This window comes from Labrus bergylta, chromosome 14 (genome assembly GCF_963930695.1).
Source record: "Labrus bergylta chromosome 14, fLabBer1.1, whole genome shotgun sequence".
NCBI classification, from domain to species: domain Eukaryota; kingdom Metazoa; phylum Chordata; class Actinopteri; order Labriformes; family Labridae; genus Labrus; species Labrus bergylta.
Window position 1 is genome coordinate 15,309,717 of NC_089208.1, and position 72,089 is coordinate 15,381,805.

General features: G+C 39.7%; 1 protein-coding gene across 4 annotated transcripts; it reads right to left on the bottom strand.

Annotated features, from left to right (window-relative positions):
* Positions 1-13,389: 13,389 nt before the first annotated feature.
* gabra1 (gamma-aminobutyric acid type A receptor subunit alpha1) lies at positions 13,390-45,688 on the bottom strand. 4 transcript variants are annotated; one of them, XM_020638304.2, is made up of 10 exons: positions 45,532-45,688; positions 43,109-43,214; positions 38,811-38,911; positions 37,734-37,801; positions 35,628-35,848; positions 33,916-33,998; positions 32,602-32,745; positions 31,488-31,640; positions 18,892-19,094; positions 13,390-17,594 (listed from the first exon to the last, which is right to left on the bottom strand). In XM_020638304.2, the coding sequence occupies exons 2-10, from the start codon at positions 43,210-43,212 to the stop codon at positions 17,274-17,276; spliced, it is 1,398 nt and encodes a 465-aa protein (XP_020493960.1). In that variant the 5' UTR covers positions 43,213-43,214; positions 45,532-45,688; the 3' UTR covers positions 13,390-17,273. The 4 variants fall into 4 exon arrangements, with proteins under 4 accessions (XP_020493960.1, XP_020493959.1, XP_020493961.1 ...); XM_020638303.2 differs by having other exon boundaries at positions 45,475-45,669; XM_020638305.3 differs by lacking the exon at positions 45,532-45,688 and adding an exon at positions 44,696-44,926.
* Between the last annotated feature and the right edge of the window lie 26,401 nt (positions 45,689-72,089).

The following is a 72,089-nucleotide window of genomic DNA, read 5'->3' on the forward strand; positions in this document are numbered from 1 at the left end:
TTGTGTATTGAACTTTATGACACAGAAAAAGGAAGGTTTACATGTGGACATTTTTGTAAAATGGCTAGTATTAGTGAAGATTAGTTGGTGATGGAATAGGTGTATTCTTATGGTACATCACAGGAAAGGAACCTTGGACCAATCAAAATCTAACACATCAACTGTTTGTTTTTTAGTGAAGTGAAATGGTCAATGGACTTTATTTGAGCTCTGCTAGTCTGACAGTATGACAGTATGACAGATCAAAGAACTCTTATATACATTACAGTCACCCTTTCACACACACATTCATACATGGCAGAGGATGCTACATGCCGTACTGCCCATGACTAAACACATTCACACGCCGATGTCTATGCCTTTGGGGTTTAGTGTGTTGGACACTTCAGTATGTAGAGCTGGGGATCAAACCAACAACTATACATTGAGAGGCAACCCACTCCACCACTTTCCCACAGCCACACCCAGAGTTGCATAGCCACAAGACATTGCAAATGAAAAAGTATTATGGTGCATAACATCTGACTATTTATTTTATTTTCTTAGATTTATTTTTTTGGCTTTTTGTGCCTTTATTATAGAGATCTCACCGCCTTCTGGGCCCCAGTCATAGACACAACAGCAACCAGAGGTCACTGCGTAACAGTCATTTGGTTTGTTTTAGTAAGCTGCTTGCACAAGCGATTTTGGAACAAAGGTCCTGTTTAAATAAAAGTCATTGGATCAAACTTCCCATTCAATACTGGATTACCAGCGAGACAAAGCAGGCAAATGCCTTGAGGTCAAAGACCCTCCAGAGGCCTGAAAGTTTCTGGGTAAATTTAGGAAATGAGTCTATGGTAACATCAGTCATACATTTGTTTTGTGATGAAGCATGATACAATTTAAATTTAAAGAACACAAAGTGAAATGAAATGAGTCTAAGGTTACGCGTGCAAAATAGCATTACCTGGATGTTCTTCTTTCTATGACTTTATCATTTCCATTTGTGATGTGCACCCATAGTTCTTATTGCAAATACATTCCTGCCAATTCAGTTACAAAATGTTCTTTATTTAAATCCAAAATAGAGGACAATGAGGAGACAATGCAGATACATTAGGGGCATAATAGGGGCCCAGAACTCATTTTTACCCTCGAGCCACCCACAGGGTCTTTTTCACAACCTGTCAAATCCAGTTACAGTATGTTCTGGCTGGGGGTGACAGTTGTGGAAAAAAATAATTCAAGCCCTCGTAGGCTCAGCCAGTAAGTTGTATAGGAACCTGAACCACTTTTATCATGATGTGTTGTACTGCTAAATCACCTGTCAATTAAAAATACCTTAAATAGCTCACGATGGAGTGGTGAAGACTGAGGTGTAGAGCAGATAAAGAAAATATAGAGAAACTTTGCAGCATTGTACAGCGACTATGATCTGTTTAGTAGGACAAAAAAAATATAATTTAAAAGGGCACATTAAATCAGATAAGAAGATTCTGTAGAAGTGACACTGATAATGGTGATACTGAAAGCATGATACAGCCCTGTGTTTGTGATGTGGTTCAGAAAAAATCAATTCAATAGACTCTGTGAAAGACTATGCAGTTTTGTAAACCTCTGTTTAGGGAATACCTTTCATGTGTGTTGAAGACGTTGCATATTTACAAGTCTGAAAGCGGTCCTTAGTTGGGTTTTTTTGCAGCTGACAGACAGCAATGGACCAAATATTGCAACACCTCCCCCTGCTGGATGTACTGCAGTGAGATGAGCAGCTGAATATTGCAGCTGCTCTCTCAATCACTCTATCTCTTTGAGACAGTCTCCCATTCTTTTACCTGCTTTAGCTTTCTATCCCTTTTTACCTTCTCTATTTATTTTGTCAGGGGCTTCGGCTTTAAAAAACCCTTTATAATCTATCTATCTATCTATCTATCTATCTATCTGAGGGATGTTGTTGTCTACATGGTGGGCGGGGAAAGAATGCCAGATGACACAATGCAAACCAATAATGGGTGGATGAATGGGGAAATGCATTGCTGGAGGGTGGAACAAATGTCAACATGAACAAATTACATCAGCATTAGCAGTGTGCTTGTGTCTGAGGGAATAGAAGTATGACACACACAGAAAAATAATGTTTTTGTAGTTAGTGTTTCTTTAGATGTGACCTGTTTATATAAACCAACATAAAAATATTGACTAGAGCAAATTATCAGCGATAGTTGGTCTTCATCATGACTGCCTGTGTGAGTTTGGAAGATGTCTTCAAGAATTAGCCAGTGTTTACTGACTGTGGAGCCAACTAGCTTACTGCAAAAAAACTGAAGCCAAGGCCATTGTTTGGAATATAAAGAGACCTAAAAAATGTAACCTGCAGTCTTTTTAGAGAGAGAGAGAGAGAGAGAGAGAGAGAGAGAGAGAGAGAGCCTCAGGCACACACTTGTGCAATACACACATTTTCCCTAACACAGCAACATTAAAACTCTACACTCTGCTAGAGTATTTTATGGCAGAATTACATTTTTCCCTTTATGGCACTCTGGATTTCTGTAAAAAACAGAGTAGTTATCTCTGAATCTGAAAAAAATAGTGAAATATTTCAATTTCATAACCAATTTGACTACTTGTTCAAGTTTTTTTTTTTGTGTAGTTAGTGTGCTATATTACTATTAAGTTGTTCATGAGTAATGTGGATCAAGTCCTTCAGGGCAAGCCCAAAGACTGTCACAAGCCCTTTAGGGGATGTGTCCTTGGGCAAGACACTTAACCCCAAATTTCTCCTGCTGCTTCGGTGATGGTGTATGAATGGGATTAGTTACTTCTGATGGATGATAATACATAGCGACTACTACCATCGGTGTGTGAATGGGTGTGAATAGGTATGTTTGACATGCAGTGTAAAAGCTCTTTGAGTAGTTGGGAGACTAGAAAAGTGCTATATAAACTCAAGTCCATTTACCATTTAGTGAAATCCAGATTATTTGACCATTAAAACATATGCAATTATCATTTTCTTTTCTGTCAATAAGGGAGAAACAGTTTTTTCTGAGAAGAAGTATTATTTTTAGATTCTCATCAAGTGTCAAATAGAGCACAACAGTAATGATGAATATAACAGGTGCAGTGGTTAGCGCTGTCGCCTCACAGCGAGGAGGTTCGAATCCCCTTTGTGTGGAGATTACAAGTTCTCCTCTGCATGTGTGGGTTCTTCCCGGGTACTCCGGCTTCCTCCCACAGTCCAAATACATGCTTGTTAGGTTAATTGGTGAGTGTGGCTGATTATCTGTCTCTATATGTTAGCCCTGTGATTGACTGGCGAACAGTCCAGGGTGTACCCCGCCTTTCACCCAATGACATGGAACAGGAAAAAACAGTATAGATAATGGCTGCAAACAACATTTATACAGATAATGGCAGAGCCCTGTAATGTTCTACATAAACTGTAGCAGACGACTTTTGGATCTACAAGATCTGGTGTAAATGCACCCACTAACTACAGCCAATGCTTATTATTACCCTTATTGTCAAAAACTGACTGTGACACTTAGCTGGCAAATAAGCTATTTAGAGAAATGTATATCTGTACCCACTGGCCACAAGAGAATGATCCTCCTGCTCAGTAATAAGCTGAAAATTGGCCTTTGACAATGTCATTGTTCGGTCCCTCCGTTCTCCCACACTGCATTGTTTTCATGGAACCAATCCTTAAATTTCGACACTACACAGCCGTGCCACGACTGTTAACATATCTTCATTACAAACCCAACCTTACCTGCCATAGCTGAGCTAATACAGCCAAACGGATGTGAGCTAATACAATATAATATACTTTGTACAAACATGAAAAATGTAGTTCTTTTCAAGTCTAACATCCAGGTGAGTCTTGCAGCAGTTGAATATCAAGTGTCAAGTCTATTTGTGTTTTACATATTTAGCCTTGGCATGCTCTTGTTAGCAAGTTGAAATTGTTTACCTTTCACATAATGTCTTTTGACTGCAATTTGTAACAACTGTTATTTAGCTTGCTGGAAGAGAGCACCATATGTGCCATATGTTCTGATTTGCTTCTGGTCCGATCAGGATCCATTTGCCTTCTCCACCATTTGCATTTAACCTGCTTACTGTTGATGGATGCTTTAGCATCACCTGCATCCCCGGGGAGGTGACGTGAGATATGTGTCGATTCAGTGTACACAGTTTATAAAAGCTTGATTTATGGTTCAACACACTGCAGTTTGTGCTGCCTACCAAACACAGAGACACAGATTGAGAGCCAAACCATACATCTAAAAATAAAAAGGCTCTGAACAGGACGAGGATGGTGAGATGGGGGTTGACATTGTGTGGCGTTATATGAAAAAATGACAACACAAATGGAAGCAGGGAACCATGTCCTCCTCAAATCTGGTTTCTTGAGATTAAATTCTTCAAAATAGTATTGCAAAAGCAAGATGCATCTCAACTTTATATCCAATTAATGTTTCACACTGTGCTTACTTGCTCACACACCGTGTTATCCTGTAAGTTCTTTATTGATTTATGGTCTTGAGACAGGAAAAGCCTTAGCCTCAAGAGGAAATCATAGTTTGCACCTGTAAAGCCAATACATTTATTAAGGTTACAGCCAGTGCTGTGTCATACTTGCTGTATTCAGTTTTGCCAACAAACCCCAGAGGAAAACAGGACCAAACTCTGTCTGATAGTCCATAGTGCAAATATTTGCAATAAGAAAATGAAAAAAACAAAACTGTTATACTTTTAAGATTGAATCCAATTCAACTTGTACCCTCTGAGTGGCCACATTTCCTCCCAGAATAGATATTTCAATAGGGCATGTCATGGTAACTAGATGTGATTGTATAGCAATGTGTGGCTGAGCAGAAGTCAGATCCATAGCCTTTTGAAGTGCAGAGCTTGTTACTGATATGCATGAAAACTATTGGTTTTGACAAAGGACATCCGGAAGGCGTTGAAGAGAACCCAGGGAACCCAGAGAGGAAGGAAGAAGAAATTCAGAGGGTGAAAGAATATTAAAAGACAAGAATGAACATAAGAGTGATCCCTGAAGGGGGGCTCAGGATGAACAGGGGCACAAGACAAAGACAAACTGTAACCAGGTGATTCCTTCATTGGCCGTGGTAAATGTGGGTTTACTCTGTGATTTATAGGAATGAAGAGGACAGGAACACAGCTCGAGGCTGGACACACACAATCCTACGCACATGCACACACAGAGCATGCATGTGCACACAGGAAAACACTCAACCTAGATACAAAATCACTTGCAAAGGTGATGCTATAAATCTATTACATACAGCTTTATACCTACCTACTGGCAAATGTTTGTTTTCCTGGTGCTCAACAGTCCCTCTGGCAGTGACAGGTGCAGCTCTGTAGCTGCATCAGGTCAGTGCTGAAAACATGCCTACTGGAGCTTATATTAATACAAGACAGCTGAAGCACACACATTCTGATAAAACCCTGAAAAAAAAAAAAACACAATTTCCAAACAACAAAGTACCTCAAATAGCCCTGCACTGAACCATGCAAACATATTGTCCACTTCGGGTCCAAGTGTATTTATGCTTTGACCTTCAAGAATTAGCCAGTGTTTACTGACTGTGGAGCCAACTAGCTTACTGCAGCAAAACTGAAGCCAGGGCCATTGTTTGGAATATAAAGAGACCTCAAAAACCGCATAAGAGTTGAATTTGTTCCACATAAATCCAGTTGTACTAGTACAAAGAGTGGGATTGTATGCTGCAGATATGGTCACTGAATGCGCTACCACCATCTTAATGCTGCACAAAAGGCAAAACAAATACGTTACTTTAATGAGTTTACCTTTTTTTACTCGGTGAAACTTGAAATATTCCACATGCAGCAGTAAACAGAATGTAATTATCAGGTTCCATTATTTCATAGCTGCAAAGCTAATTGTGTTTTTGCAGTCATCAGGATGAACAATGTGAAAGCACTATGTCTACGTCTGCGAGTCTTATTAACTGGCCGACCTGAAGTGGTGTTTATAAAACTAGTTAATTCCCCCAACGTAAGCCCTCACTTGTGTTTTAATAGAACAGGAAGCATTTTGTGATGTAAGCCAAATAAATTGTTGTCTGGTATTAATACAACCAGGGCTCACAACAGGCTTAAGACCACTCATGATTCAGGATGCTTGGCTTGCAAGTGGAAAACACACTAATGTAATCCAGTGATGGTAAAACAGCTACTTTTAATTATGTTGCATAAGCTGCTCTTATAAAAGGCAACCTTAAAAACAACTTAAATGTTTGTTCCATGTCACAGGGAAGCAGTTTTGTAGATGAAAAAGTGAATTTTGTCTTTTCAAACTTCATTTACAAATTGAGAGGGTGTGTTGGAGGAGGAGGACTTAGTTTGGAATAAAGAGGATGTAGAGGCTTATTTAAAAAGATAGTAAATAGAAGGGTGAGATGAAAGAGCTGAAGGAAGTCTGTAAAAGATGAACAAGAAGAAGAACAAACGGGGGGGGGGGGGGGGGAGGGGGATTTGGAGACAAGTGCTGAATATGATAAATCTTGTTATTATTACTACAAAATATTTTCTAAATGTGTTTTTGGAGTTTAATTTCATTGCACTAGTATCTTTGTTTTACTACTGCACAGCTACCTGTATTCCCCAACATCTGATTGTTCCAAAGATGGGATGTTCCTTTTAACTCTATTCATTGTCATCTTTTTTTTTCCTTTCTGGACTATTTCGTTCCTCTCTATAGTCTCCTCGAGTATCCCCAAGTCCCCTTCCACCACCCCTAATTTCTACATCACTTCTCTGAATGATCACACATTTTTTCCCATTTTGCCTTCCGTACTTGCTTCCATCTACTTCTTATTTTTCCCCATTTGCTTTTCCCTCTGTGTCCTTTCCTGCCTCTGGACGCTCACTCATACTTGTTGATCATCTCTCCCCAATCCCTTGATATATCATTTTGCATGCCCTCATGCTCCCTTCTCTCCTTCCACCTCTTCCCACCCGGCTCCAATTGTTTTCATTCCCAGATTATATCATTTCACCTTTTGTTACTTGTGTTCTCTGTCTGCCTACTTCATTTCAATCTTGGCACAAGTTCACTCCTCCTAGAGAGCAGAGCAACGAAACATCAACGGAAGTCCAAACTGACGGGATGGTTGAATACAGACCGGTGGTTTTGGCAGTTGGGCTAACCCTGGAAGTCAACTTCAAAACAAGGAGAAAGACAAGGAGACAGTAAAACAGACAGGGGAACAAAACTTTGGACAAGAGGTGGAAGTTATTCTAGTACTGGAACAAAAAAGGAATATAAATGTAAATGATAGAAGGTGAGAGGACAAAACAAGATGTTTGTGTTCTAATTAGAGCCGTGGGAGGTAAGCCAATATGCTGATGATTTCATAATGGCCTGGAGAATATGTCCAATTTGTATTCTTATCATCACACAGTCTTTTCTCTGGACTGACGTGTCTTGCCTTCGGCTGCCTCCACCATCATTAGCCGGTGCCCAGTGTTCTGCAGCATTCAAACAACACTTAATGACTAGCTCATTTAGCTAACCTGTCACTGTGGTGGCTCTGCAAATGTCCTCTCATATGACTAACATTATTCTCATTGCGAAAGAACACCTTGTAGGCAACAATATGCATCGCTCTACTTCCACGGCCTGGCCAAGCTCAGCGAGTCATTTTCTGTGTTCTGGGACCATTACTGCTGCAATTGGTCGAATATGTGAAGAGTGGCTTTTACTTTTGCAGTATTTGCATCTAAGCACATTTGAGGTTGATACTGTTGTTCTAGGGGGCTGCTTTGTGTCTTGGTAATTTGTGGAAATTTCATGCACTGCGACAGAGCCCCTCAGGGAAACTGTGCTGTCGACCAATTTGGCTGAAAATAACAAAGCACAGTGCTGGAGTTCAGTTTGGGGTTGAACATCATTGACAGAAAAACACAGCACTGGGAGCCCATTCCAAAGTGTTTGATGGTTGTGATAATCTCACATCTTGCACTGTGGAACTGTAGGTGTTCATGCTGAATTTTTGTATAGAAACACCAGGTAAGAGTTTGCAAGTCCTGTGGAAAAGAGTCAGTGATGGCATTGTATTCAGGCTGCAGCACTGCGAAAATGTAATTCTTTGTGGGTCACATTTTCTACTATTTAAACAAAAATGTTAAAGTAATTTAGTCCTGAGAACTATATTTCTAATTGCATCCAATGACTCTCTGTAATGTGAAATCTCCCTTTGTGAGACACCAAAATGATTCATTGACTTTGTTAACATATTCATGCTCATTGTTTTGGTTTTCAAATCTATAACTTAAAGGTGTCTTATTATGTAAAATGCCACACTAATATGTGTCCCTAGCCTGTCTACAAACCCCCCAATTATGAGAAAAGTCCATCCTCTTGGTCTTTTGCCTGCTCCACTTTTCAGATAATGTTTGCTCAAACAGGCTTTTTAGAGATTTTCCCTTCATGACATCACAAAGGGCAGTAACCCCTCCCCGAGGTGAGTGACACTCCAACAGCTAAGTGTTTGTTCTGTCCGCCTCGTCACCGTAAACAATGGGGCATGGAGCAAGAAACTCCAGCCACATCCCCTTTCAGATAAGGCTGTGGTCAGACACAGACAATTTGCATTTAAAGATATAGACCCAGAAACAGCCTGTTCTGAGCAGGGCTGAAATAAAAGGGTTTATAGGCATGATAAATTACAGGATCAGAGTGGATCTTGAGCAAGAAACTTCCTTGTTGAAAATAAATATGTGACCTTTCATTTTTCTGGTTCACTTCCTACGCTTTCCTCAACCCAGATGCCAACCTCAGCTTCCTGACGATAAAATGACCAAGTTTTAATCATGCATTAACTTTTTAAGTACTTAACATTTCCTTAATTTGTTAACCCCATTTACTCACACATCAAAACGACAGCTTTGAAATAATTTTGAAGTTCCAAAGGGGTCAAAAGTATAACAGATTGGACATTGTTGCAGGCTTTAATAAAAACTACTGCACACTGCCAAATATTTAACAGACAGTTGAAGGAATACATGCAAAGGGGCCACATATTTCACTTCGGAGTGAGTGACTTAGTGGAGACCAAAACAGATCCAAAACTAGAGCAATCCGTTGTTTGACGACAGTTTTTCAATTTCCGGCTGGATTTGGTGACATGCAGAACGCAAAACAATTTGTCAAGGTGTAGTTATTATACTGTTTTTTTTATAACTTGTTTGAACGCTCTTTGCTGTTTTAGATGACATTGCAAAACACCGTAATGTGAAACTAATCCATTAAAAGCTAAGTGCAAAAATGCCAATGTTTAGTTCCAGAAGTATTTTGAGTCAATTAGCTTGTTGCAAAAATCTAAAAAAATCTAAATAGCTGATCCATCTCAACATTCTGCCTAAGTATGGTACTTTAGTCAATAAACATTTCTCAGTCATCTTTTCAATGTTACAGTACAGCACACGGACATGCCACAAGTGAATCACTGCTTATGCTTGTCTTTGTCCCATTGTCATCATAAAACAGATAACAACTCTGTTAAGTGCAGCCTCACATTACTGCCTAACATTTTCTGTTATGGACCAGACATTTCAATTTGATCCGAGCGTCTATTCAGGCAGAGCTTTTGACAATGGACAGAATTCACAATGAAAAGGGCAGCCTTAAAGAGTCCAATCCAAAATGAACCCCTGTAGCCCTGTTGAGGAAAATAAATGACTGATTTGTTTTTGTTTTTTTATACAACTACCCTAGAAATAAGGCTGCTGGGATTTTCTGTAAACAGTTTGCAGCCCATGTACAAATGGAAAAGTGCTTAAAATAAAAAACAATGCTGTCCTTGGGCACAAAACCTTTATAACAAAAGCATTTACTTTCAGTGGGGGCAGAATCTAAAGTAATTATCTTTTTCTCCAAATGCATTTTTCTTGCTGTTTTTGTATTCATTTATTCTTTTCAATTGAAGAGAAAAGCAAATCACCAATTCTGGTACCTGGCAGTGTAATCTATGGAGTCTTCAAAAGGATAATTGGGGAAAGACAGCAGGCAATGGAAGAGTGTGATACGAGGAAGCCGAGGGACAAAAAAAACGAGTGAGCAGAGGGAGAACTAATATAAATCTCAGGCGATGTGAGTCCCTGTTGGGGCGACTGCCTGAGATTGTCGCGCCTGGAGAATTGGATAAAGGTTCTTCAGCTGCTTGCGAGAAAGACAGAGTGAATCCCTGTTCCATTAAGGTTGATCCTGAGTCCCAACCATCAGTGTGTGGAGAAATGCATGAGAATTAGATGATAGATCTCCTGTATATGGCCAAAAATGTGCTCTGGGTGCGATAATAGGCAACATGCTGGACGTTAGCATCGAGTTGGTAAAAATGTTTGTTGCAACTTGTAAGCACAACATTCGCACTGTGCCCGTCCTCATCGCCACCAGAAGCACCCGTCCACGTCAGGACTTTAGCAGGTACATTTACTGCTTGTACCTATACTGCAAACTATCTGAGAAGAGGCCTTTTACATTGGTTGCACTGGAAAAGTTCAAAATTAAGCATGCTATATGTCTCCTTTTGTGCAGCTTTTTGCTAATATTTGCCTTATTCCAACCTCTATACGAAACGATGGGATTGGCAGACTTGACATTATTTCCTGTAAAAACACAAATCTTGGACAGACTGTTCAATACCCCTCTGAAAAGAGATTCCAGGGAAACCAGGACACAACGAAAAGGACTATCTCTGCTTAAAAGGGAAAGGAGGGTTTGTAGTGACAACAGGCATCAACACAGTGCTTTTGCGAAATTCAAATGTGTGTCTTCAAACGCAGATCAAAAGGAGAACACCGTATGCATTTATAACAGCAACAATAGGAGTACAGTGCATCCTGTGCCTGAGAGTGGGACATGTCCCCTTACCCACCCCCTTCAAAACTGTCTCTAGAAGGGAAAATGTGACAGACAGAGAGAGAGAGAAATAAGGAGGAGAACCAGGCAGAGAAAAAGAGACAGAGAGAGAAAAAAGCCTCTTCTCTGTGCTCTTCTGCCAGCGAGAAGCAGCTTTATTACGTAACAGTCTCTGGGCTTGGCAGCTCACATGCTTTTAAGGAAGGAGCACACGTTCCTCTGCACCTGAAATCTCATGGCAGGGTGAAAGGAGCTGGGGATGCATGAGGTGGAGGTTTGGGAGTTTGGGGAGTGTGGAGGAAAAGCAATGAGGAACACAATATACATGTCATGGGAGATGGCTGTATTGCCTTTTTAGGTATAAATCACAGGCAATTACAGTTGCTCTTCACAGATTCCGAGAAGGACCTTGAGCCCTTGTCCTTTTGCCCTCAGAATTTATGGATGGCCTTTTAACTGATGTTACTTGTATTAGGCTATAATTATCAATTTGAGATTAATACAACAAAAATAGACACATTCTACGAACAAGGCTGCTCCAGTACCCTTTGTTTATTCTTCATCGTAGTTCACTACTAAGCTTTCCACTGGGTCAAGAAATTTGTGTGCTGATGTCGAGGTAGGAAAGCACAGTCCTTTATTTAGTCATATTAGTGAAAAGCATTTATTAATAAGCATAAATTGAAAGACTATTTGCCTTTTCTGGCTCAGAAATTTGCTATTACCACCTCCATTTTTTAAGCCATGCAAAGTCCTTGCAAAACTGTTGGCCTTAAAGTGTAGAAGGAGAACCGTGATATATTTAGTTAGAGTAATACAAGAGGTTAAGAGACAGCAACTGATGTGAATATGACTTATTTATAGAACAGTGAGGATTTGGGTGGAAATGCTTCAAGGCTTGTGAATATGGGGTTTGGGAAAAGTCTGAACAGTTGTACCTTTATATTATTGTTAGTAAACACAGCGGCTAAGGCAGCGTTCCAACTGTGTCAGCTGCTCTGTAAGGCTGTACTTTAGCAAAGAGGTGTATCTTAAAAGCTAATGTCAGCGTCCCAACATACTCTCCAAGACAGAGCTATCAACAAGGTAGTTTTAAAGTTATATTTTTTGGCGTTTTTGCCTTTATTAGATAGGACTTCTGAAGAGAGACAGGAAATGTTGAGTGTGGGATGACATGCAGCAAAGGGCTAAGGTGGCATTCGAACCAACGGCCGCTGCGATGAGGACTATAGCCTCTGTACATTGGGCAAGCCACATAATCTATCTGTTCCCCAACCAAATAGTTTTACTACGTTTACCATATAAGTTTAACATGTAAGGATGCTAACGCTTGATAATAAGGACATGGGATTTAATACATCTTGCAAGTATAAAAGTTTAGAATATCAAGACTTCAGGGATGAAAAAGACATGCAAAGTTTAAGGTGTTTATGGTGCGAGAAGAATGAAAGGTTCATGATAAGGTTCAAGTATAATTGGAATCCAAATATGCCTATGTAATATTGTGTCAATATTTCTGGTAGTGAAACTTTGAGACACTTATATGGTCAACAAATCACCCAAATTGTTGCAAACGATGTCTGCCCAATCAGCTGCTTCCGAATGGTTGGATGATTTTTCTGGCACTTTTCACATTTTGGTTGTAGGACTGCAAACTTCAGCACAGTGAGAGCAGAGCGACGAGCCGCATCCGGAACATCGGAACTTTTTTTCTTGATTCTGTCAGCACTAAAAGTGACAGACAGGGTCAAGATCACCATGGCAACAGCAGGCATCCCTGTTAAATCTGTCTCCCCCCTCCTACCATGAGAGAGACGTTGGCAGGAAATATCTACAGACCTTTAAGCTGACGGGGTAAATTTCTTATGATTTAACTGTTATTAGATAGTGTGTGTGTTGTGTGTGTGTGTGTGTGTGTGTGTGTGTGTGTGTGTGTGTGTGTGTGTGCGTGTGTGTGTGTGTGTGTGTGTGTGTGTGTGTGAGAGCGGGAGCATTTTTGCCGGGGTGAATTTGGGCAGTGCAAATGAGACAAGTGAAATACACATCGATCTGACATCAACCTCTGTCTTTGGGAGTGTTCTATGGATAATTGCGAATGCTCTGTCCCGATTTAACTCCTACAGGGTGGCCTCTCAGGTCGTGTCCGACTATTGGGTCGTACAGGGTGAGAACTTAAATCATGAACTTTGATTGTGCGATGTAAGCGGTTCAGTCCTACAGTCTGAGCTGACATCCCACAATGACTTTCATACAGTGGTACAGTGTACGTCATGCTTAAGCCTTCTGGTCCTCTCAAATCCTTCAATAGTTCTCTCTCCCATCTGGCACTTTCATTCACAGAAGTGTAAATGCAGCTTTTAACTCAACTCCTTTGTTTCTTTGTATCCTTTCATTTTATTTCACATAATGTGACACATGCTTCTCTCTGCTTTCCAGAGGCCTTTTTGTTTTGTTGACTCATAGCACAAGGACAGAGGTGTAGCCACAACTTTCATTTGTTTTCTTTTTATTTAAAGACTAATGCAGAGAATCAGATTCTACAGGGCCATATCATAACCAAAAGAAAGAAAAAACATTTACAGAAGGTTCACCAGTTCATCTACATCCATCAGAACCCTTTGTCAGTATCATGGAACTACCGACACATTCCTGTGTACTGTGTGTGTGTGTGTGTGTGTGTGTGGGTATGTGTGTCTGTCTGAAAGTGTGTATGTCCATATGTGTACAGTCTCACTCTATTTCTCGTAGTCTAATCAACGTTTGTGCTTTAGAAAATTAGTTTTTTTTTATTACATTTCAGTGAAAATCAGAACATATTTTGCTTGATAAAAATACAAGAAAAAACTCCAGTAGGTATCTAGGAATAACAAAAGACTCAATGTTGAAAAGCAAGTGCTGCTGAGAACTGCAATGGACCTTGCATTAAACATGAAATAAAATGAGTGATGTGCCTACAAATGTGATATTTACATGATCGCTCTGCATATGACTGTGAAGGTAAAAGTTGGAAGCTCATGATTGCACTGTGCCTCATATTTCACATTCTCTCTCTGGAGCAGTAAATGTAGCAAAACCAGACCTGGCTTTAAAAAAGATTTGCAAATGGTCTACAGCATTTGTTCGATCCTGCTTCGTGTACAAGATAGGGTCTTAGCAAAGATATTCCCAACAGAAATGTGTACAAAATTCACTGTTTTTTCCCCCCTCAAAGTCAACACTAGCTGGTGCTCCCTGTAATATAGCTTCGGATAGCAGAACAGAAACAAAATGATCCATTTAGCAAAAAAGTACATTTTCACCAGCCTCCATCTTTGTAATGACAAACAAGCACAAGAACTGAACAGAAATGTTGTTAACAAGGTGATCTTGTTACAGTTTTTGCTCCTTTTTTTTTTCTTTGTTCCATCACTTTATTGCATGTCTCTGGAGAAATAGTGCAATCAACAATGAAAGCAATTTTCCCTTCAACCACCTACAAATCCAAAGCGCAAACAAAAGTGATAATCCACTGTTTTTTCTTTGATGACACCCTGTATAGCCATGTTTGAATGAAAAGAAAAAAAACAATAACGCTGATGTGTGCGCAGCTGATATAAAAGCTAAGCTTTTTTCTTTTTTCTTTTTTTTATAATAGCTTGTAAATCTGAAACACAATGGTCAGGGAGAGAAGGTCGATGATGTGGTTCAAAGCTGTCCTTGCATAGCACGAAGCTGACTACATAAATGTAATGTTATTGTTTTGCTAAATGTGCAAAATGCATAACAATAGGTTGATAATACAAACAAATATTCATCATCATCTTAGCTAATATTTTCAATAATAGAATCAAATACTGTATGCTTTATGTATTTTACATATGTATATAGAGTTTTTCTTCATGATAATCAACATACATACAATAGTTTAGAATTCAAATATCTTTATATAACTCTTCACCCTGAACTATACAGTTCCTTGACCCTCTACCTGCAGATTAAGTGGCTGTTTACAGTGGACAACTTGCAAAGGTTTGCAAAGACATCCACCGTAATGGGAAAAAGGTTCATAATGATAATGCAAATAATAACAATAGCAACAACCTCCAACCTCCCTTTCGTTTTCCCTCTGGGGTTTGCTTGATCTCCTCACCTCAGCGCACAAACACACAGAGAATCCTGCAAGTTTCCTAGATGCCTTTTGGCCTGTTCAGTGCCCTGTAAAACATATTCAAAAGAAGCACGCCCACAACTCATAATGCAATACAATGCACCCCCCACTCTCTGGCAAGAAATGTCGAGGAATAGGAGCCAAAGGTTTTCGGAACTCAGGATGGACACACGACGTGATGACTCTTGTTCTAAATAGCTCCTGGATTCCCATGTAAAGTACACAAATAAAACCACGAGGATGAGATGGGTCAATGTAAAGCTACAATGGATATTTTCCCCCAAACTGAGTGTCAGGTTCAGGTCCTAAGATAAGCCCTTGCTAAGTAATATTGCTACATTAACGTAATCTAAAATGGACTGTTCAGAAACCTCAACATGCCACGTCAGAGAAGAAGCATTTCCTTTAAAAGTGTGTTAATATGTTCAAAGAAAAAAAAAAGAGCAAGCAATGTCTAAGACAAAACAAACAAAAGCATTCTTTTCACATTTGCGTTAGGTTCTGTTGGTTTGTTTTTTTTTATCTCGGAAGAGGGATTGACATCATGCTACAAAAATATATTCATCTTCGTCACTATCGTAGAACTACAAGACAAGTCCTCTGTGTGAAACACAGCGCCGGCTAAAGCAAGATTACAGTGCCCCTTCAAGTCAACGTCCCCTCTCTCTCTCTCTCTCTCTCTCTCTCTCTCTCTCTCTCTCTCTCTCTCTCTCTCTCTCTCCCCCTCTCTCTCTCTATCTCTTAGTCTCGTTCTGTCCCTGTCTCTCGCTGTTGCTCACCGACAAGCAGCAACAAATGAGTCCAAACGGGCATGTGATACTGAAGGCAGTGTAGCTGGTACTTTCTGAGTGTTATACGTCTCAATTTTTTGACCAAAAAAAAATAGAAAAAAGGGAACTATGGTAAATTAAGGAGTTGGGGACACAGTGGGATGGAAAACACAGATGCGCCATCAATCAACAAAGTAGCAGCCAATCAAAGCTTCGACTCTGAAAATGGAAAAGGCACTTCTCCCCCGACTCATTGTGCCCCGCCCCTTTTTAAGCGAAGCTAAGCGTACTTTGCTTTAAATGGCGCTTTTGGCGAATGAGGCCCCCACCGTTGATAAAAACAACAAAATATGTTAATAATGAGTGTTCTCATACTATATATTTAAAATGCACTCCAGGATTCGAGATGATTTTTTTTTTACATTCTTACTCATTGCTAGCCAATTTCAGTTTTCACTGTTGTATATGTTGTCATCGTTGCTGTTGTTGCCGTCAGTGTGTGACACGCAGACACACATTGAAATAATTTGAACTTCAGTGTGAGAGCAGCTTTTGAATGGAATGCTAACGTGGCAAGAAACAGTCACTTAAGCATGAATAAGACCAGTTTATACTTTAAAAGAATGTAACATAAACATAAACAAAAATAAATAGAGTTTACTCAATAAACATAGCCTTTAGTTACACTCTGCAAAGCTTCAACATAATATCGACATCTCTAACTCTTGGTAATATTTACAACGCTGTGAAAAAAATTAAGAATATTTTCAATGCTGAGCTCAGAGATGATAGATTTTTTTTTTTACTCTAAATAAATGGTGTGTCCACTGAGACATGTTTTATTGCTATTGCAGAAACCCCTAAAGTATTTTTAAGGATGAAATAATTAATCTAACACCTACAGAGAATTGAAGACATTTTGACAGAGACTTAGCGTAGCATCTTGCTGCTCATATCAAATGAACTGAGCTTTCTTTGAATTTTTGAATAAATAAAACATAAATAATAGGATGCCCTGACCATGCATATACACAAGTGCCTTTTTTACCGTGTCTGTGATTCCATGTTTTAAATCAAGTTGAAACAAAGGAAAACAAACATAGAAACAAAAGCCCCTAAACAAGTGTGGGCCATGTGCAGTTGTAGAATAGCATTCTCTTGGCTATATATTTATAGTAGCATTTTCTTAGTAGCATCATCTGAGACCTGAACAACACCCTTTCAGAAATCGGTTTCCTTATCTTTCTTTTTTTTTTTTTTCTCTATTAAGTTTTTTTCAAAGTCAAACTTTAGGTAAACATAGAAGCAATGCAACAACTGGGAATTCAAACCAGCATGGACACCATGTTTGTCTGAAAATAAACACCTGTTTTGAGGAGAAATAAGAAAGAAAATGAAAAAAAAATAAAAGAAGATAAATTACAGTTATAATTTAATAAAAGGAATTAAACATGGATTAGTGTGGATTCATCCCCTGCAATTTGGGCTTCTTATTCAAGTAGGTTGCCCAGTAGACCAAGTTAAAGGTTCCAAAGAGCAGTGGGAAGGCTATTCTGGCGATCCTGTCTATCTTGCTCACACTGTTAAAGGTCTTCTTGGCCTCTGGAGGCTTGGGCTTTGGCTCCTCCTTGGGCTCAGTTGGAGGGGGTGGGGCGCTTTTGGCAATAGTGGCCAATCCAGGGTCCCTGGCAATATTGGGGGCGAATGCTGTAGCAGTGGCAGCTGGGTAGGCTGTGGTGTTGTTCTTCTTTAGGAGGGACTCCTTCTTCTTCTTTTGCTGGTTTTGTTTGTTGGGGGGAAAATTAAAAGGATAGAGGTCAGAGCTTTAAGAGACCCTTTTAATTTATTTCTAAAGCTTACTGATGTGAGGGTTGAGTAGCAGGGGTGGAGCAGCGATTTTAAAAGTGCGGGTGTTCTAATGCTAGTATATTACATATCCTCTAGCAAATCAACACATTCTGTTTCATTTAATGTCCAATAACTAATGTTAGCTGACACATCATACAACAAGACAAAGTTACAAAAGATTATAATTAGACACTAACTTTATGAACATCCATTGTGAGTAACCCAGTTAGCTCTAAAAACAAGATTCAAAACTGCTCTTTGTGATGCTTTTATTTTGCTTATCTTATTGCCTTATGCCTCAGTCTCTTTATTTCCGATCAAATATAATGTGCTTTTATTTTGAAAAACTGCAAAGGGGACATCCGCTACATCGTACAGTTACGGGAGTAAATAAATACAGCTCTTAAAAACATCTGTTTGGGTGACTAACTCTCTTTCAGAAGGATGCTACATGTTGCGAATGTATCCATTTGTTAGCTCTGAGCTCTGACTCAGCCCGTGATGAGTGACAGGAGGATTACTGCTAAATGCATGTAACTTTACCGTGCTTCAACTGTAACAGTGTAAACAGCTATGATTGGCTTAATTGTCACTTAATAAATCTTACTTGACCAATAGGTTTTAATCAATGACTCCACTGGTAAAAAGAGTGGGGGATTAAATTACGTTTCAGTGAAAGTGTGGGTGAGATGCGCCTGTTGAATAGTAATAGTAGCTTATTTAAAATGTACCGCGACGATTTTGCCAATTATTCTTACACAGACTGTTTTACAGTTCCAATCAGAATCATGGTGAAAAAACGTAATATGAGGGACTTTTTAATTCAAAAACAGCTGGGCTATAACAGAGTGTGGATCTGCTAACTACAGCAGAGAGAGAGACAAGTGGAGCAGAAAGCACAAGATGAACACTTAACTATTAATGTTCATGTCATGTCACTCAAATTGCCTTTTCAATGAGATGAGTTGGCAACAACAAAAAAACCTCTCTTAGAGGTTAAGTGCTCACTCTCTTCTTGAATGACTCTTTGATCCATAAATACAAATAAATAATTTGTAGATTTATATTTGTGTCCAGTCTTTCCCTGCCCTGTCCTTTGTTCGTAATTTAACTGGAGGCATTATTGAGGCAGTCATGTGCCATTTCTTCTTGTAGGAAACCACAATTTGTCAAATGGCTGCCAATTCTTGCATCTACTAGAATAACTAAACAAAATCTTAAATTACCTTCTCTGGCACCACACTTTTACCGTCCCAGGCGTAGCCCCTCTTGGTGAAATAGTTGACCGTGGCAAACTCAATGAGGGCTGAGAAGACAAAGGCGTAGCAGACGGCGATGAACCAATCCATAGCTGTGGCATAGGCCACTTTAGGGAGGGAGTTCCTAGCGCTGATACTGAGTGTGGTCATGGTCAGGACAGTGGTCACTCCTGCAGAGAGATACACAGACAATACAGAAATTTGAACTCTAATAGGGTGGCAGATAATTCAGCTGCTACCGTGTATGTACCATGAAATCTGAAAGGGAAATATGGAAGGTAAGACATTGTGAAGCAGATGATGTAGGTAACCGCTATCAATATCTTCAAAATTAATCAATCTTCAATCTTTCTATATTTTTTGTGCATGTATGCATTATGTGTGTGTGTCTCTCTTTCTCATTATGCAAGGGTAATTTCTTTCTTTAATCAAACCAGAAAGCAGCTCAGCTCTATTACAGTATCTTTTTATGCAGATGATGTGGTCTTTAAAACATTCAAAAAGATAACTTCATCCCAAAGATGCAGCTAGAAAATGCACTTCAAAAATACTGATGCTCTATTTATGTTATTTCTGTCACAACAATGCAGAAGCAGTTATCATAAAATGAACAATAAAAAGGCATAAATTAGTACAGTCAATGCATGAAATTAACAGAAGAGACCCATTTTTTGAGGACTGTATGTCAACCCCTGGAAAACCAAATCTCTAAACTGCAGCTGCTGAGAGCTGAAAGGAGACACAGTGTGCGGAGAGGGAGAAGAACTGGGTCAGAGCATATCTAACGATGCGGTGCTCATCACAGAACAGGCTACTGCAGATGTTTACACACCAAATAACATCAGCCCAAGCAGCAAACAGTCCACAAATTCAGCCTGAGCTTTTTATGACGGAGGAGGTGATGAACAGCTGGCTCTTGCAGGAATGATAAAATATGCATAGATGACCTCCCCGCACACATGTGGTGCTGCATGTTTATGCAGAAGACACACATGTAGACAGTACGCCAACAGACCCACTTCCATGTTTAAATGATCAGCAGACCACCCTTGTACATGCATCCACTGCTCGAAAACCAAAGCAAACTTTCTTTTTAAACCTCATATGATGATGATCCTACTTGAGAAGTCTTTTTAAAATTGTTCTTTCAGGCTGAGCTAACGTCAATAATTTTCTCAGCATGAAATGACTGAAGCTTTGAACTATGCCACCTGTATTAGAAATACCTAAAAATGGACAATGAAGACATAAAACATAACGATAATATAAATGGAAATCAAAGGAAAAGCTTATCTTTAATCAAAATACAGAAAAAATCTGATTCAACTCCACTCATTGTTTGTCCTTGTGCAATAAAACTTGACAGCTAAGCCTCTTTCAGTCTGTGCTACTGAGGATCTTTTTGTCACTGTCCTCTTCACCAGTGTAATGTTCTTATGTTTGGTATATATTGTGACAATGTTTAGGTCTCTCTTCTCTTAAAAGTTGCTCCGTTTTGCAGTAATTGTGACCATCAGGGCATGCAGCAAATCTCCTACCTTGTTGTACAAGCAGTTCTGTTAGGTTACCTTTGAAATCTAGACATACAAATCAGCCCTCCCATTAAGCTGCCAAATACTGTGGATTGTGCCGTAACTTAATGTGACTCACTGGATCACTGCCTTTGGGATTTATAGGGAATTGCCTTTAAAATAAAGAATTTATTTCTACAAAAGCAGTTAGTAAAACTGTGTCATATTAAGTTTACAAGTCCGACTAAGGCATATTTCAAAGAATTGGGACCTGCATTAGCAAGAAAGAAACATTCCCACCATATGATCCAACGATATTTTCTTAAGAAATGACCAAGGGAAGCATCAATAAGTCACATTTGTTAAGCCTTTTGATCTCTTTCCTGGGAGACTCTTTCACTGGTACTGAGTGCATGTGTCCTAAAATGTTTTCCCCTCTGAATTACAAATTCTTCTTACTCTTCCTCCTCACTCCTGATAAAGTGCTAAACGATGAATCACTGATTCCTCCCACTCTCCTTTTTCACATGCTTTTGGCATAGATGACTGGGCTCTGTGACATGAAGCATAAAGGATGATTATCATGTTCTCATTAGTCAAAGCCAAATAAATGATCATTATTTGTAACTGAAGAAGACACCTCTGATAGATGTATAAGATCTGAATCGTAGGTGCACAAGCTGCATGCTCAAACATGTGTTGTGTTCATTATCACAGCAAAGGGAACAACAAATAGGTCAACCTTATTTATTCTGTATAATTCATCCATTAATTCATTTTTTTCTAAGGTTTTCACGGCACGTCCTTTATCAAATGTTCCAGATAGATCATTTGTTTGAAGAAGAAGAAAACGAATAATTCAAAAGACATGCAGGAATAATAAAAATGAACACCTATCTCTCTCCGACACATTGTGTAATGACAACTGGCATGAGCAAAACTTGAAAGTACAAAAACAAATAAAAAGTAGTAATTATCGATTCCAATTTGAGAGGTCCAAAGGAAGGAAGAAGGGGAAGTGCTTGCCATACTTCAATACACTGAAATCTGAAGTATTTTTATGCTACAGTCAGTGTATATTTGATGCTTAAAAACCCACACATGACCATGTTTAGCACTGCTCCCTCTGCTAAGTAGGGCATTGAATGGTTTGTTATATTGTTATGGGAATGCATGGCGGCAGGAGATATGAAAATATCAAGTGATGCTTAGTCACATATTCATACCAGATTCCCCGACCCTTTCAGCTCCACTCAGCTAATTTCTATTAGCTAAATGACATTTTTGGGGTAGGGGTGGGGTGACAGCATGAAGCATTTTTTTCAAAAACATGTCACAAGACGTTCATATTAAGCTTAGCTGCAAATGTTCACCGACCATATTTGTCAATTGTGCTCCGTCAAGGACAAAATACCAACCCACACACATAACAAAATCAGAAGCTGGAGGGGTAACAAAAAATGTTTCACATTCTGTTCTGTTTCATATTCTCTATGTGCTGAAGCCAAATTAGGTAAGAGATGATGTCAGACAAGATCTCCATCATCAGGAATTTAGAAATTCTGGACAACACTGAAACTTTGAGAACAACTGCTTCCTAAGTGTCCATTACTCCTGATAATGGACAACTTCAAGTCCATTATACCACTTATACCGCAGACACGCAGACAAAAGTCCACAAATGTATGTTTTCAATGGTTTTGCAACCGAGAAAAAAATATATAGGCCTATATGTATATATTTATTATTTATATGAAGGTACAACTCTGTTGTTCTAGTAATCCAGATGGTTTGACAAATACCTGGTTAAGGGAGGCTTTGACTGTTTCTATGCTGTTTCTGATAAGTAGCAGCGCATTACTTCAGATTGATTATCATGTGGTATCACCAGTACCACTGTATAATTGTCTGTAAATCTGGACACCATGCAGCTAATTAAGATAAAGTATTTATCCAGACCATGTTTTAGGAATGATCAATGTAACACTGTTTATGTTTATATAAATAATTGGTAAAGGTTATAGGGAAAGGGGAAAAAGATAACTTTGATTTGTAGGTTACCGCTGTTAGCGCTGTATATACGTTTCATCCAAACTTCTGTTGTGGAATACCTCATACATTGACTGAAAGCAGCAGTTTGGTGCCACATTTGAAGTCATATTTAGGTCTGAGAACAGTGTCTTGTAGACTCTATAAAAGTAAAGTGTCACGGCCTATGAACATTCTGTATTGGAAAACAGCCAGTGCAAAGTGACTTTGCCAGCAATCATGTGTTTTTATGGCTTCAGCAGGTGCTGATGCAGAAAAGAGCACAGCACCTCACACCCATTGCTTCTGTAATGAGAGCGACGGGCATTAGATGACGTAAAGGAGGAGGAATAAGTGTTCAAAGGGATATCTGTCATGACGAAGAACTACTACTTCAATTTGCATGGGTGGGGGGAAGATGAAGACTTTAATGTGTAACTAGAGATATGTGGGGTGCAGCATATAGAAGGGATAAAGGCAGGTATGGAAAGGTGGATGGCTAGAGTGCTGTCAATCTGTCAGGTTTTTTGTTTTTTTTATGCCAGTACATTAGTTAATTTTGTGGAGGTGGGCGAAAGCAGCACCACTGGGTATTACACAAGACCTCACCAAAAAAAAAGTGCCTCAATGCTTGGAATCATATATACTATGACTGTGTTTGACAAGCTCTGTTGCCATGGAAACAGGTCTTCCAACTCCTCCAACGTCTCAGAAAAATCGCCAGAGAAAAATGAAGGAGAGAAAAACATTTGCTGATATGCCGTTGAATGCCACAGTGTTGGTTAGCTTTGTTGCTTGCTCTCACTGATGTGTTTGGAGGCTGTGTGTGTGTCTTCACAACAGTTATGTGTGTGTGTGTGTGTGTGTGTTTGTAATTGTGCCGTTTCCACCCCAGGAAGAAGATCCCCCCTTGTGTCTGTTTAATGATAGTCTTACTTAGGAGTCATTTAGAACACCAGTAAGTTGATTCATTAGAACATGGCTTGAGAACTGTTTTTAAATGACTTCATTTGACATGTTGTAACTAATAGACTTAAGGCTTTGAAGGCTCTTAATGACCAAAGTCACTGATCTGGAAAGTTCTAACCGGATTAATAGTGGTGTAACTCAATTCTTGGGACTCCCTTCTACTCAATTTAGCCCAGTGTGCACAAGCAGTGACACTTGATTTATATGATATATATCTGCTAACAGGGTTTTCTCCTCTGTTGGCAGACTCGCACACATAGGGGAAAAAAACTGTGAAGATACAGAGAAAGCAAATTTGGGGAAAGTAAATTAGAGATTAACATTGATAATTAACAAGTTGTGGAAGGTTGTTTCAAGGTGGGGGCTCCATCACTTCTCCCTGGGGCAAGGGCAATTTGATATGAGAATGCATGTGGACAAACGGAGCAAAATGCTCATTTTTTTGGAGAATATGTGGGCAGATAATGTCCTCTTGGTTAATCTGTTTTCTGACAGAGCAAGGTAAAGCTTATAGAAATTTGATTTAATATCTTTCCGTCGGGTGGAGTTTAAGTGCTCAACTATAACTGTGAATGAAGATGCAGGTGAGAAAATAAATTGCTCCAGGAATGGCTTAAAATAAATTCATGTGCTCCGTGAGTTAAACCTTGTTTGTCACTTAAGGTCAAAAAATTTTTTCAGCAGAACGTGCAAAGTCATCCCTTATTATTGTTGATTTCCCAGACAATGTACTGATTGCTCTGTTTGTTCCAGTTTTGGCATTTGATTGACAACCCCTTGAACGACAGGCGTCAACTAATCTGACCAATCTGAAGCCAGTGTGTAAAATGTCCTTCTCAGCCAGTGGAGTAGAGCCAAACCACACTCCTAAAATCTCTGTGGGGGAGAGCGAGCCCCCAGGAAAATGGTTGCTCTCTCTTTATCCATCTCTGTCTCTCTCACTCACTCACTCTCTCTCTGTCAAATTTGCCTCTGATAGTGCTATAAGTGAGTAGGCAACCAATCAAACATGACAATCAAAATGTAGGACGAGGTCAAAGGGACACAGTGAAGTGGGACGCCGGCTCTCTCAAGGAATGCATGCTTTGACTTTATGCTGTAATCTGGCTTGCTGCTAAAGAGAGCTTTCCCATAAAGTATCTGTTAATGAATTGTTTTACAAACTGGTCATTGGCATTCACAAAGATGCAAACTGTTCTTATGCTCAAGGCTTCAGGATAAAGAAGGCTTTTTGGTAAAACTTTATATTTTATGAACAAGACCTCACTTTAAAATGCAGAAAATATTCTGAGATACAAAGACATGACTGAGACTCAAGGTTTTGTGCTTTGTTTCATGAGAATAGACGATGCTTAATGACAGTTATTAAGGGAAAATAACTTTTCTTGTGGTGGTACGACTATAATATTAGAGCCATACTGAGCAATGCATGTAAAGATCATAATTCTTGTACAACAATTTCCTAACTTACTACCAACAAGCAGTACTTAAGAGGACATTGAGGATAAACTCTTAGTTAATAGCCTGGTAGCACCATGTAGAATAAGGCACTTGCTCTTAATAATGGCTAATAAGCTAGTATACTATTGATTAGCATCAAATGAGCAACTAGCTAATCGTGAATATGGTGACCTTAATATGAAGTGTTACCGACCTTTGAAAAGACTCATAAAACACCAATAGTGAATGTTTGTGTTTCTCATGCTAAATAACACACATGCACTGAAAAGTTTAAATTAAGATGTTTTTCTGTTTTTCTGTCGGATAAAACCAGGTTTTGTTTTTGTTAATTGTATTAATTAATAAAGTTTGACATGCTTACAGTAATGAACTGTTGTAAACGTTTTAGTCGCATTCACAATGATGCAAACTATTTTATTCTCAAAGGCTTTGATTTAGGTTTTAAAAGACTCTTAATAGACCTTTTATGAAAATAGTTTTCCCAAGCTGTCTCAAACCCAACTCAGTGAGAATTTTAAACGTGAGATTCACATAACTGGAATGCCTTGAATGGCCCTTTCTTTACTTAACAAACAAGCTTGACATACCTGCAAAACGAGGCTGTTCATGAACTGTTTTGACTAACTGTTCATTTGCACTGAGAAGGAAGCCAATGAAAAGACTTTGAGTTTTCTGTGCTGAATCGACCACGTCTCATTGAGATTTTCCAAAAGAAGTTTTGTGTTACTGGAATGCGTAGGCCCTTTTTTTTGACTGCACCACAATCATACTGAGGATTGTAGTGAAGAGGGTTCTTTTCAGAGCCTAGATCTTTTACATAAGAGGAGAAAGAATGGTTATGATAAGGGAAACATTTTGGTTAGATGATATAATAATAAATGGCTAAATGTCTCTTTGCTTTAAGACACTGACTACCATATTTGTCTTTTAAAGACTCCAACAAAGGACCTTGAGATTGAACATAACCACAAAAATATATTTCATTTTTTTGTTGTTTTAATAAGATGCCTGCCTGCATAACAAGACAGCTAAATGTCTTTTTTTTCACTTATAGGAACATGAGCTGGATTATATTTTAATGAATTATAGAGAGTGCAACTGTCGTACAACACGTAAAGCCTGCTGATGAATGAACCTGACTGTTGTGTAGGGAGTTGTCAAACAACTTTCTATATCCCCTCAACCAGTCCCAGGAGTGCAGCTGTCTTTGTTGGATGTCTATCACCATCTCCACCGTGTGGCAGCTCCTCATTTATTCATACCTTATCAATAACTGGGGGGGGGGGGTAGCTGACTCACAAACACACCACTGTCAGCAGCACCACGTCACCTCACATTTACATAAATGGAGGAATAAATTGACACACTGATTGGCAGGTCAGTTAAATGACTCTGCTAGCATCACAGCTGTGGGAACCCTGCCACATAGACACACACACTGACACACACACACACACACACACACACACACACACACACACACAAAAGCACAAATCATCTACTGTATATAGTAGTAGCACTGCCTACAACATTATAAGAAGGATTTCATTAACTGATGAGCTCCATATGGCGCACAAGCAGCATGTACACATATAGCGCTGAGCCATGTACATGCGCTCACTTTTGTGCAAACAAAACCAAACTCCAATCCACACAAAGACAGGGTGCTATTCCTTAATGAGCAGAACCATGGGAGAACCAATAAATAGGCAGCATATCACTCTTAAAGAGGAGAGAAGGAAGCGAGCTAATCTCCTGATCACTGCTGTGTGCCTGACAGCTTAAAGAGAGAGAGAGAGAGAGAGAGAGAGGGGGAGAGAGAGAACCATATCGGCGCCATCATTTCCTGTTTCGTTTTGGTTTTTCATTCGGACTGCAAATAAATAGATCGCCAACAGCTTTCCACTGCACCAAACTGGCTATAAACTAATCAGCCTCTTAATCGGCACAATGATAAATAAGATAACTCTACCCACTGCTGTGTTTTTAAATTGCCTATTCATCTACAGGACAGGCTTTAGGAAAAAGATTTAGTGCCCAGGCCGTGCTTCGCAGACCCAGTGTGATTTAAACTGTGTTTTCGTCGCTGCATTTGTTCATGTTAATCGGGTTCCTCTGTCAGATCTTGACATCTGTGTTGGAAACATAAACTTGATCACACCTGTAGTGATACGGCAGCACGTTGCAATTGTTGTTTGTTTATTTTTCGTGCATCATACGTATAATACATGGTGTTTCTGTTCTGAAGTGAAAACAAAGAGAAACCAAGCTGTGACTAGGTGTCTGCAGGACGAATGACTCAAGTGTGTTTGTGTGGTTAAGTGATTCCTCTCTCTCACTGAATAAAAATGCTTTTCCGTTTGTTTTTTGTTTTTTTTTATTATTCTCCGAGATCAGGTTTTAAACAAAGAATAAGTGGTAGTGCTGGTCATGTGTTAATATAATGGCATTTTGTCTTCAAGCCAAAGCTGTTTTTTAGGTAATTGTTCCTTACAGCTTTAGTCAGGCATGACAGGAATGTTAGGGAAAGAGCTGTAACGTCTGTGGAATGTGGGGTTAAACTCAGTACGAGTTCATGATCAAATCTGTGTTCATGCACAACAAGTGCCCATACACATTAGTTCATTTAGATTTAAAAAGTCTTATGTATTCAAGATCAAAATAAAAAAATATAATTAACAGATGAATGATCATTGAAATGTCAAAATAAAGATACATTTCATAGTTCATAAATGATTTGCAGCAACTTCCTTAGCTGACATTTTACTGATGGCATGTGGACTTCAAAATACTGACAGGAGGTGAAATTGGCTAATAATGCAAACATTGTTTGATGACTCTTATCATTCTGTGTTACATGTCCACCTTATGTCCATGTTCACCTGCAGCTATCTCGGCTCACACAGTCTGTGTGCCTGGTCTGAAGAATGCTTGAGGTGCAACATTTTCACCGCACATGCATCCTTTTTCATACCATGTTATATGGTGGGAAAAGGCTTCTTCACATCTTTCCTGCGTTCATTTTATTTACACACCTGGCCTGTTTTGCACCAGTGGATGAACTGGTTTAACTGGTGAACCTTGGTGAACGGAAATGTCGCCATACAGTAGGAGATCGGAAAAGTGCTGCCCCTCAAAGAGTGGAAAGCAGACCAGAATTTAAATGAAATCTGCCTTTGACAATTTAACCTCTGTGCACATAAGCTCCTTAATAGTCACAATACATGTCCCTACAAAATATTCATCATATTTTATCATTTACTCCAGGATTCTGCTGGCTACATTAATAATTGCTTCAAATATTTATTTATTCTAAACATGTTTCAAGAGGAAACAATCTATTGATATATTTGTTTAAGTAGTAAGGCAGAAAAACATGAAATATTCATGTTACCTCATCCTGTGTTAACCTCAGCTTATTATAAGGAATTAAATATGTAGCATTGAATATGTTTGAAATACTTTAATTACCATTCTGACTGTGAGCAAAAAGGTGACATTTCAGTTGTTTTTTTCTAAAAGGGGATTTGAATTACAGCAAATCAACTGCTATTTGTGTTGCGCAGCGTTCTGATACTGCTCCTGTCAAGCCCTCGGCTGCCTGTTTAAAAAAAAAAAAAACTGACATCTGTCTGCATCACATCCCACTGACTGAACGTTCACGGCACAATTACAAGCCCGGCTTTCAAAATAATCACTGTATACTGACTGCAATGTAATGTTGAAACAAGACAAATGGAACACGGGGTGTTGAGACACATTTTCCCCCTTTTACACGGCTAACATTACAAGCGGTGACAGCATTAACCTCTGCCTGACAGGAACATGAAGCACATTATTCCTGGATATAGGCTGAATATCACCAGGTAGCTTTTGATTTAGCTTGCGTTTATCGTATAATTCACTACAATAAAGACGCACTAAGCATCATAAGAGCTCTTTGTGAAGACGGTTCATTGTACTCTTTCATCCTAACAACACTTGTCACATGTTCAATGGTTTTATATACAGCATAAATCCTTGACTTAGATGATAGCCAAAGGATTAAGAAGGCACTGAATGATCTTGATTGTCTGCTATGTCTTTTTAATGATTCATTTACAGCGATATTGACTCCGTAACCTCTTTGAGGAACAGGCTCATTCATCTGCTGTCTCGGATGATGCATTTTAATCATAAGGATGACCTACCTAGTATATTTTGATGCTCTGCTGCTCTGTGTCTCCATAAAAAAAAAAAAAAGCATGTACATGTGTTTATTGAACTGTGCGTGCGTGCGTGCGTGCACATGTGTGCATGCATGTAATCTCATGAAGCAGAACCCGCGATGATAGCATGAGGGATACACACATGCCCTAGATAGTTTGTTTGAATCTAATCTAGGCCATCCTCATTTTCCCCTGGACACGTGACAAGCACCGCAGGTAGCCAGCTAGCTGTGGCACACACATACACATACACACACACACATATGCACATAAGCATATGAAGGCATCAAATACTGTAGGAAAATCTGCTGCAGAGCAGTGAAGTCTGGTGCATGTATAATGTTTTTTTTTTTTTTTGTGAAAGCTCTTAAAGTGGCGGGCCAGGGGAGAGAGTGGCATCTATGAGAAGAAGACACAGAAGAGAGAGAGGCTATAAAGAGAGAAAGAGAGAGAGAGAAAGAGAGAGAAAAGAATAGGAAAGAGTAGAAGCTGAGGTAACTCAAGGACATCCTGCCTGCTGCTGTGCTTTGCTGCTACCGAGCATGCTGCAGACTAGCAAGAGCTTTCCTTTTGGGCGCTATTATGTAAGACATTAGTGTGACAGACAGACAGATACTCACCACATACACACACAAAAACACACACATACAAAGACTCGCATATGCATGCCGAGGCACATGCACACAGCACACATGGGCCAATCTGTGCACACACAAACTCACACTTTCATCACACACACACACATACACACATAGGGCAAGCACAAACACACACACTCGTAGAAACACATTCAGAGCACGTAAATCTGAGTTCACACTGAGCCCTGTGCCTGAAATTCTGCTGCAGCCAGCCACGACTGATTAAAGCTCCTGTTCACCTCGTTGGTGCAGAGACAGGACAGAAAAGAAGATAGGAAAATAAAACCGCTCAACCACGGGATTTAACATTTAATGTTCTTCAGAGGAGTAGTTTGACATTTGGAAAACAGGTTGATTTGATATCCTCGTTGAGAATTTGATGCAGAACTTTGATATCATTCTGTCAAGACTGCGAGGTTGCCAGGCAACCGGCGGAGCATCAGAAAGTCACTCCACTGTTCACAAAGTATTTGCTGCAGAATTTCATCCTTTTGTTCCGTTTCTATAAACAGATGTGTGCATTTATAGAGCGAAGGGTAACGTTTTTAGTATCAAAATAATTTTGACTTCAAATTGAACATTTGTAGTCCTGGTTCAACGGTGCAACGGCCATGTTTATTTATACGAAATTAGAGGAAGAAAACGTTGATCAAATCCAACTAATCTTTCACATCTGAGGTTGCAAGTTGGATTGTTAGCCATAACCAGCGCATGCAAGAGGAGGTCGTCTTAAGAAGATGGGTTCAGAGATGGATACTGAACAACATGTGATTTAGGGAGATGTTGTTGAACAACAGAACCAGAGTGTCTCTGCTCCCTCCAGGCTTTAAGCTATGCTACGCTTTGTTTTCTCTCCTTAAGGGAGCAAATACGCACATTTCCCAAACTGTTAAACAGTTTCTTTGAATTCGTGATTTTTATCTCTATCAATGAATCTCATCCAGCCTTTGCTTTTGTTTGACTGGTATGAAGCCGTCAGTCATCAATCTCAAATCAAACCTAATAAGACTCTCTCTTCGTCCTTTGAAGCAGCGTCTCTCACACTAAGGTCTTGTAGTCAGTTAAGCTGTGTTATTGACACTGTCAGAAATATTGACAGCAAAAACATTATCACATCTTAGTGCAAAGAAATGAAGCTGCCCTCCAGGGCGATTGACAGCATTGTGATTAAAGGCTGTGTGCGTCACGATTTCTACTAATTCATCCAAATTGTCATCTTTGTTTTATTCAGAGAGAAAAGCAGGTGGTCTTAGAGAAAAAAAAAACATTTACAGAAAAACTCAGCTTCAAAACTATTTCCAACTGAAAAGTGATTATGAGTAATTACTACACAGCAAAATGCAGCCTCATTATTTTATTTTTTGATAGATTGGGCAGAATTTAGGCTTTGAAAATGTAAGCATTGCATTTTTTCAAATACTGTTACTGAATAAATAACTCAACCTTTTCTCTCATTGGGGGAACTCAGTTTTTTGGGGAAATAACTACATGGTGTAATTTTGTGACATAGCATAACATTTAGAAGCTGTACTTTATATTTGTTCCATTAAGTAGTACTTTCAGCCCAGTTAGTTTTTTAGAGTCGTGCTCAACAGCACTATAGTTCCGGGTGAAAGCCTGGTGTCCTGTCATCATATCTGCCAAATAGATTTTTTTTTTTTCCAAGAACAGATTTGGAACCTTCTGTTTTCTGGGCTCATTTCTCGAACCACAGATGTTTAGAACGGGAGGGAGAGCGGATAACTCACCAAACACAGTCCTGGCAGGGACGGACTCTCTGTTGAGCCAGAAAGACACTTGGGAGAGGATGACTGTCATGATGCAGGGGAGATACGTCTGGATCACAAAGTAACCAATTTTCCGCTTCAGGTGGAAGTGGGTTGTCATCACAACATACTCTCCTGCGGGCAAAAAAAACATGGAGAATTTAGGAACAAAAGAGCAGTTGAACTTTATACTTTATAAACAAGAAGATCTATTGCACCATTCCCTATAGCATAGAGTTATTATCTCTAAATGGTTTGTTGTATTTCTGGCCTTCACTTTTATTGCATTTGAGATTTATTGGCAGAGTTATTGGTGTAATTTGTCAGCAAACTCTGTATCCAGGCATACTCCATTTCATCAGTGCATTCAGAGAGAATATGCAAGAACAGGAACAGCACTTGCATTTAATCCGGCAATAACAATATGTTGATTTTCAAGTATTTCCAGAGACATCAACAAATAAAACAAATAATAAAACCTATTTATGTTCCAGCATTGTTTATTCGATAAAGGCTGGTAGATACAGTCACTTGGGGCTTGTTGCAAGTAAAGCTAAGCGTTGCTCGGGGGATAGAGCTGTCTAAAGCATTTCTTTCTGCCTGCAGCCAACGTCACAGCAAACAGGTCACCCATTTAACGCTGTCACTAATTTGTGCCAGTATCAATGGAGGAAGAGGAGGAGGAGATGGGAAAGGGGCGTACCGGTCGGTAGGGAAATTATGAAATCTGGGACATGGGCTGTCATACGTAGAGAGAAAAAAATGTGTTGTTTCAGATTGTTAGTTTTCTCAGTTAGGAATATTAAAAAAGGCTGTGTATGTGTTGAGGTTTAAGCTTTGTGATCTGCCTGAGCTATGATAATGAACGAATACAAGGCACAGTAATATAATGTAAGTGTATAACTTCCTTTCAAGCACAAGTTATTTCACAGTCAAGCCTGATCTTGGACTTTACTGTTACCTACCTGCCAAAGCATGTAGGTGTGATGTAAATGTGATCTAACTGAAGTCTTTATGAGATGAATTCTATCTTGAAAACATGATTTTATTTAAGGATAAAATCTTTCATCGAGAGTATGATCCAGCTGAAGCTTACCTGTGCTGGACTGCACCACACCAGAGTCCACACTCTGTCCCATCAGATCGTACTGGTTTAATCTGGACCCATCCTCTGCCACCACCACGGACTGGGCAGCCCCTCTGGTCCACACATACACCACCTCTGCTCGAGTGTAGGCATCTGCCGAGGATGAACAGAGTGAAAAGTTATAAATTATTTTGCTGCTGGTTGTCTAGTTGTCACGTGGTCCTTCTCAGGCTGTATTTTTGGAGCTGGGAGGGATGCCCGCAGGAAGGAAAAGACAAAAACAAATCTGAAACGAGGTCTTCCACTTGAATCCTTACCTCGTCTCATTCTGTCCTCTTGCATCTTGTCTCGCTGCTCTCATCCCAAACCTGCCTGTCTTGTCTCATTTGCTATCTAAGCATATTATCCTTTTCTTTCACCTTGTTCAAGTGTTTTATCTCATCTCTTTTTCATCCTCTAAGCATCACCCTGCCTCATATTTTGCTCCTCTTTTCGCCAACATGTAAACATGTGATGCATTGGAATGTCTTGTCACTTCATGTTATCCCTGGACTTATAAGAAAGCAAACAAACAACATCCCAACAGGACAACATGACCTTAAAAGAGCCAAGTCAGTCTTCCCTTCCCTCCGGCCACCCGACCTGTCAAAGCTGCAGCGTGGCTTGGCCACTGCAGAGGAAAAGGATGGCTCCTCAGCAGACTGCAGCATAAGGAAGAGAGCTCATCACTGAAATATTTAGGGAGTGAGTTCAATTTGAAGGGGGGGGGTTGAGGCTAGGTCCTCTCACTCACACTGTGCAGCTGTCTTGAGGATGGCAGGGAAGCATTTCGATGCTCTCTTTCTGTTTCCCGTTTGCTGTATTTTTGCTTGCTTTTTCTTCCCCTCCCCCTACAATTCCATCCTCTTTTTTTTTCTCTTCATCATTCTACATTGTTACATCTTATCTGGGATAATTGTGGTAGGAAGGGGTAGCTGTCAGTGGTGAGCAGCTGGTGGGATGTTCTGGAAGTATTACAAACACTGCTGCTGTGGATAAACACAGGTCTTCATGAGGGGTCTTCCAGGGTCTTGCAGGGATGAATAGGGTGGAGCAGAGGGGCCTTGGCAGGAACAGATCCTCTGGGAGGACAGCTGTTACCGCACTGTCATCACCTATCAGAGGCCTGCGCAGGGGTCGTGCTTCCAGTTGGATGAGGATGTGACAAGTGTGTCATACAGATACATATGTGTTTATATGTGTGTTTGGTAAATTCATGTGTGTTTTTCGAGCATGTGTGTAAGGTTGTGTGTGTGTGTGTGTGTGCGCAGAGAGGCCACTTACAGCTGCCGAACTTCAGTGGACAAGCATGGGCGTCCATTGGGAAGTCTTCCAGGTGCATGGGACATTCTGCTCGTACCGTAAGCCTAGGAAAAGAAAAAAAGTAGCAACAAAAAAATAAGGAAACATAGAGCATATGCAGAGCCAGGAGGAATCATAACAGTACTGGTGGAGAATTGAGGATGAGGATTCAGGAAAATCGAAGCACAGTAAAGCACCAGGAACATGTGCGGCCGTATTTTTGTAATCTTTTTCGCACCAGACACAGTCAAACGGCCGCTACTTTTACCCCAAACCAACACAAAATGCTCCAGTTGCCTGAGCCGTGGGTTTCAATTTCCTGACAGCTTGGTGAAAAACAGCATGTCAGGCCACCCGTGACACACTAATCTCCCATCCATCCCTCATCTCGCTCATCTGTGACAGCAATACAGGGCTCCGCCTCTAAACCCCCTCCCCCTGCTAGTAAACATGCTAAAACAAATGTTTTACGATCCTTGACTCAGACAGCTCACATTAGAATCCTTCTGTCTGTGTGCATCACGGTTCTTGCTGTCTCTTTTTAAGGCCTTTACTTACCCGCCCTCTGCTGAAGGCTACCGTGGGGCCACGAGTGGTTTTAAGCTCAGCTCAGCTGGTCGTATACCTTATCTTCCTACTGTAACTGTCAGAGAGCATCCCCGATGTGATCAATCACGCCAGGATAAAACCGTTTTATTTTTACTGGTGAACACTAGAACAGAAAACTGACAAATCATACTAAAAATATATGTGATACACAGATCATAAATGGCTGACTATGGTTGCCAAATAACCATAAAAAGGTAATAATATATAAAAACTGAAATTTAGTAGTATAGTGAAATCCCTTGGCATAAATGTCACACTATAATGTGGATTATTGTGTGTATTCAGAGTGACCACAGACATTGGTCAAGCAATGTATCTAAACTGTTAAAAAGTATTAAGCTTGAAGGCTATCACCCAAAACAAACAATATTTCTAACTGACAGTTATTGATTGCTTAGTTAAAGCCACTAAAACTATTAAAACCACAACCAATGAACACAACAGTTTCTTAAGCAGCTCAGAAACATAACCACAACTAGTAACCACATTTGGTTATTTTAGGTTAATTTGTTTCAGCCACGAGAAAACAACCCCAAAACCAACACTGAATTTTATTAACCAGTAATTTTGTGTAGCTCAAGCCCAGAGTAGCCACAGATCTCCATCATTTCTCCATCAGTCACACAAACAGGTGTTCTTTTCACCAATGGAAATGATCATTCAATCCAACAAAACTCCATTCTGGTGCTGCAAAAAGCTACTAATGCACCGAATCTGCTGTAATTTTCGGAAAGTGCCCACCAACAAATGCACTGTTTACCTCTGTTTGAGTGATGTGAATTATGGGGAAACTGTTTGTGTTTCGTAGATGATGTAGAAAATCACTGAAAACTAGGACCAGTAAAAAAAATGTTCATGTTGGTTGTTCATAAGATTACATCAGTCACCCTCTATTTAATTGAGAAAATATAAATTCAGTGTGCCCTTAACCCTCTCTTCTCCTGATAAATCATATGTGCAGTTGCACTGATATTTAAATGGCACAATATAATTGCTTTTTTCTCCAAGCTACTGAACACTGAAGTCTTTGGTTCATTCAAAAATCCTCTGCTGCACTGGCGTCGTGGTAAAGCGTGTTGGCCTACCTCATGGTGTACAGCAGGGTGCCTTCCTCTGTAATTCGCAGCAGCTTGTTTGGCATGGTCATGTTGTGGGCTACTGACTTCTTGCCATTGTGGAAGAAGGTATCGGGGGTCCAGATCTTGCTGGCCATCAGGTTGTTGAGACGCAGCACGGCCATCGGGCCTTTGAACTTTAACCGCTCATCCTTCCAGCTTTGTCTGAAGAAAACATCAATGGTGTACTCCTGCAGGTGGAAAAGGGAGGAAGTCAAAAACTCAAACCCTGCGTTTGTTTCCTTCCTTTATGCAGTTTGGGAAGATACTGAGTAAAAATTATATTTCTTTCACTTTTCTGACTTCTACCTCTCTCTCTACATCGTGTCACTTTGACTTTCTTATGGCTGTGTTGGCCTAGTTTCCCTGCTGGTAACTGTCTCTTCATGTTAAAGGCTTTGGCTTATATAGCAGGTGGTTTTCTGGCTGGTATCTTTAAAAAGTATGCTTCCATTTTGTAATAACGGCTCTCTTTAAATTATTTTGTTATTTGTGTAAATATGGTCATCTCAGTTTAATAAGCTTCATACAAATGGGGGATAATTCTTCAACATTGGGCATTTGGTCTTGCATTGTTAGGTAAGAGCCAAAAAGGTTATTGTTAGCATTCATCTTTAGGGGAGTTGTTTCTCTGTAATCGAAATTTCTCAAAAAAGGAAGCACTGGACAATAAATTAGGGGGACATTTCTTTTTTGTGGCAGCTGATGACTGTCGCTCTGAGCAGAATTTAATGGTTCCCCATGACTGGCTGACGGAGTAAAGAGAGGCTGTAAAAATTATTGTTTGGCCAGTTTTTTTGCCCCCCCCCCCCCCCCTCTTATTTTCCAACTCATATAATTAGTATGAACTGAAACAAAGCTTCAAGGTAAAAAGTGGCTAGGAAAATGGGCAGACTGGAGATAGAGGACATGTTCTTCAGCTTCTTCCTTCTGGCCTCAACACAGCAGCAAAATAGTCCTGGGCTGCATGTCAGCCAGTGCAATTAAATGAGATTATGTCAAATAGAGTACACACACACAAACACACACACACACACAAACACACACACACACACAAACACACACACACACACACACAACACACACACACACACACACACACACACACACACACACACACACACACACACACACTCACTTCACATGCATAAAACAGAAGTGGTTTTTTTTCTTCTTTTTCTTCAAGTGGGGATAGGAGAGGCAGTGAGACATTTGGAGGAGATTAATTGGTTTCCGGTGCACAGGGTAAAGATCAGATGTTCATGTTTGAACAGCCCAAAGCCTTTTTTTTGAAGGGTAGCATATGGAAGCGGGATGAAAAAAAAATCTTCAAGGTGATGATTCATATTTAGATGGTTGCATTTTAAATTTGAAGTGATCTAGTTTTTTTATTACCAGCTACATCAAATGTTCTCATGGTACTGAAATATTTGGCAAGAATCCCATTAACAGAATCTCCTTGACCTTCCAAATACAAGCAAAAAACAAGGATCAAAGGACTCATTTTTGCTGCAATATGATAACATTTCATGAGTGAAGTATCAGCGCCTTTACCTGGAACTGTATATCAGTATATCAGTATAAAGTTTATCACGGTGTTTTATTCAATGGATTTGGTTTGCCTTTTCAAATTTGAACAGTCCTTGAATATCACAGTTTCTTAGCTCAGAATTTCAAAGTTTAAACAGATTATGGGGACAGCTCTGAAATATACATGGGTCTTCTAGAAGATAAACAAACAGAACATTTAAAGCTATGATTATTAGTAATCTTAATCCCATAAAGAGAAATTGTGATTCACAGCTTTTCCCCACAGGCATATAAAAGTCACATGCAGCCATGTTTACGAGTCAGTGGCGGCATTTACGTGGGGGCAAGATTACAAACTGTGCAGCAGAAAGAAAACGTTTCACACGTGTGACAGGTTTATTAACACATCAGGAGTTAATGGAATGAAGCATCAAATTAATAATTATCTCACAGCTTGGAGATAGTTGTGGCCAAGGAGGGGGGGGGGGGGGGGGGGGGGATACAGGGTGAAATTGGTGACATTTAAAGAGGCAAAAAGAGTCTTACCATGTCGTGGTCCGAAACTGGCCCAATACTAGTCACGAAAATGTCAGTCTTGACTTCAGTTACACGCTCTGTTGAAGCAGGAAATTGCCAGAGTGAGTGACTATCCACGGCATTCATTAGCCCTTAACTACCTGTTAATACAATCCCACCTGGCTGTGGCTTCAGATTCAGTTAACATTCTTTTTTTAAAACACACGCAAACATATTGGTGAAAAATAAACCACAAAAATGCCCATTTTGGATGTCGATAGCCATTTCTGCAGGTGTTGGCTTCGGGGTCAGCTCTATTGCATTTACACTCGTCCAATCTCCTCATAAATATGTGCATTGTTGTAATACTGAAAATATGCCACTTTGATTTCACTCAATACTGACAGAAAAAGAAGGTCTGTGACGATTCAGTCAGAGGCAGTGGCAGAGGTGTGTGTGTGTGTGGGGGAGATATATTTTCCCGTGATTCTGAAACCCAAATGTGACAGCATGATTTATGAATGATACCCATCATAATCCATAATTTCTTCCTCTCTGCAGTTGAACCCCTAGCAGGCCCTGATTTTTATTCGCTTGTCTGTTTGACAGCATCACTCTGTGCGATCCTCAGTGTCCTTCACACACCGATTCTCACATTATCTCTTGCTGTTCTCTCCTTTTTATTCAAAACTCTCTTGTTTTCCTTCCCTTTTCTCTGTTTTCAGCATTTTCTGTTTCTAGATTTGTCTCTCCATCTCTCTGCCATTTTGTTTCTTCTCTCTCTAACAATGGACAGTAGGCAATAGAGTGAAGACGAGCCCACGCAATGAAATCACGTTCAGTGTGTTCTATTACAAGTGCTGGCTTTGTGACTATTCAGTGTTCTACAAAAGCAGCAGGTGAAGAATGAGTGTCCTATTCTTTTTATTATTATTATTATCACACACACACAATCTGATCTGAAGCTTTCTGTCTCAATGATATTTAATCTTATGGATAGTACGCTATTTGCAAAAGGTTTTTTGGGATGACATTTCCTTATTTGCAGAACACAAAAAACAACGATTCAACCAGACAAAGTATATGCAATGACTTGGGTTTACTGACCTCCGAGTCCTGGCCTGAGGCGATTGTCATAGCCATCCAGAAGGCTGTCTAAGATCTTGGTGAACACTGTAGTGTTCTGTTCTTCTGTCATGCTATCAGCGCTGGCAAAGAAGCAAAGAAAAAGAAGATTTAAAGTCGTCACAGCTAGAGCCCAAAACCACAGTCCGAACTGCCAAAAGAGTATAAAGAAACTCTGCATGTGAATCATATATCAAAGACAAGAACAGGGGATCACTGCTCTGTAGTTAGCACGATGGCTCTGTTTAAGAACACTGGAAGCATCATGAATCACACTGTGTAAAAATGGACGAGAAAAAACTCTGTTAAATCTTCTATAACAGTGACGCACTTTGCCATCTTTGCCATTTTTTTCAGTGTTACCATATCCATATCAAATAGATAGGTATAAGAAAGAGGTGTAGAAGGGAGGAAAATATCCTGAGAGGCTAAAATTATCCTGTGTTAACAAAGAGTTAGGTAGGTCTTTTACCTGCTCTTTTGTAAAGTGTCTTGGGATATCATTTGTTATGAATTAGTGCTATACAAATAATGATTGATTGATTGATTGATTGATTGATTGATTGATTGATTTGGAAATTCCGTATATTTCCACGGAAGCAGATGTTGAAGTTAGCTTCTTAGTCAGTGTGTAAGACCAGGTATGCAGGGAAGCTATCCATGCACAAACACCAACATGTACCAATCTCAGAGATTGAATGAATAGGAGAATCACACTGCATTATTTATACCATAATCTGGTCTTTTATAGACCATACAGGCTTTGCTGAATGTGCTCTTTTGAACATGAAACAAAATGCTTCGAGCAACCCCGAAAAACAGTCACGATCAGTGATTGTGAGAGCCCAGTTTGCAGCATCTCTGAGCATAAATATTTCAATACACTCGTGATCAGGCGTACAGCCCCTAATTGTGTATCATTTATGTAGGAACGCCACAGGAATGTTCAGAGAGGGTGTATGTGCATGTGTGTTTGCATACCTGACGCATTAATGCATGCATATACAATATGCTCAGGGTGTGTGCACATATGCGGATGTATGCTTATATACTTATTCCTTTTTATGTTTGCATGTGTGTATATACTGATAATAATCAGATAAAAGTGTTTTGTTCTGTGGGCAGCAAAGCAATTATCCCCACCCTTTTTTCCTGCCAATACTATGGGGTTTGATTGCATGCTAAATAAACAGCAAGTGTTTGAAAACAAGCTCTGCTATATAGCTGAACACCTCCAAGGAGAGGGAGAGGTCATCAAGATTAGTTAGCGGAGACCTGCGACGGGAGGATGGGAAAAGTAGGAGGGAGAGTGACATATGTGGGGAACGCTGTAAAGAAACACAAGGAAGAAAAAAAAATGTTGATCGCGGAGATGGCGGAGGGGGAGGTAAAAGGCAGAGGTTGGGATAAGGTGAGGATTCTGTTAAGTGAAACTGGGGAGCGGTGTTTTAGAGAGACGCGGCTCACAGTCAAAGCTGCGGGATTGAAGCAGATCCTGGAGCTTTGAGTTTGATGCTGCTGAGCAGTTTGCGTTCAAAAATAGGGATGCGCCAACCACGTCACACATGGATTTATATGAAAGGGTTAATGCGAATCTCTCTGCCACCAATTTCACTTAATTTGCAAGCAGTCTTCTATCTCGCCAATAAAAAAATGAAGAACTGTGTGAAAACTAGAGCCAGTTTTTAAAACTGTTCAAACTATGATGAGCAATTTTGTTCAGTGTCATTTTCAGAGGTAACAGCTTTGAAATATTCAAATTTAAAACAGTAATTTATCTGTCTTGCACAGGTCCGGGAAACCAGTTATGAAAAAAGACAATAAGCCAATCAGCAGAGGCTAAATTAAAACACAACCTCCTTAACCCTACCTTCTTAATATTCCTGTTTCTCTGGATTTATTCACACATTTACAATTTGCTACATCACAGCACGACACAGAAACCATTTTTCCATCCGCCCTAAGGGTTGTTGTCCACTTGTCTTAGTCCCAGTAAACAGAGAAAAACAAGCTACAGTGTCCCTTTGCTTTTTCAAGTTCACCACTGATTAAAATATAGGAAATAAGAGGAAATACAAGGGATAAAAATACACCACTGTCATCATCTGAACATGAAGTGCTTTAAATTTCACAGAAGAATTAAGAAAAGGCAGACCATTTCACCATGGATTTTCCAATTTTTTTCAATATAACCAAATTATATTTGTTACCTCAACGCGGTAGACAACAAACCCTCTCTCATATGGAGAAAATAAAATAATATGGAACACATTTATCTTTAAGTCTTCTGTTTTTGTTGAAGGAAAACATACACATGGGGGTTTGAGGTTGTATGTCGAGGAGAAGAAGAACAATGGAGAGAAAAAAAGGTGCTGTGGAAGAATACACATGTTTATCAGCCAGGGGCCACTTCCTCATAAAACATTGTACACCATCCCCATCTACAGGTCATCTGAACAGCAACAGTGCCGTTCACACTTGCTCTGCCAATGTGTGTCTCTCGCTCTCCTTTTCTCGTTCTCCTGTCACTTGGATATCTAATTATAAGGCAATTTCTCTCGTTGGCAACATACTGTAGAAGAGTGCTAGGTCTTCCTGATTACTGTGTCTTGTTGAAATCCCCCAAGGTTTGTATTTGAGTGTGTGTGTGTGTGAGTATGTGATTCCGTATTTGACTTCAAAAAAAGGGGGGAGGGGATGTACTGGATGATACAGTAAATCTTTGGGTGATAATTGCTTTGCAGTTTTGCAGTGACAGTTTCTTGGTAAGGTAATCAGTACTTTTTACACCCTCTCACACCCAGTAAATCAGACCCTCCCTTTCGCTATAGTCAGTGCATCTGAAACCTGGGTCAAATCAGCCAGCAGTAATGATGTATCGCAGATGCATTGTAGATTTAAAATAGGACACATCCCATCTGTGTTCTGCATGCGCTCAGGCTGTACAGGCTGCAACATGGACCCTGTGCTGATGTTTGTGGTTGTCACTGAGAGAAGAAATATGGACCATCTCATGACATCAGCCTTCAAGTCAACTGCCTATGACAGTTCTGCTGAATTATTCAACCATGCAGATGAGCGTTTCTCCAAGATTCTCCATAGGAATCCAATGGTCTCAAGCAGATTGAGTGTGTGTTTTTGCTTTGTGTTTTTACTCCTAGGCTCCTGCTCTGTGTTTTCACGTTCTGCACTATTCAATGCCAAAGTTACCAACAGAAGTCCAACTAGTGCAGCCCGATGATGATGTTTTGAGCTCTGCCAAACATTCCTGCCTGTCCCAGCATTTGAATCATGTGGGAATTAATGCAGTTGCAAGTCACACGACAGTAGATCTTATTGCTGTCATCTCGCATCCGATCACTCTTTCTCTTTCTCTCCCTGTCTCTCTGCGCGTCTGCTTCTGGTTAGGTGACATCCAACACATCCGAGATGACATTGAGAAGTGTGTCTGTACATGAACCCTAATGTCCCTGCAGTCACTGTCACAAACACATGTGCGCAAATGTGTGCCAAATATCTTTGAGCAGCACACACATAAAGCATGCAGGTCTGGAATTTGAGTCTAGAGAAACCAGAAAAAAGCTGGATTGTGGCTATTACGGCTACTTTTCTACTCTCACTGTTTTGTACTACTTATTACCTTGATGCAATAACAAACATTTTGTGTCCTGTGGGGATGGCCGATTTGCAACCACAGTGAATATGCTCTGTAATGATGTGGAATCCTACAAAAAATACTAAGTATAGGCAGGAAGAAGACACAATATCAACCTAGTACGTTGGACACTGGTTGCACACAATTGCTGACATGTTTTTATTTTTTTATTTTTACGTATTTACTTGGCAGTGGACCATTCAGCAAGAAAAGGGACATTTTTGTTTGGAGCAAAACTGTATTTCATACTTTCCGAATGCGGTTTGGTGTTCACTATTAGTCCACTAAATTACACCTTTCCTAATGACATCATTCAACTAATAATTTAAGCAAAGAAAACAATAATTCCACATTGGGCAGTTTCAAACTCTGCCTATAGCTGCAGAATACAAATGACATGAGAAATGATGGGAACGTTTAATGAAAATTAGACTTGTTTTGGTTAGTTAGAGAGCATATCTACCACAATGTACAGTCCATTTATGGATTTTGGAACTCTTTAAAAATAGTCTGTGTGCAACAGTGTGCATGATATGTGCAGATTATATGTTGTATTCATATATATGGTAGCAACCAATGTAGAACACAGGTACATATGCATTTGTAAGTTAAAGTTCATTCTTACCTTTTCCCACCCTGCACGCTAGTGGTGGTGAACAAGCAAGCACACACACACAGAAAGGTCGCTCTGCCCCGTCCAGACATGGTTGCAATATGAGGACCCTTCATTGCTGGAGGTCAAAGAGAGAGGAAGAGAGCATCATTACCAAGTCATATGAGCAAGAGATCTACTTTAAACACCCAACAATATGTCACCACATCAAGTGTCAACAAACATGTAGATGTGCCCAAGCAACAACAACAGAGGTGGGAGCTGTTGGGACCTAGTCCCCCTGGAGATGTTTTATGGGAGGTTTTTGCTCCTTAACATCCCTCAAAGATTCACTGACAGGGCATGAATCAAACCAAATGGCCCTGCCACATGCGTTGGGCCATCACATGCCACTTGACACACGCGCCCCCCTCCAAGATTTACATCATCATTGTGAATTATCTGTCACCCTGACAGAGACATATTCTACACCCTAACTATGTGGGAGACCGGATTGAAATATCCACTCAGCATGTCGATGATGAGAAAGTAAATATGTAAATACGTCTTTCATAGCTGACGCTCAATACGCACAAGCCTGAGCATGGCTGCATCTGTAGCGCATAATGATTAAGAAGACCGAACAAGGCAACACATCATCGACCACACAACAGCCCGTGTGAGCTTGTAGCACCTGTACACAGCCTCCTCTAATACCCTGCAATGTGAAACGCGCAATACCGCAATATCAACCCCAAATCCCCCTAAAAAATAAGACTACTCGCTTCATCATCAATCATTAAGCTATGATGTCAGCCAGGTCATAAAGTATATGAGCAATTAGCCTGCGCTATTGCGCATGCAAAACACAATTCTCGGATTCATGGTTCATTTTCATGATGGCACAATCGGTGTGTCCACGTTTTGTACTTATAGAAAAGCGCTAAAGCAGTATTTCGCAAATTCCTAGCATTGAAACAAACCCACTATAGAAGACAATACCACATTACTTGCTTGTAATGTTTCAAGGTTCACTGTGAGCAGATAGGAGTCGAGGGGACACACAATGCCTTCTCGAAATGAAATAAAAATAAACATAAATCCGTTGGTTGAAAAGGATTTGACAAAGCAGGGGGATGATGGCGATTACGAATGGAGGAGAAAATCCCGCACACTTTCTAAGTTATTCAGAGGAAAATGTCACCTCTCTCTCTCCCCACGACGATTTATGAACATATAATCAGCTGGAGAGGATTTTAGCATGCAACTGGCATCCCCTTGCAAGGCTGCTCTAAAAACATGCATGGCGATCCAGTCCGTGCGTGGCGGAGTAATTAAGCAAATGTGCGTTGATGCTGTTTTATTCAGAACGCTGTCCATGGTTCTGAAATCAACCTGTTAAAAGCGTCAGAAGCCTATATTTTGGACCATTAAAAAATCCCACCTTAAACGGTCCCAATTTCGACGGCAGACTCCCCCTTCTCCCCAATAAAACTCGTCTTCGATTCTAGCGGCGTCCAGCAGCACAAACCGTCGCTCTCTAAATCCGAGTGTTACTCCCCTCTTCCCCCTTGTTCTGTCGGATGAAAAAAGCGAGGAAAATGGAGCAAAATCACTTACTGCCGATGAATCGGGTTTATATTCGGTGTCCGCTGGCTATATCCTCAAACTTTTCAGAATAGCTTTTCTAGCCGGACTGAATGAGAAAAAAAATCCTCTGTGATCTCAGATCTGACGAATTTTAGCTAGAGGCTGGAGAAGCGGCTGCTGACGATATGCGCAGGTCTCTCTCACTGTTCATTGGTGATGCTGTAGTGAGTTCAACTCTCCCAGTCTGTCAGCAACAACACAGAAAAATGTCCTAAACTAACAAATCTAGCTTAATGCTGCAATGTCTCTTTCAAAATTAAGGTTTAGGTTGATTATTAGCGCCTGTAAATAAAGTACATGGAGACTTTATCCAAGCGCATTTCAAAATAGGCTGTACCAACCAAATGTAAAGAGCAGCCCGCCCATTTTATATGCAGCACAATTTAACTTCCACTGCTGTCGCCCTAATCTGTTTTACAGTGGCTGCTAAATAAAAATCCTCTTACATTTTCAGCTGGGATCCCTAGTTTTTTTTTTCTGCCCCAATCGCGCTTTCTCTCGCTGTCTCGCTCCCTGACTCCTACGTGATGATATCCAAGGGGATAAAAAAAAAATTGACATTTACCAAAAGACAGCATCGGAGCCAAGACAGCTTAGGACAAGGACTCATGAAACGGACAGTGAGTACTTACGATGAAGCATAAAAACAATCAAACACGAATGGATGACACGGCTCGGATAAGCGCGCACACACAAGCGAGAGAAAAAGACACCTTCCAAAAAATGTTAAGAAAATGGTGTTCCCTCACCAGCTTGCAATGATGACACGACCCTCTCTGCAATAAAATCCCCCTCGAAGCACTCACCGTCTCCTAAAAGCCTGCGTTTCGCATCGAGACAACAGCACTGTGTCTCTGTTTACAGCCAAATATTCTGCTGCTACAGCCGCGCCACTCAAGACTGAGCTGAGAACGGCGAGGAGCGCTGAGCTGCGTGCATCTGCAAGGGGAGGAAAAAAAATTGGGCTGATGATACCCAGCGTATATTTTTGTAGTCATATGCGTATTTCAAGTTAAACTACAAATCAGAGGACATTTTCATCACGACCAAGGACTACATACAGCAGGAGGCAATAGAGCTAAAAGAATGACTATTTTATGTGCAGCTTATACCATGACCCTTTAATTTATTGTTTCATAAGCCTTATATTCATACCAGCTGTTGATTTTTGGAACGCTTTGGACAACTCTCATTTCTTTTCGCCCTCAGTTTTGACTGGAGGTTTATTTTTCATCGGAGCACAGGCAGAGTGAGCTGGCAGTGTAGTCACGTCAGTCTGGTCTGCAGTGCAACGTTTCCTCTGTGAGTGTGTGCGTGTGCGTTTGTGAATGTGTGTGTTTTGCCTCCTCACGCGTGGTTAAAGTAGTACATGTGCGTGATTAGTTATGAGGGACGTCATGGGCTTATGTGCCTCTGTAGTCTCTGTATGTAATAAGATATCTATCTATATATCTATTCATCTATCTATAGTTCATAGTGTGGTTACACTGTCAACAATTTTCACGCATTTGAAACAAATAAATTGAAATAACAATTTAAATAAAGCATGACAATCATCCAATAATTTGCCATAGGCTTCTTCCCTTCTGCTCTGCTTACATTCCGTCCTTACAGCCTGATGCTGCAGGTGCACGTGCATATTTTATAATAATAAGATGGGAAGAAAAAACCCTTCCCAACCCCACCGAACTCCTTCCTTTGAATTAATGCCATTGTAATGCAAGTGGAGTATCATTTCAAGCTGTTTCCCTTCGCTCTAAGCCAGACGCCACCGCTGCATGTGACTCGATTTGCCTCTGCGCGCGCGTGCACGTGCGAGCATGCATAACCAACACGTGCCCGCGTGCGCGTTGAGTTGCCGCGTACGCCTGAGCCGAGACTGAGTGTGGAGAGGGAGGGGGTACAAGTCGCGTCTTTCTTTCTCACTCGCTCTCTTTCTCTCTCTCTCTTTTCTTCTCCGTCTCTTGCCTCTCCTCCAAACGTTTGAATAACCTTCCATTCTCCCAGAAGAGAAGAATTTCTTCGCGGGTGAACAACAGACAGACCCCCCCCCCCGCCACCCACCCTCCAAAAAAGAAAGAAAAAAATATTGGTGCGTGAACTATTAAGACGACTTTCTGAAGACACCACTCAAACAAATAACGGCAGAGCGAAAGCGAGTTGCATTCCTTCTCACAGCTCCATCTCTGGGCATTTGATGGGAACGGATAGTGAAGTGCGGGGTGTGTGTCTGCATGTGTGTGTGTGTGTGTGTGTGTGCAGGGGCTAAACGGAGAGAGATGGATGACGCTCATTTGGCTGAGAGATGTGCAGGTTATGGGGGAATAATCACTCGCTGTTAACAGTGCTTTTTGAATTTAAAAAAGAAGGGATATTGACGAAGTACGCACACCCTCCCCTCTCAGTTTGCGCATCCATCACGGCGCTGTACGTGCTGATAATTTGTTTCCTTCCACACAAACAGGCAATCTTGAATCCCCGACACATTAAAACCATTTTGTCTCTTCACATTTATATCGCGTGTGTGTTTCCATGTTTGTCAGTCTGATCTTTTTAAGTCAAGCACTCTGGGTTTTTAATGTGTGCTCATGCTCTTGGGGCTGTTAGTCTTGATCCTTCGCTTAAAGCAGCAGGATGCATGTCTCTTCAGAGAGAAATGTCCCCCTTTGGACACTCAGTAACCCGGAGGGTTTAGCTGACCTCTTTTAGTGTATGAACACCTGCGTTTTAATGACTCTGAATGGCACAATCCTTACACCACCGGTTTCTGTCCACAAATGCACAGACAGCAGGGCATAAAGTTGCAGTATATGTTTATTTTTAGGCAGAAAAAACATTTTAAAAAGGGATGAAAGGAGGACAGGTGGAGAGGGCTTCTTCTTTATTTTTCTTGGGAGAGGACTGGAGCACTCTTCGCAGGGGAGGAATGTCTCAATTTGGCGTGTGATGTCACTGCTTTGGAAATTCCTAAAGCTTAGTGTGAGTCAGGGACTCTTCTAGCCTACGGCAAGTTGTATCCCGGTTGGGTCAGGGCTGCTCCTCAATGAAAAGGTCGCCCAAGACTATGCTCCGTCCAGTAGGCGACAGCAGGCAAGGCTCAAATCTGGCTGCTTCCAAGTGAGGCTGAAGCAGGAAAAAGAGAGAGAGAGAGAGAGAGAGAGAGGGGGCACGAGAGGTAAACCCTAGTGCAGTGCTTCAGTTCAATTACTGCAGTAAAGCTTGATTTGTGCTCGGCCTGTTCTACCCCTCGGGCTTGTGCTTTTCAAAGTGCCAGCGGGTTTAAACTCTACTGCTGCTCTGGCTCTTGAACCCAGGCTTAGTGTCTGATGCCCAACAGTGTCTCATTTCTCTCCTGCCCACATCCTGCTCTCATTTTTGATCCCTTCTACATCCAATCTGAATGGTGCTGGATAATTGAGAGAGAATCTCCATAGGTGCTTGTGAATCAGTGAGGATTAATCCACCTGAGAAACACTCACTGCAAATCAGAATCAGTGTTAGAGCTCTTCATGCACACAAGGATGAACAAAGGTTGGCACAAAAATGGACCAGAGTGCACTTGCAGAAGTTCATGATGCTAAATTGCTCTATCTGTCACTTTCTAGTGGTTTTACACTCACTGTGTCTTGGGGCCTGTAGTTCTCTTTCAGCAGAGCACGAGTTAAAGGGTGACTCGCATCAAATCAGTGTTCCAGAGGAATGTGTTGTTAAAGACAAAAGAGAGCTTCCCCTCTGTGAGCTGCTCTGCAATCAGCCACAAACAGGCATAGCCTTTGACTCACTTTTTTAGGTTGAGTCCTGTGTGACACACAGCCACACGTGCACAAATTCACAAATATGTTCCTGTTTATTCCTACTTATAAACACTTGCTAAAAGATTCAGAACTGCATATAGCATTAAAAAAATAGAGCAATCGCTACATTTTATTTATATGCATACAATAGTAGACACACTTTCAGAGACAAAATAACAGCTAAGCTTGGATAAACATGCAACACCATGTGTTAAAATTTGTATACAACATGTAATGAGTTGTGTCTTAAAGTGTATTTATTTTGAATTGCATATGCATTTGAATATATTTTAATCCTAATTGAAAAGATCAGCATTTAGGGGATAAATTCAAATGCAGAGATGAATAGTTTGTCCTTTGACACAGTTAACAACACGGCAGCTAGACATAGATATATGTCAAGGGGTTATGATTGGAGGAAGGTAAGTCTTATATTTTCAAATCACATTCTCATCTGATGAAGGGACGCATGGCAGATCCTGCATCTGCATATTGGGGAACACCACAAAGAACATGACTTGGCAACTTTACTGACTTTGTGTCTTAATTTGAGTCATTTTGGTCAACAAGTATATCGTTTATACTTTATGGCCATGTTGTGTGCCTGTGTTTGTGCTGCTGAAGCCCACCTCTTCCATCCGTGCCAAGGCCAAGGAAGTGTAACGTGCTTGAGCACTGAACAGAGCACTCACACTAGTCAAACAAACTGGACTTTGGGGGTCAAACGTGCTCGGCACGGTACGGATTGCCTAGTGTCAGTGCACCCTAAGGGCCTTCACTACCAGGCCTAAGCACAGTTACCTCTTGCACATACATCATCATCATACGTGTTGTGCTGCCATGGCATACCAGAACAGAGTCTGGAACTTTTTTCTCCAAATCATGGAGGAAGGACATATGCTATTTGTAGTTTGCATAATCCAGTTGAAATGAAATTACTCTTTTTTAAGGTCTTCAAGATCCGATCATCACTGATGTTTTTGTCATGCAAGACAGACGATAAAAACAAACACAATGGTCAGTTATCATTTTCACCCGAATGACACTCAGCCCTATGACACTCCTGGCAAGGCAGGGATAGATTATACTTCCATGTCCACATGGCGTTCCTGTGCTGGTGCTGGTGCATAAGCCCAGCTCTTTCAAGCATACGAGGGCTGAGGAAGTATACCGTACTTGTTCACGATACCGAGCACTCACACTTCAAAGCGTTCTTAGGTACAGTACAGTGCTGCAAAATAAGTCCCTCACATAATCCCATAAAAATACTGCGTATTCTTTTAGCAGCAAACCAGGTGGTGCACAGTGGGTACTTCTTGCTGTTCTTGATTCACCCTCCTCCTATGTGATGTACATACAAACAGCCCTTTTCAAAATATTCCTAAATAGAGCCCCATGTTGAAATGTCCAATTTTACAGCAAGGATAAAGATTTTTTTTGCTTGGTACAAAAAAAGTATTTGTCTCGTTTAAAAAAAAATAAAAAAAATTTAAATATGGGTTGATTTTATTAAACGTATCCGTTTTGTTTGGCATAATTAGGCATAATTCAGTAAAAGGCCCAGCTGATTTGACTGACAGGTAGGCATGTTGTAGCCGTTTGGAGGGGGCTAGGTGTCACCTTAGCTAAATCCTGCTACTGACCTTAAACTGTACTGGTGTTTTTTTTCTTTTGGAATATGCAAAATAAAAAGTGAGACGCACCACTAGGGAGTGTTTCAGAAACCATGATATTCATTCCATCTGCATTTACTCCACCTCTTGCTGCCGGATTTTAGTTGGAATCAGCATTTCAAATATAGAGACCACCATTTTAAGGCTTCATAACGCCTCTTCAAAAACCAATGGGTGATGTCATGTTTAATACATGTTCATGTTTTATACATAGACTGTATATAACAATGGTCTGTGATTTTACCCAATAGTTACTGAAGGGGACTTCTGAAGACCGTTGATGGATGCCCCCATATTTGAAACTAACTTTCGTTCTACCTCATAACAGGCAAAATGCTAGAGCTGAATCAAGCCTTAAGCCTACTGACCATCAGCTACACCGCATCCGCCGGACATATCAGATATTATCCTTCACAAAATCTAAACAGACGAGTTACATACGGATCCGCTCCCAACACATTGTGTGCCGATGGAAACATGAACTATTCAGACCAAAATCATTTTTTGTCCTATCAAAACTGACATTTTAATGTAAGGTGTGTATGTGCCTTCTGGCTCTTTTGGAGACAGCCTCAAGTGGACGCTCAAGGAATTGCTGGTTTTTGCACTTCCATATTGGCTTGATTTTTGTAAACGCAGGAGGTTTACTGCTTGGTTTTATAGAGTCTATAGTGAAAATTTAATTAATTTGGGTTAAGGTATTATTTACTTCTGTAATGAAAGATCTGTCAATCACTTCAGAAGTAGGTTCCACACCTGTGTTTAAAGGTTTGGCAGATGGGGTTGCAAATTGTACTTGTATAACCCTGTATTAAAAAGTCACTTCAGTCTTATCACTGCAGTAGTGCACTTCACTTGAGAAACAGACTTTTAGAGTGCTGACATTTACAGACTTAATTGATATTCAGCACTGTAAGGCTGTTTTGAATAACCCCTTTTATGTCACTTTATCCCTCTTTGTGTTGAAAGCATCATGGGATTTTTGTGGAATATCTTTTATCACAGAATATACTGTACCCTTAAGCTGCGCTGCATTTGGATCAGATCTTACTGTTTACATTACGCTACTGCCCAGTGGAAATCTCCAAGCAGAGAATAAAAAAAACCTTTCTGTAGCAGCTCTGGGTTTCAAAATATTACAAAATACATTTATTTTAAATATTAGACTTAATATCTAGGACTTATCCTACAGCTCTTCAAATATTTACCCTACAAGTGTAGTTTGTAGGGTTTAATCATGCAGCACAAATGCATGACAAACCAAAGTTGTTAAAACTAACCAATAGAGGGTATGCATTGATGTTTTCCACTTGACCACACCCCCTCAGTGGGAGGGAGTGAGTGACAAAGCATTTGAAGATATCGCTGCCTTCAGTAGGGGGCACGACTAATACAGACAAAATTCTGCTTAAATTCAGGACTTTAGGACTTGACGAATATCCTTACTGTTAACTAAAGACACAGAGTAACATAGACATTTACATTTGGGCAGAAATTGTGTTTCCTGACCTTTATATTTACCTGATTTCAAAGTCAGTAGTTGCTCTTTTGTTCATTTTCTTACTTTCTAGTGCTTTACTGTCTTTTTAATTTATTTATTGTTTCAATTTTTTGACTGGTAACTTCTTCAAGCTGTGCCCTCTCTATGCATGCTTTAGAGAGAGTTGGACAGTGTTTCAACATGGAAACACATTCAATCATCCTGACCACCGTCGCGCAGCAACCCCCATATTGTTTACAGCCGGGATCAGCAGTTCACCCTGAAGTCAGCGGGCACAGCTCTAGTTACAACACTAGATATTCCAGCAGAAATATGGAGATTCAGGAGACACAGGGGATGCAGAGGAGGAGAGAAGCTGCGAGGGAAGGGACCGAGACACCAGAGACTTAGGAAGAGGAGTTTTAAGCTGTGTCTCCCCACTCTCATCATGGGTAACGTGAGGTCCCTGGCGAAAAAGATGGACGAGCTAGAGGCGTTAACAAGGAGTCAGAGGGAGTATGGGGAGTGCAGCTTGAAGTGCTTCACTGAAACGTGGCTGCATCAGGGTGTTCCCAACATCAACGTCTTCCTTAACGGCTTCCAGACTGTCCGAGCCAACAGGGATGACACCGGTAGCGATAACGCATTTGTTGGCCGGACATTGAACTATTTGCCCACATATTATTTGCCCTCCACCCCCCCAAGTTTTCTGATGACTCTGCTGTATTTGGTTGTATCAGCAAGGGTGAGGAGGCTGAGTACAGGGCTGTGATGGGTGACTTTGTCAGATGGTGTGAGCAGAACATTCTCCAGCTCAACATGACAAAGACCAAGGAACTGGTAGTGAATCTGAGGTGGCCAAAAGCACAGCTGACCCTTGTCTCCATCAATGGGGTCAGCTCTGCACTTTTGTACAGCACAAACTAATTATTATTAAGATCACTACAGCTTTAAACCATATTATTATTTCAGTGATATAGACAGGGACTGTTATTAGGTTGGATACTTACACTTCATAATAAATATGTGGAAATAACTTTAGTATTTAGACAATTGATGATTGACTTTAATCTGGTATGAATATGTATGGACCAAGACGTTTTTTTTCTTCATATTTCGATGTAAAACCAACTGTATCAGACTTTGCAGGATTTATGTCCAAGCTTAAAAACATAATCTGTTGTCCTCAGATGCCAAGTCATCATCGTTCTTTTACTGTATGATTGAGCTGCTAATATTTAAGCTCTTAATTTTGCATGAAACAAACAAACAGGCAAAAACAAGATGATGGGGAATAAAGGGGGTTCAGCTGAGGATCTATTTTGCTCCCAGAGAAAATCTTCAAGGACTAATAACAGAAAAGACTAAACTTTTCATCTGATTTAAAGCTCACTTCTTCTTGATTTCTGTCACCGGTACAAGCTTTCTGCCTCTTTCTGGCTCAAAGTGCAGTGACTCCACCCACCGTGACGTCTTGTGCACACCCAATACGGTTATGTAATCTGCACAGTACTACCAGTGTTAAATTGAGAGCATAAACAAATTAAAAGTGTTTGAGCTTCACATACAAGCCAGTCCTGTGTGTATGCACCAGACTGTATTTTAAGATTGACTGAGCAAAAGTCCCCTGGGAGTAAAGCCATAATATTTAGAGCTCCCCCTGCTGATTGAATTTAGGTCATAAATCCTGCCACCGCAATGATAACAGATGGGTCAAACTATAAAATCTAAATAATTTTAAAAAACACATATTTTGAGATACATTTTTTCTGTCAAACAATTTTATGTTCAAGTCATCTTTTTTTGTTAAGTTTCTTTTTAATTAGTTATTTGATGCTATAAAAGGGAATACAATGGCATGATTGACAGCTCTGTTGATGAATGCAGCTCCTGCAGCACTATGTGAATCAGAATAGCAGAGAAGCATAAACAGCAAAAGACAATGTAATAAACACAAACACAAGAGTCCTTATATTTCCATAACCTTGATTGTCATCCTTGAACTGACATAAGAATCTGTTCTGCAGTGGACTGTACCCACCTGAGGGATTTTTGCTGTTGTATCAGTACGTTGAATGTGTGTTTCCGTTAGTGGAAGTGACGTGCATACTGAAGAAGGCTGAGGGACGCTGTCCACTAGTTTCTATAATCTATTGCAGTGTGTCTCAACTGTTGGAGCCTCAGGACCCACCCAACTCCTAAATGACAAATCGTGACCCAATTTTCTGATATTCTTCTACCAATCAGACTTATTCAATGAAAGTTTGGACCTCAGTCCTAAAAAGAACAATGAGATGGAAAAAAACAAACACGTAAAAAAGCTTTATTGACTTTTTGACACTTATTTTTATCCTGGCAAACATTTGGAACCCACTGAAAACAGCTGAGACCCACTTTAAGGTCACAACCTACCAGTTGAGAACCCCTGGTCTATGGTATGCACATGACTGACAGCATTCTTATACAAAGACAAGAATGTGCCCAAATGTCCATTTATATTACACTTATAAGTACACTGTGTTGAGGGTTTGGGAATTAGCTACAAGCCCACCTTTCTTTACACACAAATATATTCACATGCACAATATATAAAACGAGGTGTACATATGTCTAAAGATAATCTTGCAAAGCTTTAGGTAGGCAACTGCACTACAGAACCAGTTGATCTTTTCACACTTCATTTTTTAAATAAATTGATGGCTTAACTCAGATAAAGTCCTCAGAGGTCTCTGGTGCATCTTTGTCCCTCAAGTACACGTACGTACCGGTTGAGATCCCCGCACCCGAGGCCGCGTGGCCCCTCGGTGCTGGCGGCGGATCGTCACTCAGAAAAAAACTCTCCCTATGCCATTGATTGAAAACTCAGTGGACTACTTAGTCCTCCTTGAAAGTGTGAACTGTGTTGATGTTTGCGTACATACATGTATACAGTTCACAATGTATGAATACATGTATGTCACTGCTCTTCGCTTGCAATGAGCTGTTGCCTAGCAGTAACCTCACAAGGTTACAGCTTTTCAGATGTTTTTTCAACCCACTTTTTCATGATGCAACTTGCTATCTAAATGTATCTAAAGTATAAAAAAGTGCAAACAAACTCCTGCACACTCTAACTTGCAAAAATACATTAATTGGCAATGTTTTGGTCCCAACTCATTGCCAGTTAGTTAATGCAAGACAGAGTGTATTACTTTCCTAAGCACCTGTCTTACTAAATAGGCATAGATAAATTAGATTTAAAAAAAATGAGCAGACTATCCAAAAAGAAAAAAAGACCTAACAGTTGGTTGTAGCACAAGTCTCCCTTCTTACATGACAAATGGCAAATCACAGTTTAGGATTTCTAGGGTGGCACCTGCGTGGCCAATCTGATTTCTAGGGGGGCCCGTTCAACCCATCTGGACACACCCCTGATATGGTGCAACACACCAAACTCACAAACACACACACACACACACACACACACACACACACACACACACACACACACACACACACACACACACACACACACTTGAAAGATAGGTTTGCAATTTTTGTTCATCTGCAGTAGTGCCTATTTGACAAGCTCTTTACTCAACTCAGCTTAACATTATTTATACGGCACTTATACTAACAAGGAGCTCAAAGTGCTTCATACAGGAACACCAAAATTCAGTGCAAAAATAGTGTAAAAGATTTTCCAAGATTTAAAAGATTATAAAGTATAATCAATAAGTCGCTAGAAATCAACTGTACCATTTTATAATTAATCTGTACCACTTTCGGATATGTCAGGGTTTTTCTTACTCCCTTCAACTTACATCTCATTGAAGCCATCCTTTGGTGGCAATTAGGGGAAGTGTTTCTGTGCACACTTCTGTATTGGCCATCATGGTAACTGTATATTTTGCTGAATTAAATTTGCATCACACTTGTAGTTCTCAGTTGACTGTTAAAAACGTATCTAAGTTTCACTAAGTCTGAAGTTTTCTCTCTTTGCTTCTTCATCCATCCATCTTGGTCCATGTCCATATTGGCTTATCTCTCCTTCTCCTTCTCATAAACATTGATTTGTGAATTCACTGTTAACATATACACACAACCAGAGCTGCGTATGCAGGCGAGTGGGGCCACAGAGCGGAGGCAGAACGCACAGCAGCAGCAGCGCTCACTCATCAGTTTACATAACACTGATTATAACCCTGAGATTTAGCCAACCATTGAGCAACAGTTCAATTTGGCCTGGGCTTTGAAATCTCACTGACCATCTGTTCCATTGCTTTCCTTCAAGTAGTTTTCATGGCTGCTGATATTGAAAATGTACACTACTGCCAATCAAACATCAGAGAGCAGTGATGAGTCTTTACCTTCTGTTGCTTTAGTGTTTCTGGTTTTTCCTTCTAAAATGTCTAATGCTTAGGGCCCTCTCTCAAACTCTACACTGAACTGTTATAAATAAAGATTATCAAAATAAATCATTAGAAAAGCTAGTTGAAAGCAAAAATTGACATTTCTTTTAAATCAGCAGTATGGGAGTGTCTAAGTCTATGATTTGAAAAAAAATACTGGATCTTTTTAGATATGAGTACCCTAGAATCTATTCCATTGAAATTTGCCACAGAGCTAGCTTGTGTGTGTGTAGTATTAGTCTTAGCAATGGCAATCATAATGGTAATAGTCATTTTTTGTGCCTTTTGTTGCTCATGTCTGTAGTAGGTCAATTGCCATATATGGTTCTGCGGAGAAAAGTGGTTGTGTTGATGTATTTAGTTTATTTGTGTTATTAGGTTTTTATATGACGTGCTTGTATGTGGTTGAATTGGAATATTTTAATCAAATTGTGGTTGCATTATTATATTAGGTTGTGTTGCAGTACCTGCTCATAGTGATGTATCGAGCTCCAAGTACCACCATAAAGATCAAAACTTTCAATTATTTAAGTGTCAGATTGATTTGCAGGACAGGTATTTAATATATCAGGAGCACAATGAGCTGAAGAAACAAATGTAGCTTCTTCTTTTTTTTCCAACAATGGCAATGTTCTAAGCGTAATTAGAGAGTGACATAAATACTGTGAAACCATGGATAAAGAATCAATCAATACACTGCTAAATAATGATGGAAAAGTACTCCCTTTTTAAATATGTTTATTATAAATTATTGTATTTATTTTGATAGAATGCACTTGCGAATTATTTTCATGAGAATTGACATTTCTTTTCCTTCTTTTTCCTCTGCCTATTATCCTTTAATTTTGCATTTTTCACAGTTTCATACTATATAGTCGAGGACATCATCCCAGTCTTGCAAGTAATCTCTCAAGTAGTAAAAACTGGTCACAACAGTGATGCTTTATGTGCTGTGTGGATACGTGATTTCACAACTTAATTAACACTCAACATGTGTTTTATTTTTTATTTTTTTATTTTTGGGATTTTTATGCTTTTATTTAGAGATAGGAATGTGGGTAGAGTCAGAAATCAGGGAGAGAGGGGAATGACATGCAGGAAAGGAGCCAGGGGTCAGATTTGAACTTGGGTGGTCCGCTTTTCGTGGATTTCCAGCATCAACCTGTTAAATTCTGTTCCCTTTAGGCTTATACTCCTGATGTTATGTGCTCTATCAGTGACTTTCTGCTTTGAGATTCTCTGTGAACTACTCAGTGGTTGTTTGTGTGATGATTGTCAACTGATTGTTATACCCGTGAAATCCTCTGCATTTGTTCTTTGACTCAATCTCCACTGCAACGGACGTTGGTTCCGCTCTGTCCTCCATTTGTCCAACATTTCCTCTGAGAGCAGTTTACAAGTTAGAGTGCAAACGTTAATGGATCATAAACTCTCTGCCCTCTCCAGATGCGATGTAGAAATTGCAGTGCTGCACCATAACTGTAGCTGAGGCAATTATATGGAATGACGGTTCCGTACACCCCACTAATCCAAAAATAAAGACAGACTGTTAGAGACAGAGAGAGAGAGAGAGAGAGAGACGATCTGTGATTGTTAGCACAAGGTAACGAAACGCTGAAAGGTGACATTATCAACATGTGGGCTGAGAAATTCAGCAAGACTGTTGCTGCCTCTATTTCTGGTTGTGTAGGAGTATTTGTGTATGCGTGTGTAGGTGTGTGTGTGTGTGTGTGTGTGTTTATGATGAAGAGAGAAACCAATGTTGTCAGTGTGTATGTGTGTGTGTGTAAAGGGAGATAGTGACAGAATTAAAAAAAAGAAACACAGCGACAGGGGGAGGGAAAGGAAAGGATTTTTCACACATCTCATACCTCATTAGAGCCCATCATTCAGTCATTCAGTGAAAGTGTGAATTAGTATGGAGGTGCTATTCTGGGTTTCAGCCACAGAAAGTTGCTCTTCAGTTCCCACAATTCAGCTTAGACTTTTTTTGTTTTATTGTTATGATTAATGCCTCAGGAGTGATTGTTACAATATTGAAACCGGTCAGGTGGTAAGCTGTGCACAGCAGAGACCTTCTGCACATACTCCTATATTAAATAAAGAAAACAGGCACTTTAAAACACATCAATCCTTAAAATGAATGTATTACTTCCCCCTGAAGATCACTGTACTCTGCTTAATTGCTTTGGAACAAGCAAATGTTTCCTCCTCTATTGACTCTCTGGTTAAATGTGTGAAATCACTGTAAAACATTGCAGTACAATTTAAAGTGCACTTGCCAATATGTTTCAGTGGAAAAAGGAAAAATGTGTAAACATGATTTTGGGTTTGATTCATGTGGGATATTTTTTTTATACGTTGGGGAGACAAACTCAGAGGGCAGAACAAACACAAACAAATAATGCAATGACCTGTCAGGAGTACAAGAAACCTATGAATTGAATAACATAGTATTTCCTTCAATTCCAGTGTACAGTATATTAAGCAGTGTTTTAAACACAAATCTAAAAAAAGCATATAATAGACAGACTCAGCACTTTAATACAGGTTACCATGGATACAGCCAGTAATGTAACATCATTAGCATTTGACTAGCATTGAGCAATTTGATTTATCAAGTCATCTGGCTTCTATATTGATTAAGGGCAAATATTGTCACGTCCATATCGTGTTGCTGGCCATCAAACAGGCGCAGTCCTACAATTACTTCTCCTGGATCAGAGTGTAGTGGGAACAAAAGTGGAAACTTGACGGCTGTTTTTGTTTTTTCCCAGTTTTAAACCTCGTTCAGCATAAGCAGCTGTCACTTAGACTACATAAGAGGAAGGGCAAGAAAAACACAATATACATAAAGAGAAAGAGCGAGTCAAGTTTGTCATAACAGCTAAACAATTGACTGCCTGTCAGTCAGCCTGTCAGCGAGCACAGATGCTGGCTTCAAGCAGCCCTACTTATGGGCTGTTAAACTGAGGGGAAACAATGTAAAATAGGCAGAAAAACACTCATACACAACAGAATGATTTAAAAACAAAGACAACAAATAGGTGTAATCAATTTTATTGACACAATTTAAAAAAAATATCAACTAAATGCTTCACACTAATAATGTATTTAGAAGAAACTAATAGACAGATGTTAGATCTGTAGCTATGGATGCCATGTTTGTTTGTTTTCTTCTTATAATATATCAATGTCTCCACTTCCACTCAAAAATCCTGAGCTGTTCCCTGTTATTCCATGCTGTGGTGTGTCCTTAAAGAGATGTGAATCAAGTCGGCCAATAACATTCTCAGCCACTAATTGGCATAATGGAAGCAATTAACAAGATCAGACTGGACTCTCCTTATTGTAGTTAAGAAAGGCTAAGTCCCGGGTGTCAGTGTTCCATTATAGAAAGCAAGAAGCCATCAACGAAATGGCTCTGGTGGCATGCTGTCTTTCTAGAGTCTAATCAATTACAAATCAAAAGAAGTAGTGTTTATATATAAACCCCATTGATTATTCATCACAAAGAGTGCAGAGAAAATGAAAACAAGACCCCCCCCCGTATTTGGTTTTGGCTGAGTCTCTTAGCCCCCTGGGAACAAAAACCTCAGAGATTAGCATGATTGCCATTGGCTTCTGGCGGAGAAGGAGCTGCCATCATCCATGACCTTCAACCATGCTACTGTTGTGAAGAGCAGAAGAAAGAGGAGTGATGTGGCAGTGTAAATAGCTTGCAGCTTGTACAGTAACAATGCAAAGCTTTATGTATCTGTGGAGACATCGATACCTTGTCAAATGTTTTCCTTAAAGAAACAGTTATAATAAGTATTTTAAATCTTCATTCTCATATCTCTGGCTCACAGATTACTTTTTGTTATTACCCTATTTGAATTATGAGAAGACCAGGCGTGACCTTTTTTTGCAGGGAAGTGGTATTTAAACATACAAACAACAAGTCTCAGAGTAAATACTCGTGCCAGTTGTATAGAGGCATCAAAAATACATTGAAACTGTTCAATAAACAAAGAAAAAAGACTCCTTGTTGCTGCTGTAAATGACTCTCTGATTGTTTGCGCACACTGCAGCCCTTTTTCATCTGTGTTGACATGTAATTCCAGCATAACCGTCTTGTAAACAAGATTGTTTTCCTGCTATTCAAGTTCTGCACTTGGGCATAAAAATGCATCTCAAACCCACATTGACCCAAAAGCACTCCAACACCTCAGCAAAACGTGCCTGCTAACACAAAACACACACATAAGTGCACAATCGGCCCTCCAGCTTCTTGCGAGGTGATATCATCCATGCTTTGCCGGTCAAATCCAAGGTCAGGTGCTTAATGAAGATTGATGTTGGTGTGATGTGGGTCTAAATTGACAGCAGTGACAGTGTGGCATTGTGGGTGTGAGTGTTAGTGTGTGTGCTTGTGTGTAAACTCGCCTGAGAGAAATGTGGAGGGAGTGAAAGATAATCATGTTTTAAGCCTCACTATGATCTTTGCTTGAAAATAAAAGTGCATCAGAAGTGTAAATAAAACTCATATATGTCATATATGTGTAAACAGTGCTTACGGGCTGTGTGTTTGGGCTAAATGAACTCGTCCCCAAATGCTTTTCAACCCCCACTGAGCCTCCACTCAGCCTCTATAGCTCGTTGACTGTGATTGATGAAAGGCACTCAACCACGTTGGAGAGGGAGAGGTGACCACCGAAGCCTGCAGAGGTAATAAGGTGTGATGCTGGATTAGATGGCTGCACTGGATGTATTAGTGCCACATACAGTAGACTGTAGGTTCACATTCTCTTAGGCATCAATCCGATCTTTGGGATGAAGTTATGACAGTTTGTAAGTCAGTGTTGTAGTTGCTGTATGTTCAGAGAGCTTGTCACTCTTGGATGATGTGCAGCCTGCCAATGCATGAGGACAACTAAAAAAGTTGCTCTGGCATAATTTGTGAATGATTAAGAAAGATGCTACAGTAACAAAATAAAATGTACATTTTTCGGAATCACTGGACAGTCCGCATTTCAGTTTTATATATATATATATTTTTTTTATTAACTTGGGTAGTGATGCTAACAGTTCAATTTTTAATAGGGTTAGGGTTTGGGTGCATGTTGTGTGTTGTGCACGGCTTCCCATGTCTTCCTATGTAATGGGCAGATGTTGCATTTACTGTGTCATCAGGAATAAATGCAGGCATGAGGATGGTGTTCAGGATGAGGTCAACCACGGGATGCATAGGTGTTTAAAAATTATAGTGAGAAAATGAGGCTCAATTATTCCTGTGCTTATGGTCGCAAGTAAATGAATGGTTAGGTAAAGGTTAATTCTAGGGTTTGAATGTACAGCAGAAGAGAGACTCTCAGTGGAGGGAGATCACATGTGCATGTGACTGTGTGTATTCAAGTCGACATTTCCACACTTAAAAGTTATTTGATTTAGAAGCTGAAGGAAGAAAAAAAGTCATAATGTTTGCATATAAAAATACCCTTTTCATAACTATCTGTATTTGAAGTAAGTCATATAGTGACATTTAATTCTATGCATACTTCAACTCAGGGAGTGTTAGAAGTTTGTATGTACTGTGCATTAAATGTAAATAAAAATCACTTCAGTTTAAATAAATCAAAAGTCTTTATCAAAGATGATACAATGTAATTGTGACAGGCAAAATTAGCTTTTATAGATGAGAAAGCCTGAAACACGGATTCAAAATGCTCGTCCAAATATACCTTTATCTCTGGGTCTATTTTTTATTTCTTTAATTCTTAAACAGATTCTCCTCAAGACAAATGATGAGTTTGGGACTGCAACTAAAAGTAAATAACAGTAAGAACAGTGGAACCTCTTCATTTGCTCCCCCTCCAGTCTCTCCTCTGTCAGTGCTCTTTCATTTAGATTAATCAGACTAAACACTTACATAAAAAAATTCCAGTCCTATTTTTTACAAGAAACTACATTTCTTCTTTGTGTTTTGTTTTTCTCTCTCGCAATGCGCAACCCTAAGAGGTCAAAAAGCTCCCGGAACACTTATTAGTCTGAAGAGAAACTTTATTGATTTTAATAAACTTACGTAATCGTTTTGGCTTGTGGCCTTCATCAGGGTTATCCCAAGGCCACAAGCCAAAACACTTCGGCGAAATAAAGTTTAAAAAAATAAATCTTCATACTACAAGTGTTGCTGGACCTTTTTGACCTCTTCAAACTTTTCACTGTTCATGCACCTTGGTAGTTGGTGCCAAAAAAAGCCCTATTCTGCTTCTAATGTGTAACCCTCTTTAGTGTGTTATGTATTGTCTTTGTATTACTGTGTTGTACTCTTGTCTTTTTAAATGTTTGTTTGGGATCCCCCTGAAAACAAGGTGATATCCCTCAAGGCGCTCATCCTGATATGATAATACATTTCTTGAAATAATTGTGTTTTATGCATATTGCCGCATCCCTACGTGTTACTGTTCTTAAATATAATGAAGTTTGAGAAGTTTCTTCTTCTTTTGTTCCTATATTATACTCATATTCATGATGCTTTTTGGAATAAGAATAATTGTTGCATTGTCCATTAGAACAAATACAATTGAGGCAAATGTTTGGACCTTAAAGAATTGTGTATCACCTTTTCAGAGATGCTTTGACTCACCATTTATCACATCAGCCCTGAAGTCACCTCTGTAATCCTCCTCAGTTTTGTCCCCTGGGTCCTGTGTGCTTCCCCCACCTGTGGTATTTCCCGGGCTATGATTTGGAATTGTCATATTAATTCTTTTTCTGACCTCCAGGGCTTTGACATCAATCTCTGGAGAGGGAATAGAATTGTGTGTTGAACACCTGGAGCCTTTCACTTTGATAAGATGACCTGTCCACTTTATGGTGATGGTGTCAAAGCAGGTGGTCAATTCCAGGGCAGGGTTAAGCTTCCCAGCTGGTGGTCACGCTTCTGTGAGGCAGTGTGGTTTCAACCTCTCGATGCTTCTTGATGCTTGGAGATTTTTAATTTTCACAGGCAGCCAATTCTACTTCCAAAGTCTTAAGACTGCAGCTTTGTAAATGGTTGGATTGGTCAAAAATGTTCGAGAAAATTGCCTTAAGGTTTTGTTTTGATATAGCATCAAAGTCTTGTGACTTTTAGAGTATGAAAAAGACCAGTATGTCGGCCAGATATTAATGTTGGGATTGGCCCAGTTGTAGGAGCAGGTGCCTCATATACAGAAACAAATACATTGCCTGAGGTATGTCAGTTACATGACAAGCATCATACACAAGTCCTTTTTTGAACCTAAACCATGATCTTTTATTTAGTTCAATGTAGTAGTGTTGTTAGGCAGTAATAACCACATGTCAGTGATTGTTGCACATCCAGTTGTCCCACATTTTAAACTTCTGTTGCCAGCTTTGTTTTGAAAATCAAACTGGATGTTCCTCTTTTATTCCTTACTAGTCTGCTGTAATTGGAAGTCAAACTTTACTGCAAACTTCACCACATGGCGCTGAAGGAACCAAACTGATGCTATACCAGGATCTCTATGGTTTAAAGCTAAAATATTTGATGTGCTCGGAGAGTGACCATGTTAGCTCAGGAGTCTTTTATTTCTGGATTTATTTCCTACTTCTAGCAGAGGGTTAAAGGACAGAGGATCCTAACCACCAGGCCCAGGTCTTTAACAAAGCCATCTACTTTTAACCCCCTCTGATATTGCTGCAACAAGGTAGAAAGTGACCCTTTTATCCAGTCCTGAAAGGAAATCACTGAATCACTGTGGCCGCCCATACTTATGATTATGTTGGCATGCAGCTGATGTTCTCACCCCCAGCTCTTTCATATGGGCAGGAATAGTCAAGTGTCTTCCTTAATGACACGGCTCAGGAGTGAACACATCAGCTGCTGAGAAGGCAGATTGGAGGTTTAGCTCCACAAACACGTCCTAGAGGCAGAGCTCCCCTGAAGGTTAAAACCTCAAAAAACAGAGGCAAATAATTAACGTTTTTCTGGCAAGAACTCTGAGCCAATTCCATTCAAAGCAATTTTGTTCACAGCTACAAGTGAAGATCTTAATTATACTACTAGAATTGTTGAGCTTTGACTGAGCTGTTTATTTCAATCTTTTGGATCCCTGTTAGCCACTACCATGTTGCAACAATTCTTCCTGGAGAAAACACAATTACAATCTACAGATTTTTATTTTCTTTAAAACAAAAAAAAAAAAAATCAAATACCATCATCAAAATGATAATGACAATAATGATGGTAAAAACAGTATAATTGGCAAAATACAAAACCAAGAAGACTAATGTCTAATAACAGCTCACATTACTCTCCGTGCTTTGAGTCAGATTTTAAATGTCTTTGCTATGGATGCTGCAGTGTCAGAAACCAACGTTTTTGGTTGGGTTCCAGCTAAGAGTTTTGTGGTACTAAAAGGTCTCCCAATTTATCACATTTTCATGAGTAATACAGTTTTATGCTTTATAGTTTACACACATTATTTGGTTTGTTTATGTGACTTGACTTTTGACACATTTCATTTGAAGTGTACATCAGAAAACTTTCTATCATACAAACACACATCAGTTCATTTCATTACATCATAGCCATTCTCTGGACTGACTTCCCTTACTTCGTTAACTTAAAGGCTCATTTAGTGCTGAGTGTGCCTCTGCTGGTTGCTGCTTTAATTATTGTCATTTTTATTTATGTTGTGGTTTGGTTGGTTTCCCTCTACGAGCATTTTTTTGTTGTGTCCATTTTTAGTTTTTTTTTTTTGTGTTCAATTCTAGTCTTTTAATTTAAAGATGTAACAGCAATATTTTCTTAGATTTATGCCCACCAGCTTTTTTTCTCCAATTTTCACAGATAAATGTTTATCTTTGTATTGCTAGGACTCCATCTTATGCTTAATGCAATGTGACATTTATGGTGCCATCAAGCTTCTTTATGTTCAATTGCCTGGAAGTAATCATTTCAAATCTGTTCTTTGCTGTGGGTTTTGTGGGAGGGCCGCTCTGCTTCTGAGGGTAATGGAAAGAGTTAAATCTTCTTCCACATGGGCTTGGCGTCAGGCCTAAATTCATGCATTGCTAATGTAAAACATGTCAATTCAACATGGCATGAAGGTTTTCCCCGGAGCAAATATTAACTGCAGCATTGTCAGCATATTTGAGCAGGTTATTTATGGGTTGACATAAAACAGTCATGATGTGCATTTCTGTTTGACGTACATTCTGACAAGAAGGCCATCCATGACAGAAAGATTGAGAACAGAGGGTTAGGACTTCATCAAGCAAATCATCATCATCATTATTATTGTTTTTAATGTGCATTGCATTTAAATGCATTGCTTCTCTACACTCATTTTTGTGACAGGTCTCTGCCCTGTCCAGTCTCTCATATCATGATCTGCTTGCTTACTTTCCTTCTCTTACTGATCTATTTCAATGCGTCCCTTCTAATTTCTAAAAGGACATCCCCTTTTTCTCATGTACAGCTTTCATCCATCCATCCTCACACCAATCCAACTCATCATTCACCTATTCACTTTTTCACATGTATACGTGCATCTGTTCATCCAGCCAATCCCTTATCTTCCTCCAACAGTGTCCATTACATATGCCCCTCATCCCTTATCCGAGGTTCACCTGTGCTATTATATGTCTCTCATCCTTCTGCTTCCTCCTTCACTAGCCTGTGCCAATTTATCTTCTTCCAGTTCACCCTTTGCTTAGCCCCTCTGCCTTTACAATTGCTCTCCCTCCATATGTGTGTCCTGTATTCTTCACTTGTCAGATCTTCTCTGGACCATTTTTCAGCCCCTTCCTTTTTCTTATTTTTCCTGTTCATTTTCCCTTAAATATTAACACCTAACCGTGAAAGTGTTTCTTACATCCTACCCCTCCTTTCCTCCTACTTTTGACCCCCTTTCCCCACAAAAGCTTTATCCCATTTGATTTGTATTCCACATATCATTCTTTAGCTTTCTGCATTATCCTCTCATTGCCCCTTTCCCTTGTTCCCCTGCTCCTCAGTCCTCTGTTTTCCCCCCTGCTATCCTTTTTCTTAAATCTGACATGCCCCCTAGTGTGCACTCAACAGTCTCATTTGAGTATTCACTGATTTTATTTCCATGCATTATAAGTAGACAGAATAGAGCTAAATGTGTCAAAATAAGCACTGATTTATGTGCACATTGTTTCAGTATTTGAGCATATTTTTTTGGAACCTAGTTTGTGAATGACTCATTGATTAACATGTGAAAAAGAGGCATTTTTTCACAAATCCACACTGGATTTTGTCACAAACACTTCCACAAAATGTTTTTGCCTGCATTAAACCATATTTGTTAAACAGTTGGAAAAGACAATGACACCCAAATGTCTTGCCAGGAAAGAAAGCTTTTAAATTCATGTGAGAAAAATAAATAAATTGTACTCATTCCGTGAGCTCAACAGGGATTATTCAGATTTTGCTTTGAGCTTGGTCATGCAAAACCACCCACCAGTGGGCAACACACAGCTTGTGCATGATATCGACTGCATAGCCAGCAGAACATAATCAGGATCACTGATGTTATTGATTGAGCATCACTCATTGACTTAAGGTTATATTATTTTCTTCATGAACATTAGTCATATGAAGTCTACGAAATCCTCAGAGTTTTGCTTACATAGATATGTTAGTCAATAGATTAGCATAGTCTATTTCTAACTGATTGTGATTGCTTAATCAAAAACGTGTTTTGTGATTTAAAATGATTTTTGTTCTAATGCTCCTTTGGTTTCATAAGGTATGAGCCATAAAACCTATGGACATCACTATACTGTAATGAAACATTTTTCAGGGCTAACGCTTCGTAAAGTTGTTGGTTTGTAAAGGAGTATGTTAATATTTTTTACTGCATCAAATCTATTCTCACTGAGAAAATCCTTCCACACATCCATTTTTTTCTAGATTTATGTTTCTTTAGTTGATGATTTTTTGCTTGTTTGTTTGTTTTTAGTCACTGCCTAGGATAATGAAGAAAAGCTGAAAGCATCCAAGCTGACAATTCAAGAACAATTCAACCATTATAACCAGGAGTAGAGCCATGTGACACAACTGTCTGGTCAAGGCTCATCACTTGCTTTAAGGTTTGTTACACTGGAAGGTTTGCACTCATATATTTGTTTTTCAAATGTTTCAAACCTACTCCCATCCTTACTTTCGTGGAGTAGTTGCAAAGGGTAATTAATTGTTTGTCATGACAAAATGTGTCATCCAAACTGCCTCTGACATTTTGATTATCAGATTTCCTCAACCTCTGAGCAGATGACATTTAACCACATATCAACTCATGCTTAAATCCATCCATACACTCGTCAAACCGCTTCTCATCCCTTCTCCAAACGTTCTAACTAGCCAGCTACAGCGCTAGCCAATTTATTATTTTCTCAACCTTTTCTCTTACTCCCTACTCTCCCTGTATTTTCACATCCTTCTTTTTTTCTCTCCCACTTTTGCTCACTCTTTCTCTCTCTCAAAGCCCATCCATGATATGAACAACCTGCTCCAGTGAGCAGGGAGCCATGCCAAACATCTTGCTGTCAAGGTACAACCTTGGCAGAAGACGCAAGTCTTTAGCTTCTCGGTTTGCGACCAATCAGAGTTTTAGGACAACTAAATTGGCCACCATGGTCAGAAAATACCAAGGGAAACATAAATTTGATATACAGATTGAAAACTGGTACGTCTGATACCTTAACTTGTGTCCTGGTCTCCTGCTGCGAGACTAAAGACCTTGTTGGACAGTCCATTTATGAAAAGGACAATTTGATAGAGCTAATTTCAGAGCAATTTTGGATCGCATGTTTTGCACCAAAGACATCTGGGTTTTAATTTACCAAATGAGGGTCGTGATTGTCTTGTACCCGACTTGTAACCAGGGATGTTAGAGTATACTACATGTCTCAGAATTGCATGTAATATGGGAATGCATATCAACAATAATTGTAGGTGAATGCCTCAAACAGTATAAGAGCCTTTTCTACTAAATAACATGCATTTTGTCAAGATAACAAAGGTAGAGGATAAGTTGAACTAAATGTATTGTAATTGTATTTGCTTAGTTTAAGAATAAGTAAGTGACCATCTTGGATTGTAAAGAAATAAGCCAACATTCAAGCACTTCAGTAATAACATCCACGTACAGTATGTTTTTTTTATAACTGGACAAGGGACAGAAAATAAAAACCTGGTACCTTCAAGGGAGAACTATTTTCCTTGGCCACCCTATCCTGCTTGCCACAAAACCAGACTTCTCTCTCTATTGAAAGAAAGTGAAATATTTGACCTAAAGAGGAAGCTTTCTTGTATTTTTTGGTATAAAATGATAGTTAAGTCTATGATAATAGGAGAGAACAGTTTTTTTGTAGTTTGGATCCCAGTGAAATGGTAGCAATGTACGTTGCTGCTTGAGTGAACATGCAGATCCTGTACGGCTATAACAACAGCAGCTGGTATGAGGTGTGGGAGAACCGACTCAAAGTTAGCTAAGGAACAGATGGACCAGCTGGTCTCTTCTGGTGGGTAACCATGGTAATGTGGATTTGACCTTATTTGTGTCTAATATTCCTACTGCCCCCTCTGCTCCACCACACCTAATCCTTCCTTTAATGAGAGCGATACCGTACAGTATACATTATATGGCCATATATGTTACCTGCATTAACTTCAAAGATAAATACCCATGCTTACACATACACTCATTTTCAGCAGAAGCAAGATTGCCTGCTGTGCTCGGAGTCACTGTTGCCTCTTCTGATTCAACTTGTTTTCTAAACCCAGGGGAGGTCTCCTGCGTTCCTCATTAGCATAGGTTCTGTCCACAGCATGCAGCCTGTCATCAATCTTCCACTTAAGATATGCAAAGATAGAGGAAATAAAAAAATCTGGCAACAGAAGACTGTAGGTCAATCTTACAAAAGAGTGTAATGCTTCTTTTGCAGGGTGAATCTGTAAATGTATATCATTCGATTCAGTCACATTTCACTTTCTGTTTTTTATATCTACATTGTGTGATGAAGTCAATGGGGCTTTGCGGCTACACGTGAAGGAAGGAAGGCGCCAGCTGTTTGCACCTCTGTGCATGAACCTTTTTATTTCCACTCTCACTGGCAAAAATGATTGTGTGTCCACTTCAGCTTTAGATTTAAAGTGACATTTTACATTTTTTTTTGTGGATATCGCATCAGTCTTTATAATGAATATAGTCAACTGAAGTAATAGATTATTTCCTAGATGTAATTATTTATTCAGAAAAGCTTGGTACATGTAAGCATAGATTTACCGCTCTGCCTACAAGTAACAATATGCATTATTTCGGCCAAATCCTCTCAACTCTAATAAAAATCCTAGTCAGACAAAAATACCCCGATATGTATCCTCCTCCTCTTCACTCATATTGTAAGTGGGCAATTTCTCACTTTTAAAATCTTTGTTTGCAATAAGTGGAGGAGGACACTATAAAATGCAGATCCAAGGCGACCAAGATAACCATGTTGCCAGAACAACAACAGAGCTTGCAGATGCACCAAGACGCACCCCTGAAACATGGATCCTACTGGGAAAAAAAACAATGCTTCTTAAAAACTAAAATACCCAATCGGATAGATGCTTTAAGATGATAGAGAGGATGTATTTAATTAAACACTCTGTAAACTGAGCCCTTAGCCATCTTAAATATGAGCTGCTAAACTTAAAAAAAAATCTCCTCCACTAGGCACTGAGCTCTCTCCTCCCTGCTTCCTGTCTGGTCATTTCTCTTCTCCCAGCCTTCTATAAAGCCTAAACAAATGTGCCAAAGACAAAATGTGATATGGATTAATATCATTGAGTTCTATCTGCTATTACTGCAGCCTTTCATGCCAATAAAATCCTTTTTATTTCCACCTGAGTGCATAACACCAGGAAGCAAAGTTGATGCATAGACATTTTTTGATGCAAAATCATGGTGCCTAATGTACTGTTGGCTGCTATGAACTGCTTGCGTATATACTGTAGCTGCTAATACTTCAAGTGCTTACTAGATGAAAGATTTTGTACATCAACAGTTTTATTCCCTTTATTTATATTTTCATGATTCAAATGTCAATATGCTTGCACAGATGTATATATACAAAAAAAGGGTTGGTATTGAGATATACAACACGTGTGACATCAGCTTGTTTCTCATTCGCTGCTATGTGGATTATTGGCAGAGTGCATCCCCAGTACTGATTGTGTATCTACAGTATAATCTAGATGTTGAGGTCACACCAAGCTGCTTAATAGCACTGGTTCCTCTGTAAGTACATATCGGCTTTAGTATGTTCTCTCTCTCTCTCCCTCTCACTCTCTCTTCCTCTCTCTCCGTCACTCTCACTCTGCCCTGCTGTAATCCTAACAATGTATGTCTTGCCTTAACTGCAGTGTCAGGAATAACACTAAACAGCCTGAATGACTGGGGGAATTTAGGTGTACCAGTTTGCTGTCAGGGGTGGAAGTAAAACATGAATCACAGAACAGCTGAGCAACAGGGAGTACATCTAGCTTTGTGATTGGTTAAGAGTAAAGGCCAAAATATGTAACGAATACAAATGCATGATAAATTAACAAACACACCTGAATGCAATCCATTACAATAGCCCTGTAACAACATTGCCAAGTTAAATGAGTATAATTGATGATCATTTGTTTTATTATTTGATATGATTATTAGCTTTTTAAAGGTCACATATTATCCTCCTTTTCAACTTGTTTGAATTGGTCTAAAAGCTCTTCAAAACATGTCTGAGAAGTTTCTCACCAAAAATCGACTCCAATCCTATATTTGATCATGCTTATAAACCCTTCTAATTCAGCCCTGCTCAGAACAGGCTGCTTCTGTGTCTTTGTATTTAAATATAAATTGCTCCATGCCTCAATGATGTGTACGGTGAGAAGGCAAACTCAGAGGGCAGAACAAACATCTAGCTATGGGAGTGTCGCCAACCTGGGGGAGGGGTTACTGGGGTTACCCTTTGTGATGTCATGAAGGGAAAATCTCCAAATGTGTGCTGTTTGAGCAAACTTTTTCTAAAAATGTTGAGCAGGCAAAAGACAGAAAGGATGGACTTTTCTCATAACTGGTGGGTTTGTTGACGGACAAGAAACACATATGTGTGTTAGAAAAAAAACATGGAGAAGTGTATTTTGCACAGTATGTGACTCTTTAAGACTTTCAGAGATATGTTGAATAAAAATCTGAGATTAATTTGATGTGACACCATTTGTTAAAGTGGAATAATGGACTGCATTTAAAATCACTGATACTCAACGTCAGTGTCCAGAATCATAATCAATTCAAGTCTAGAGGTTAAAAAAATGTGCTTCTTTTTAAGGTTATGAAAAAAACCGCAGACACAGAATAATACTTTGAGATGATGTGATCAGTGTCTGGTTTAAACATCAGAACAAACGTTTATATATTTGAAAACTGGCAGCATTTCATAATACTGCTATAAATACTATGATGCTACAGTCCTTGAGGATCAATAACAGTAATCAAGATTAAATTGGTCTATCCTCAGTACCTTTGTGAGTTCTGCCATTAAAAGAAATGAGTCGGCCATCAGCACTGTTTATGGTGGCATCAGACACATCATCAATATAACCAATCAAGCCCTGAGGAACACTCTTAATTGTCCCTTTAACCTAAACCTGCTGGATTCTCACATGTAGCATTCTATGGATTAGTTATAAAGACTGTGACAATCAGCTCTTCATCCATCATTTTATGTTATTTTTTGATATATATATATATATATATATATATATATGTACGTACTGCCATCATTAGCTACTACACAAATAAAATGAGTACACATACACATACAAGTTAGCCGAGTTGACTGTACATTTTAGCTATCTGAATTCACACTAAAAACAGCCATTATTCTGAGTCAGTTATTGGAGGAATTTAACATGTATTCAAAAGAATATGAAAAAAAGTAAGGACAACAAATGAGTTAAAAAAAATTATCGTCCCCTCT

Coding starts and splice junctions, on each gene's coding strand:
- gabra1 (XM_020638304.2), bottom strand. CDS start 43,212: ATGAAGGGTCCTCATATTGCAACCATGTCTGGACGGGGCAGAGCGACC. Junction 32,746..33,915: donor TCCACTGAAGTTCGGCAGCT/GTAAGTGGCCTC, acceptor CATCCTCGGCAG/ATGCCTACACTCGAGCAGAG. Junction 31,641..32,601: donor TGTGGTGCAGTCCAGCACAG/GTAAGCTTCAGC, acceptor TTTTGCCCGCAG/GAGAGTATGTTGTGATGACA.